Source organism: Saccostrea echinata, unplaced genomic scaffold, assembly GCF_033153115.1.
Source record: "Saccostrea echinata isolate AGI-Se365-2 ecotype Australia unplaced genomic scaffold, CSIRO_AGI_Sech_v1 ptg000033l, whole genome shotgun sequence".
NCBI lineage: Eukaryota > Metazoa > Mollusca > Bivalvia > Ostreida > Ostreidae > Saccostrea > Saccostrea echinata.
In genome coordinates, this window is record NW_026889782.1 from 15,026,829 (window position 1) to 15,098,917 (window position 72,089).

At 33.2% G+C, this 72,089-nt stretch overlaps 1 pseudogene; it reads right to left on the reverse strand.

Annotated features, from left to right (window-relative positions):
- Positions 1–4,481: 4,481 nt before the first annotated feature.
- LOC133198177 (neurogenic locus notch homolog protein 1-like) lies at positions 4,482–48,832 on the reverse strand (annotated as a pseudogene).
- Between the last annotated feature and the right edge of the window lie 23,257 nt (positions 48,833–72,089).

Sequence of the window (72,089 nt, forward strand, 5' to 3'; positions counted from 1 at the left end):
TTCAATAGTTAAAATCAAAGTTTGTTTTAGGTTATTAAACAAAAGTATGAAGCATTTCGCTCCCAAAATAATAAAACAATTTATACCTTTAATGCAAAAACCTTCCTGAATTACCGATACGGAAGTTAAATTTTTAAGAAAGACAACTGTTTTTGTCTAATTCATTTTGTTATGTCGAAAATGTAATCGTCTAGAATAGCTGACTCGCAACTAGAGAATAGCTGTCTCTCAACTAGAATCGATGATATAAGGTTCCGTGGTCACTTTCAGATAAGTTTCAGTTCTTTTTGAAATCTGCATTCTATGCGTGAAATTTAAAACAAAATCGTTACGGAAGTTAATCGATTTTAAGCGACATGCTTATGATTTCACATGAAAGGAGATCCATGCATTTCTTTGCAAGAAGTGGTTTGATTTCTTTTTATATAGTATAAAAGACATTTTTTTTACATTCATTGTAATCTATTCGGAACGATTTTACGGCTGAAAATTTCATCTTGAAATTTGTAAATAAATGAAGCTACATTAAGATTTGCAGTGGGATACGTTTTTCAACATTATATTATGTTCATATCAAAACTTTAACTGCATATATATCGGTGAATATTTACTAAACCATGTGTGTATGTTAAGTCTTAGAGTTGAAATCGACCTTTAAATTTATAGTAAAAATATTACAACGGAAAATTTGTAAGCGACATAAAAAATTCTTCATTGGTCATGCTTTTGTAGAATGACTGTCTAATGAGACTCTCTATAAACACAACTAAATTCGTAGAATAAACAGTTTTTTAAATCAATTTTGACAATTCACTTCCCAAAGTGCCGACAAAGCTATCAATGTCAATAATTCATGTAAGTTTGACTTCGATATCTCTTTCCATTCTCGAGATTATCCGCGGGCAAAATGACATTTTGATTTCAGAAAATGGTCATAACTTGGTTCTGGAAGTTAGTGTTTAAATTGTTTATATTAACACACATAATTCCTGAAAAATTCATGTTAATCCATTCATGCACAGAATTTCGATGTCAAAAAATAATAGGAAACAGCAGAAACACTAAATCACTAATATGTTGACAGTGCTATTGTTGGAACGAGTCCAGTTGTTCACTCTCAACTGAGTTCCGCCAATTCGAACTGCACGATACATTTGGAAAGTCTAGACTGTGATGACACATGACGTCGTATGTTAGCTGCATTTTCATATCGAAATCTGAAAAGTGAAAATCTTTAAGAATTTGAAATAACGTTGAATTTATTACTATATGAACAGTTTCCGTTAAATCAAAGTGAGTTTATTTTTTTGTGAAATTTTATAAATTGTTACCGCGAGAACGAAGTTAGCAGTGAGATGCATTCGTGTTGCATTGTGGGTCTCGGGGTAAGTAATGGATATATGCCGAATACTGTTCTATATGTAAAATTATCAGACTGTTTGAGGTTAGGGCCGAAAACAGTCTGATAATTTTACATATAGAATTGTATGAGGCATATATCTTACTTAAAACATTGCCATTTAAATGTCCAAAAGTTACCTGGAAGAGTCCGATAATTACACAATAGGAGTAAAGCCATCAATAGTTTTCTACCTGAAACCGTCTAATAAGTAGACAAAAGAAAAAGATATTTTTTCTGTAGAAAGTAAAAACAGCGAGTGAAATCTTTTGTTTCATTTCATTCCTTCAACGGCAGTCGTTTAGAATAGCAGGAAGTATGGACAGTGGTCAGATGGTGAAGGATTTTTTTTTTATTCAGAACATTAAAAAAATGTTTGCCTTTGCAGCTGTGTAATTAATTCATCATGTGCGTCTGACATTGATACAGACACAGTGTTGGATGATGTCATCACCATGGAAAGTAAAAATGTGGGGTTTTATCTAAAATTTTAGCTGGATGATATAATGAAAATCTCGGGTTTTAAAAGTGAGACTATGGGCGAAAAAACCTCGTTAAATGAAGAGATTCGCAGATTCTTTATCAGAAATGGATTTAAATTCGCTTATTTAAAGTGCTGCATCAAAAATACTTAGCAAAACCCAAATGGAAAGTGTAACTGTTGAGGCAGATTAAAACTCGATTTTCTTCTTCATGGATTTGCTATTTTGAATCAACTTAATTTTCTGATAATTGCTTTCCCTGAATTTGTTTTTTTTTTTTTTGTTTTTTTTTTTTTGTTTCTGGACCTATTAAAAATGCATAGATTTCACTAACCATTTTGTTTTTCAAATACTGTCCGATTTTGTTATCACTGTCGTCCCATAATATATTATTGGACTGGTAAATATTATTATCGGACAGCTACAGGTAAATTTTTAGACTGCAAGAACAAAGACATGACGTCACAGCAATGGAGACTGTGATGACACATGACGTCGTATGTTAGCTGCATTTTCATATCGAAATCTGAAAAGTGAAAATCTTTAAGAATTTGAAAGAACGTTGAATTTATTACTATATGAACAGTTTCTGTTAAATCAAAGTGAGTTTATTTTTTTGTGAAATTTTATAAATTGTTACCGCGAGAACGAAGTTAGCAGTGAGATGCATTCGTGTTGCATTGTGGGTCTCGGGGTAACTGCGGAAAAAATCATTTGGATCAATGTGTACAGTTCGAATATGTCTTCACCCAGGCATTGTCGTAAGAGCTCGCAGTGCAAACGGCTCTTCGCGCAAAATATTATAATGATTTTACTCCTGTGTATTGACTGACTCTATTTTTTCATACAATATTGAAATATATATTAGCAGGTAAATGTATTAACTTTATGCAACGCAATTTCGTTTGTTAAAATATAAATGGATGGTGTCTTATTCAAGAAGAGAGGATTTCAAATTATATATCATTAAACTTCATACATAATGAATCAAGTCAGATATACATAGAGGCATACCTGTTTGGTATTGACCTGAATTTAGTGATCTTCTAATATCCAAATGTGTTATCCAAGAGAAAGTATCACATATAAAACGAGGAACTTGTAGCTAGGTTCATGTGGTTATGATTCATGTCAGAATCTCTAAATATACTTGACACTCTTCCCTTTAGATAACAACAAAAATCTGCGGCACTTTGCTAAAATAATGCATGATTGTCTGCATGTTGAGTTTTTTTTTCACTAAACATGTTTGTAGTGTAGAAATATATAGCTTAAGGAATGTTTGAAACAGATGTTTTTTTATAAATGACAATGTTTACATTCCACAGGTATTTTGTTTAAAAGTGTATGGAAAGCTACATTCAAAACACTATAATACTTGGGTCTTCTACTGACTGCACTCTTTGCATTGGGAGAAGTATAAATTTTATGAAGCCAATGGAAGAGATAATATGCGGATGAGAAGAATTTTACATAGAGAGCTGCTTTCATTTAAAAACTTGATTCGAGGTCTCTGCACACTCTGATCCCATGGGCACTCTATGAGAGAAGTTTGAGCCAGATCTGGCCTGGAGAAAAAAAATGTGATCAAAACGATTATATCATTCTTTGTCCTATAATCGAGAATATTGTTTCAAAGTCACTGCACACCTTTAACTCATAAAAACTCTGCTAGAGAAGCGCATCCTGAGCCAAAGGGAGAGAACAAGTACTCCATACAGGTATTTTACACAGACATACATTTTGACATTGACCTTTGATCGAAAAACATGCTTCAAAATCACTTCACATCTTTTATCTATGCACACTATGGCACTATGGTTGAAGCCTGAGCAATACTGGGCAAGAGGCATTAGTTACCAGTAAATGCTCCAAAGATTGATTTTGTGTTTGCTCTGCTCCCAATTTGTATTGTTCATAAGGAACTTCTAGGCATATATAAGTATGTTATATTAATATTTTGCCTTTTACAGTTTGCCTGAAAGCTGTTTTACAAGGTAACTGCAGTCTTTACCCTTGAACCCGCCAAATTGCTCAACAACGGACAATGATTTTACAATCATATATTTTATGACCTTGTCCTTTGATTAAGAAAATTGGTTCAAGGTAACTACATTGTAAAATACCTTCGAAGAATGTACATTCTACAGTGAAGTATGCGTCACAATTTCTCCATAAGGCTTATTATGATCTTAATCTAATAACATATTCTAAAACTCTTCCATTTGTCCTAGGGAAAACAATGAAAGACTTGAAAAACTGCAGATAATTTTATTTATTTAAAAAATTGTAAAGATATTTTTTTTTTAATCTGAAGAAATCTATAGACATTTCTTTTAAATACGATATAAATAAATATGGTATAACAATTTAACTAGAGACTTATATATCTTCTATATATATATATATATATATATATATATATATATATATATATATATATATATATATATATATATATATATATATATATATATATATATATAATTGTTTTTTTTGTTCGAAACAATTTGGACCACTCTGTTTTAAAAAGTCCAGATTTCAGCAGGTCATCTTATCATAGGCGATCCGGATTCACTGTATACACGATCCAGTCATCATTAAACACAAGATCCAGATTCCAGTACAATGTTGTCTACGGCAATGTCCCCTTTGTTGCTGTTTTTCCGCTTTCCTCCTATCGTTGTCCTGATGATGATCTACAATGATTGTTATCACAATTTAATTACTGACAGCACCACATCTTACACAATATCACAAACATAAAACAATCGAAGTTTCTTTCATGTACATGTGATCATTATTCCTCGAGACCATCTAGAGTTAATTGAATTTCGATAGTGACTTATTAGGTGTTTCTAGGACAAGGACTACGGGAAATATAGTTTTTAGAATTTAAGTTTGCATAAGTCTTCAATCTGTTATCAGAATTTCAAACTATTAGTTACACATTTAGTTTATTTGATAACATACGGAGTTAACCAGAGTGTGAAATGGAAATCCGTACAGAAACGAAACATTAATTTCAACAAACAAACCGTTTCTGGGTTTTTTCTCCCGCCAATTGTTTACACTAAATCAGATAGAATCTCGCATCTGATGTTCAATACACCTCCTGTTCAGAGACATTGTATTAGTAAATTTCAGAGTGTCAGATAATCTGTTTTTAACCAATAAATATTCTACACATTTGTCTAAAGTAGGATAAAATATAATCCCTTTTGAGTGTTGAGATATCGCCTCCTGAAATAAGTTGCATAAGAAACCATGTTTTGATTCTCTTAATATTCAAATCAGCTTTCGAAGTTTTTACCGCTAATGGCTTACAGCCAGTGAAAATATGTGATCCTTTAGAACTTTGTTCAGGAATAGGATTCAGAAAGTTTTAACACTCGATATAAGAATGTTTTATACTTACGTTAAATACCACAAGAAAAATTATAAATTGTTCAAATCATTAAATATTGTTTTGCAATGCAGATAAAATGGCTAGATTTGTTTTCCATCGAATTCTTCTAAATGAACCAAACAGCCAATATGATTCGTACATAATTTTGCCGTAATTAATATCACCTGCTTAACATACATGTATCTAATAAAAATATACTATAACTAGAGCCGAGCTCGTTGCAATGCAACGAATAGGTCTTCCGTCGGAGCTCCGGACAGGACAGAGCGACCTTGAGTCAAGGTCATGCAACATTTTAAGGTTATAAACAATCCTGTAAGGGGCATCAACTTTCAATGTTTCAACAGTAGAAAGACAGTAAAGGAATGTAAAATTCCCCTGTCAGTGAACTTGAACTGTCCAAATAACTTTGCGTCAAGCCATGACACATTTTGCAGCTGGTTAAGAGCAAACACCATCTTTATGTCACCGACATAAAAAAAAAATCACAGTCACGTATTCTTTCAGACTATTCATCCAAAACATCATATTCTAAGTGACCTCGAATTTAAGTCAAGGCCATTACACACTCTGGATGATATATTTATCATCTTTTCAGTGAAATGCAAATGCATGCAATTTTTTCTATTACAAAAGTATAGACCTTTTTGTTTATTTGTTTGTATGTTGTTTAACAACCCTTTCGAGAATTTTTCAATCATATGGAGACGCCACCATTTGCCGATGGAGATCTGCAAATTTTGACCTATACTCGGCACACATGGCCATTTAGCAGTGAGGGATCTTTCTCGTGCCAGCACCTACTGCCAGACGGGACCTCAGTTTGTACGGTCTCATCCGAAGGATCAGTCTCTGCGTCCCACAGTGGGATTCGAACCTACGACGTAAGGATCAACTCCATAATCCACGACTCTAGAGCAGACACTCTTACCACTGCGCCACTTGGGCGACTAGACCTTTTTGAATTTTACACTTATTATATCAGTGACCTTGAACTTGCCTAAATGACCTATGTTAAGGTCAAAAACAACCTTTGAACAAATTATGAGCTTCCAGTGATACCCAATGACAAAGATATACCTGAAAAAGAATATTGCACTTTTCTGTCAGTGACCTTGAACTTGCCAGAAAGACCTTGGATCAAGGTCAAAACACATTCTTGGATCATAAGCAATCTCTGTATCAAGTAAAAGCTTCCAGTGATTTTATATAACAAAGTTATAGCATGTGGAAAAAAAATAATATTTATCTGCCAGTGACCTTGAACTTGCCGAAAAAACCTTTGTTCAAGGTCAGGAAAACCCATCTCAAGCAATCCGAGAAAAAGTTTCCTGTGTTCCTCCCACCCCTTATAAATTTATAATCAAGGCACGAATTTTGCCACTTCTTCTGCCAGTCTAGTACTATGTTATCTCAAACCGGTGGATCATAAGCAATCTTTGTTCCAAGTATGAGCTTCAAAAGTTATAACACATACAGTAATCTTACAGTTTTCTCTCAGTGACCTTGAACTTACAGGAATGACCTTGGATGAAAGTCGTGTCAAACCCTTTAATTTTGTCATAAGCAATTTCTGTATCAAGTATGATACTTGCTATTTTTTTCCAATGACCTTGAACTTGCTGGAATGATGTTGGATCAAAACCATGACACACCTTCGGATCATTAGTAATCTTTGTACCAAGTATGACCTTCCAGTTTCTTCATAACAAAGTTATAATATCCTTGGCGAACTATCACGTACAGACGGACTGCTAGGCAGACGGACATTGTGATTCCAAAAGACTCAAAACACCCCCACCCCAAACCCAAACACTTCGTTTGGGGGGATATATAAATTCCTTTGTTAAATTATGAACACTCTTTCCGGCCCAAACCTTCTCCCTGGAATCAATATTTGAAAAAAAAATGAATGTATGCTACATTGTATGTTGGAAATTTTCTCATTCTAGTCCAGGGATTCTTGAGAATACTATTTTCAAATGACCCCATGCGCGGATCTAGAGGGGGTTGGGGGCAGTTAAATGTATATACTAAACAAGAGGCCCATGGGCCACATCGCTCACCTGAGTAACTTTGGCCATGCTGTTCATTACCAGACTTCCCCCCTTGTAATACCTATTGTGGCCCCACCCTACCCCCAGGGGCAATGATTTTAACAATTTAGAATCTACACTACCCCAGGATGCTTCCACATAAGTTTCAGTTTTTCTGGTCCAGTGGTTTTTGAGAAGATTTTTAAAGATTTTTCCTATATATTTCAATGTTAAACTTGAGATTCCCCCTATTGTGGCCCCGCCCTATCCCCGAGGTCATGATTTGAACAATTTAGAGTCTACACTACCCCAGGATGCTTCCACATAAGTTTCAGTTTTTCTGGCTCAGTGGTTCTTGAGAAGAAGATTTTTAAAGATTTTTCCTATATATTTCTAAGTAAAACTTGGATTCCCTATTGTGGCCCAGCCCTGTCCCTGGGGGTCATGATTTGAACAATTTAGAATCTACACTACCCCAGGATGCTTCCACATAAGTTTCAGCTTTTCTGGCTCAGTGGTTCTTGAGAAGAAGATTTTTAAAGATTTTTCCTATATATTTCAATGTAAAACTTGGATTCCCTATTGTGGCCCCGCCCTACCCCCGGGGGTCATGACTTTAACAATTTAGAATTTTCACTATCCCAGGATGCTTCCACGTAAGTTTCAGCTTTTTTGGCCCAGTGGTTCTTGAGAAGAAGATTTTTTAATGACCCTACCCTATTTTTGTCTTTTCTTGATTATCTCCCCTTGTAAGGGGACTTGGTCCTTTAATTTAAAAATTTAAACTCCCCTTCCCCCAAGGATACTTTGTACCAAGTTTGGTTAAAATTGGCCCAGTGGTTCTTGAGAAGAAGTTGAAAATGTGAAAAGTTTACAGACGGACGGACGGACGGACGGACAGACAGACGGACGGACGACGGACAACGGGTGATCAGAAAAGCTCACTTGAGCTTTCAGCTCAGGTGAGCTAACAAGTAAAACTGACCATGCCCCCCCCCCCCCCTTAGAAAACACGGACCCTTCCTCGAAAACGCGGATCTGTGTTAAAATGGTATGAAAAGTCTTAGGTATGAAGCTTTAAAAGTCAACGACCCCCCCCCTCCCCCATACACACACACAAACACACACACGAAATAGGTTTTTCACGTTTGGGAAAAGAGTTTTTTTTTTTTTTTTTGGCTCGTCAAGAAATTTCTGGGTTGAAATATTTTTTTATTGGGATCCCCTCCCCCCCCCTCCGTGGAAAAAAATTCCTTGATCTGCGCCTGCACCCTATCTAATTTTTTCTACATGTATCCGTTAAAAGAGGATGCGACGCTTCATTTGAACAAAACTTTACCAAAAATATTCTGTGTTAATTTTCGTTGTTATGGTCCAGTGGTTCTTGATAAGATAAAAATGAGAAAAAGGATGTATTCACTATTACAAAAGAATTGACCTATAGGAGAGAACAATTTCCCGCAAAAAGTGACATTTAAAAATCAATCTTTATTTGTTGTTTTCTACCGTATATATGTCTAAATTTTTCAAATTTGAATTTTACAACTAAAATTTATTATTTACAACTTCAGAATAAACCTCCAAAGTTGGCCGAAACACCATTTTGTCCGTTAAAGCGTTGATTTTTGCATAAATTTTGGCCTAGAAGTCCTTCAGGGCAGGCCTGCCCCTAAATAAAATTGTGATATTTTGATAGGTTGGGATGTAAGGAATAATTTAAGATGGGATTTTTTTAGGGGCACCCCTGTCCTAGGGTCGAAATTCACAAAAAAACTACAAAAAATAAGTAAACTTGATTTTGACAATCTGCTTCAAATTTATACCGTTCAATCTTGTAGTCACAATAGCTCATTTGCTATATGCGCTGCGCTGACTTTTATATATTTATATATAAAGTGGGTACTTTATTTTTAAAGTCGGGGGTTCGAATCCACCTGTTGCCACACTTTTATAGTTTTAAATTTTTGCCTTTTCAAAGACTATTTTAATTTTTTTATAGGCTTGTGTATGTTTCTTCAATTATCTATCCTTTATGCATTCCCATTTTTTGATATAAGAAACACTAGAGAGAGATCAAATCGTAACAATCCAATGTACACTTGTCAGTCAGGCGGAACAAGTCTCAGTGTAGCACACTTTCTCCGAGGACAAGAATAACTCACTCTGTGTTACTCGATACAGGTATTCTCGGCAGCATTGAGCTGCGATGAATTTCATTTGTATCTATATTCCTTAGAATTTAATCACATTGCTTTTATTCTGTCTGTGCTACTAGTGCTTGTCTGGGTTACATGTAGTACAAGAATGTTACGTATTGCTTGAATTATTTGAGCTTAATATATTTAGAATAACATACATGTACTTTTGTTTTCAGTCAATGTTTTAAGATCTTAAGTTTTGAAACAGTAGGGCTACATATATCAGTAACTGTACTCCCTTGGATTTCATTTAGGCCCATATGATTTGCACACATTAATTGCATGTTTTTATTATATCCAACGGAAATGTGTTGTAAAATAAATAGCCTAGACATAAAAAACAGAGTTCCAGAGACAGTAGACATTACCATTATGTACAATGAGAAGTAAAGAAAAATATCATTCAATTGTTACATTTGGAGATAACAAACTCAGAATATCAATGCTCCTCCTACCTCTACTCACTAAAATAAAGATTTATGAAAAACAAATTGTTACATGTATTCAGCCTAATGTCATTAATCGGAACGGAAATCGACAAGCTTTTTGTTGAGAAAAAAACCAAGCCCGGCCCTATAGGTCAGATCCCTATTTATATAGAATTGATCCTTTACGAGTAGCTTTAGAACAACAACGACGATAATGCTTATATACACCAATATAGCAAAGAAAGATGAAGAATTATGAACAGCAAAAGCTTACTTGGGTCTTTGGCTTGGGAGATGAGATACTTATTAAAAATTGAAATTACAGGTATTTTGTTTTCTTTTTTTTTTACAATCGACGGGCCTGCATTTCAAAGAGAGAGAGAGAGAGAGAGAGAGAGAATTTCTAGCTAGGTCTTTGAATAACAGTGAGATGGGTTCAGAAAACCAGGTCCCTAAGAATGTACATGTATATAAAATAGGCAGTGCCTTTCTCTCGGAATTCATCAGCTGCTTCTATAAAGCTCCATCCTCACCTGTACTGACATGTACCTGGTAAAACCAACCGACTGCGAAGGAAAACATTCTATTTATTTCGAGGATGGGGGTTTACGTATAGTGATGAGAGGAAATTTATTCACCTATACGTTCATTAAATATGACAGATTGCTTCTGAGTATTTGTATACGATCGCACGACTTTCGTGTTAATTTATAGAAAGTTAGATTATGAAAGCAAAGAACTAAACTAACATTTGTTGTAGATGAATTAAATAATTATTTAGCCGTTTATAAGGTTTTTTATACATCTGTAAGAACCACTTTATTTTAAAAAACAAATAATCGTCCTATTATTGGCGCCCATGATATATTAGACTACATGTATGTGTTTAAATAAAACATAATTCAGATATCGACATCCAAGAGAACAACACATTCTTTTTCAGTGGCGGAAACAGGAATCTTGAAAAGGGGGCCCGACCTGTTTTGTGTCGGGGTAGGGGCCCAAAGCCACATTATAAATTGATTTATTAAATCTTGTGTATATTTTGGAAACAAAAGGGGGCCATGGGCGGATATAGGATTTGTGATGGGGGGGGGCGTGGATAACTTCGTTCAGGCAGGGGGTCTGGGGGCCGCGTTAAGGCCCCCAGTGGGTCCAGGGCGAAGCCCTGGTGGTGGCCCAGGGCGCGAAGCCCCCGGAAGCTCCTGGGTTTTCGTGAATTTTAAGAGTCAGTAAAACCAGACACAAAAATAGTTGTATTGATTACTTCCTTTACATAAAAGCCTATAAGATATGAATTAAGTTTGTAACTTACAATACTCTAAAGTCTTTGTAGGAATTTCACGTCTGCTTAAGAATAATGTACAAATTTATTAATCATTTGAGAATTTTTATTTCAAATTTACTCTTGAGAAAGCAGAAACTTAGTGTATCTCGGAACTTCGTGAATCTACGAACTTCTTGTATGTCACAAGTCGCTCTGAATCATTATTATTTCAGCAAGGATGCTAGTCAATCTGATATTTGTATGTAACTCTAATGTTATTCCAAAGAGTGTTGTTTTTTTTTTTTTCAAAATTCCATTCACTGACCTACACATGGATCTCCACCGCAGCCAACGAAACAATATAAACAAACACGCTGTAACGTGCAGTTCCCTTTATAGCAGTATGATATAAACGAAGCACAATGATACACAAAGAATATCTGAACATTGAAAAATTAAATATTGCAACGTTTGTTTTTATAAGTATTATACATATATGACAGATACACTGTAGGGTAGGGTGGTGTAATTTCGACCGATTATTTTTTTATATTTAGATTTGTTCAAGTATGTCACTGCCTATTACATGTATTACGCTCAACATTTACTGGATTATTTTTCCTTCGGAATACCTTTTATTGTTCAGATTACATTGTGTTATATGTATTATTCGTCATGATATAAAATAAATGTGTTCGATTTACAAGATATGTGTGTTGGGTAACTTCAACTGCACACGGGGTATTTTCGATCGATGTGCAAATATAAATGAAATTATTCGCGTCATCTCTAATTTAAAAAAAAAATACATATTCTGTTGTAAAACATAAAAGATTGTGAAAAAATGCTGACAAAAAGAAAAAAAAAAGCAATTTTCAAAATGTACCTAATTTGAAGACATTAAGTGCACCAGGTGCCTAGAGACAAATTTACCGATTTATCAAGGCATGCTACAAATATATATATGCGCAGGCATCTAAACCGCATGTAAACAAAACAGATGATTTTTTCACGGTTATAGAACTAGTTTCTACGGAGTATTCTTGTACATAATATTATCCTAATACTTTTTTTATACGGATGGTGGTCATGATTTTTTTCTGGTAACAAATAGCATTGCGTCATTTTCATTGGTCGAACTGAGTTACCTGTTGACGCCTTATTCATGCAAAGGGTAACTTCGGCCGATTTCTGTTCAGCTGATTTGCATTTTATTTGTAAAAACTAAATACTATAAATTTAAAAGGTATGAATTTAAGTTGCAAATTTAAACATAGTTGATAAAGTTCACGCCAGGAATATCCACTGTGTCTTTCTGTATATACAAGATATTTTTAGAGGTGATAAACTGATAATTCCCCGCAATGGTTTAAAAATACTCGTCCGTAATTTTTCGGGCGATAAAGTTTCTTCTTGGATGTAATTTTCCAGTAAAGAAATAAATTTCGCCTATTATTATCAACATTGATTTGTATATGAAAAATGCATTTTCTTTCTGCATAAAATAGATGTGTGTACACTATAATGGGTTATAAACAAATTATTTTAAGGTATTTATGAACAGTCGAAATTAACCAGGTGGTCGAAGTTACACTCGTCTGTGACCATCCTAACCTATATCCTGACGTTAAAAAAAAGTCTTGTATCTATGTAAGTTAATTACTGCATAGTTACACCATTTGATAAATAAATACATCAATCTGTGGATAGGTTTGTAACGTAGACCTTCTGATTTTAAATTCATTTATTTACTTCACTCGGCACACCTCGGCCGATTCGTACCTCATCTGGATGAAGGTGACGGAATCAGCCGAGGTTTCCCGAATGTTATTTACCTTCGACCAGCCTTTAAATATTGCAGTATTTTTCTTTGCATCATCATAGGAAATTGACAAGTGCTGTCTACCCTTCAAACGAAATCGGGAGACGTTTTCCGCTTTGAATAATTATGAGATAATATTCATAGCCTAGGGAATGCAAGGTTTTCAGACTTGATTTTTAAGAAAACTGATACTTGGTCATAAAATAAAATTACCATTTTTTAATTGACCATTAATTATAAAACCAAAGTATGGCATTATTAATTTTAGTCATGTCATATTTTGAAAATTTTAGGGTGGGGGGGGGGGGGGGGGCGTGCGCCCCCAAGCCCCACTTAAATCCGCCAGTGGGGGCAGGCCCCCTGAACTTCCTCTAAATCTGTCAGTGTTTTCTTTCATTATACGGACTTGCAGAATAAGCGAAATACTCCAGACATTTAATAAAAATCTCAAACCCGATCTAAAACGCGTTGACAAAGTCAAACCAGACGGTTTTAGTTTTTACGGCATTTTTACAGTGATATGAGAAAAGTCGGATAATTGCTTTTAATTTTAAGAAATAAAGTTCGGCATTTTTCAACCTCGTTCGGTATAATATAATTTACTGATAATTTTTTCCGTTAAGGAGGAACACATGGACGAAGGATAAAAAAAAAGAGGTATTCTGCATGTACATGTACACATCATTGCTATAATTGTGTACTCTGGATTAAACCCAAAATCCTTCGTTACATTGTATTTGGGTATAATTTTCACATGTTCTCAGGCGGATAATCATTGATTTTTATCTGTCTAAAGACAATAATTTCAGTTTATAGAGAAATGTTTTTATTTCGTCGTTTTTTTCCCATCCTTTTGGTTTACACGTTTGCTTGGTACACAAAAGCGTGTGTTCATATACCGCTGTTTCTACACGCTATCGATGTGATCAGGGAGAACATGATATCCTCCAGCAATTTACTTCTTATGAAAACACTCAACGAAAACATATTAGGTGAAAATATATACACCCATTAGTATCTTAGTACCTTAGTATCGACCTGTTTAATTGCAATGTCACCAACCGTAACGATCGCTGGCCAGGACTTGAATATAATTTATTACCGTTATTAAAACAACTCGTCAGCTGAGCGGACCTATGATTTAAACAGTAAAATAGGGAAATTCCAGAGTTCGAAGTGTATTTATTTTGGGCGCTCTTCCGCATAAACAAATTAAATCGCATTTACGCGTACTTACATGCACGTAACAATAATTTGTGTCATGGGTAAATTCAATTTATTAGATGAAATAAAACAAATGCATAAGATCAATCTTCCTAAACAACACGTTTTTAAAACAATCTATCTGATATAACTGACGGTATAAAATAACAAAGAAAATAAAGGGTTTGTGTTTGTATTTAATTTAAAATGAGAACAAATCTTAACCTGTCAAATAACTTATAAAACATACTTCGTTTTCCAGACACTAATTGCCATGCGTAATCTTCACATGCACTGACCAAGAGGTCACAAGTTTGAAATGTATGGCTTCTTATTGTGTGAGTTTTGTCAACACAGTTCGGAGTAGACTATCTAAGCCAATTGATTCCCAAAGAAAACTGCATAGGAAGGGTTCTTTTTTGGTACACTTTTTAACGGGTAAAATTCATTCGACGCTCGATAGAATTTTCAAATACAAGTGAAATATTGAGGCGGTTAAGTTACATGCATCCGACCTAGTATTTTGTATGCAATAATATTGTAAGTTAGGAAGAAAATAATACAAACTCAAAAGTACTTAATTTTATTTTCGATTTTCCTGACAATTAAAAATGTGACCTCTACATACACTTATCATTTTTAATTATATACATCCTGTTTAATGTTCATGAAAGAAATAGCAACTCGTTAAATAATAACATTAGAGAGATAAATAAACTGTTTCTTTAATACGCAAAGAAAGTGGTCTTTTCGGCATTCAAAATGCACTGAATTTGAAGTGAATAAGTGAAAGGCACTTAAGACTAGCTGATTAAAACGAGCGAGTGATAATTAAACAGTAAGACGGAATCATATGAAAGATTCGAAATGATTTTAAAGTAATTTTCCACAAAGCGCAATTATCTCAACAATGCAATGTTTATAAGAATAAATATGCAACTTTCTTGTAATTGAGCGAATAAAATATAAATCGAAATGTACTAGCGACTTAATCAAAGATATGAAATAATCTGAAAGATTCAACATATTTATCCACTCATCACTTAGTTAAAATGTATTTGGAATGGCCATTCTATGGTTTGTTTTGTGTATGACCTTAGGTCGCTGGTTCACACGCCGATTGATCCTCGGTGACCTCCTTTGCCACGCGCTATCGAGGGAGGGGTTACATAATTGTAAACACACGAGGTGAATGTAAAAGGCGTGTACTTAATGGCTGTGAATAGTCTATGTTTAAAGTTTTGTTTTATTTTCTGACTTAATTGTTTGTTTTTATATGATAAGAAGAAAAGGTTATCTTTTTTTCCCTGTTTAGTTGACTGGTTTATCCAAATTTGAAAACAAACGAAATAAAAGGGAAAGTTGTCAGTAAATAATTTGGAAATAAAGCACAAAATACTTCAAAAACCTGATTCTAAAGAATATTAGCATCTAATATAGCAAGGTTTATTATTTATAGTAAGTTTATTTTAATTACACGCATGAAGAGCTCTTGTTTACTTGCTGAATGAAAACACTTACCTGTATATGTGTTATGCTTCTAGCTCATTTAGAACACAAGACTCAAACAAAATAACATTTTCTTGAGATCAATAAGATGTTAAATAACAACTTTAATTACGGCAGCTATTTCGAAATATTTACCGTTTTTGAGTTATAAAGCAAAAACTTTAAAGGGCCCCAGATCCCTAATTTTAGGGGCCAGACCCTTTTTAGTGGTCTCAAATGAAAGGCCTTAAAATTGTGCACAACTTTTATTCTACATGTTTTATCAAAATATTTTTAGTTTAGAAGATAAAAAGGAAAATATGTGTAAATTTTCGGTCTTTTAGGCGTTCTAATTTTTGACCCCTCTCTAGCGCCATTTTGAATACAGAAATTGAAAAGCAAAAACCGATGTGCACAACTTCAGTGCTTCTATTATTTAAATTCGGTAGAATTTCTACTCCAGCTTCAGTAGTCTCTGAGCCTTTGTCTGGAAATGAAGCCCCCTAAATTTTCATTTAAAGGGAGATAACCCAAAAGCGGAAGTGGGTTTTTGAAATGTTTGACAGCATTCTGATAGAATTTTGTAACGTCTTTAAACCCTGCAAATTTGAGCAAAATCCGTTGAGAAATGAGCAAGATATGAGGTCTCAAAGTTGGCGTCTAGGAAAAAAAAAAGAATAATAAGAACTAGAGCGAGCTCGTTGCAAAGCAACGAATAGGTCTTCCGTTGGAGCTGCGGAAGGAAGAAGTGACCTTGAGTCAAGGTCATGCCACATTCTAAAGTTATACATGTAAGCAATATTGTAAGGGGAAGCAACTTACAATATTTCGCTAGGAAAAACTGTAAAGGAATGTACGTGACCTTGAACATTCCAAATGCCTTGCGTCAAACGATGACACACTCTCGTCATAAAACCCAATGTGTGTGTTACGACTTGAAAAGTTCACAGTGACATGTCATGTTCTTTTAGTCCATACATACAGTCAAAACATCTAATCCTTAGTGACCTTGAACTTGAGTCAAGGCCATGTCACACTCTGCATGATACCAGCAATGTTTCACTAGTACAAATACGGTAGCGAAATTACAGTTTCTCTGTCAGTGGCCTTGACTCGACCAAATGACCTTGCATCAAGGCCATAACACACACTGGTTAAAAGCAATCCCAGTCTGTGAGTTTCTGAATGGATAAGTTCAGCCATGTTTTTTTCAGATCATACAGCGAGTCGGAATAATTTGTTACGTTCAACATAATGATTAAAAAATTCAATGAGAATGTTTTATGTCCAGTTTGGATAAGTAGTAAAACGTGGAGATCGGTCCTTTGGATGAGACCGTATAAGGTCTCGTGTCGGGGTAAGTGCTAGCATGAAAAGGATCTCTCATGCTATAAATTTTGAATTTACCAGGCGGCAGTAAATACTGACAACCGGTAAGTTCAAAATTAACAACATGACAGATCCATGGCACTTGATTCTACCTCTGATTTCAAAAGATTTGCACTGTTCCTGATTTGTTATGTTTGAATGGTCTTTTAAGCTTGAATGCTGTACAGGTGCTTGTGGACAGGACCCCCCCCCCCCCCCCAATATACACCCCGGGGTCCAAGAATATTTTTATTCGTCTTTTTCCATAAATTAATCTTCTAGTACACATTTACAATGTATTCCATATGGAAAATCCATAAAAATAACGTGGAATTAACGTTTTATTAAAAAATCATACCCGCGGTATTATGAAATAGAGAAGGTAAGTCACTTCCATTTGTTAACACTGGACCCCTCTTGGATATCGGGCCTAAAATATCATATACATGTACCTACCACATGTCACCAAAATATGCTATTATATCTTGTTTCGGTAGATATTTTTGTCTTTAATCGTGCTATTTAAACGAAAGACCTTAAACAGTGTCTGTGGCTGTCACTATTTCGGTGTTTTTCAGAAACTTGATCGTAGAATTAGTCAAAGTCCACAACTGGACAATAAACTGATAAATCGGCTACAGTATATTATCTGTTCACAGAAACGACATATTGAAACTGGAAAAAAAAATAATCCAGAAGCAATTCATTTCATTGAAATTCTATCATGAATATTTTGTTTTAATCGATGGACTCGATAAATCAATAAACTGACCGAAGGAAAAACGTTGCACGTGCCGTAACATTCTGTACGTTTTTTTTTTTTTGTTTTTTTGTTTTGTTTTTTTTTCTTTTTTTTTACATTCTACTTATGTACATATATGTTAAACAGAAACATAAATACCAAGCCCGTCGGCATTTTAAAAAAAGTAATAAAACATAATTTAATTTGATCTTTTTTATTTCATTTAAACTCTATTAATTTGTTTTAAAAGTATGATTGATCTTTTTCCTTTTAATATACACTCAGGGTAAAAAAAAAGTATATATTGACTCGCGTATCTTTCATGGTTGTAGTTACATTTGAAAATGAAGAAATAATGAAACGTTGAAGGGACTGGTGTGTTGTATGGCTAGACAACGCCTTGCACATGCAGAGAAATTTACCACAGGTACTCTAGGACAGGTGTGAAACCCCTAGGGCATGCCGTTTCCTGCTCTTTCTCTGCTAATCCCTATACACAGAAAATGATCGCGACTAATACTTAATACACAAAGAAACAGAATATATTCAAGTAAGCTTGGCATTGATTTTTTTTTTTTTTTTTTTTTTTTTTTTTTTTTTTTTTTTTTTGGGTATTATTGAGAATAATAAGTTTTAGTGATATATCTCCCCCCCCCCCCCGTTTTAATTGTTTTATGAAGTTCATCACCATGCACATTCCATCTTCTGTAATTGGAGAAATGTTTAAATTAAAAACAAACCACTGTTTACAAAAGAAGTAAATATCGAGGGGAAAAAAATTGTTATATTTTATTGATATCTTTTATAACGTTCACGCGCCCACTCACTGCAAACGCTCACCATCGAATATTACAGCTTTCCGGTCATTCGACAATTTCAGGGAAATGCTTGCACATTAATCAGCTGTTAATACAGTAAAGTGAAATTATTTAAATGAATTATATTGTTCTAAATTTGGTTAAAAAAAAAAAAAAAAAAAAAAAAAAAAAAAAAAAAAAAAAAAAAAAAAAAAAACATGAACAGTATATAGATATATTTTTTTCCTCATAGGAATGCTGAAAACTGTTAATCGGAACTCGCACTGACTATTGTTTAGCACGTGTACATGTATGTAACATTGCAGATCGCATATAATTTGAAAAGAGAAGTTATTAGAACTTATATTTCCGATATTAAAATTTGTCACGTTAAACTCTCAAATGACTCAGCTTATAAATAGTTTTCTTGATACTATTTAAAAAAAGATGTCGCTTTAGTATTGATATATAACTTAACAAAATTAATAATAATAAATAAAATTAAAAAAAAAGATTAAATATATTCTGCTTTACAATTTTTTTTTTGTTCATTCATTATTTTCACCTTTTGCAAAATAAAAGAAAATACTTTCATAAATATACATACACTGCGGGATTTTAATTTGTTTTTTTAAGAGGGAATTTCGCAAAATTCCTGTTCGGGGAGATAACTCCCGTTTGTTTACGATACTAGTTGATCGATGATTTAACCGCGGCGGGGACAGGTAGGTGATGAATTTCTCGCGGAGGGAACGCGGTTTACCTGTCTCACCTGGCCAAATCCCGCGTTGTGTTTATACCGCGACGGGGCGCGGGAAATACGGGATCCGCGTTGCCTGTACTGTACATGTATAGTCAATCAGATTAGAAATACAGCGACTATCAGAATTTCGGGCCGTAAAAAAGATCTGATTTTGATTAGATTTCAGGTGTAGTCGAATGGGTGTGTACTGAGGGGTTAGTTAATTCATTCAAGATTTATTATATTGTTCGTTTGGACGAAGGCTTCATAAAAAATATACACACTGCTTGTACAGGTACACATCAATGGATGTTCAGATTAATTCAAAAATCGGCGGACATTGATTTATTTTAGTTATCTAAAGGCAATGTTATTTCCAGAGACATTTATATTTTCTGTTTTTTGTCTCGGATTTTTCTTTTTTGTGATTTTCCGGTTTACAAAGGTCTGTGTTTTAACAGCTGTTCATAAACGCTGTCAATTAATATATGATCAGAGAAAACGAGACATCTCCCGGTAATTCATTTCTTATGGAAAATATATGGATTGACATCTTAGTATTTACCTGTGTAATTACGATGTTACAAACCGTGACGATGACTGGCCAGGAGGACTACCCGTTATTAAAACAACTCATGATCAACTCAGCGGACCTATAATTGACTTTAATATATGTTGTAAATCAATAAAATCATTTCAGTTTAACCGATATTTTATTGCAAAGATAATGGGAAAAAAAGACTTGGGATTTAGAATTTTTCTGAATTTCAAACGCTCGATATGCATATATTTGGGGCGCTCTTGCATATGCACTTATAAATTAAACGTGCATGTTCTGTACTTGCATGCGTGTACATTGTATGTATCCGTAAAACCTTAAGAGAGCTGATAAATGTGTTCTGATTTTCAGAAAAAATAATGGGAATCTATAAATAATTACATGTTTATCATTTTGTTCGCATACAATAACAAGGTTAGTAGAAAAAAATAATTTGTTCAAGGTTAGGTGTCTAATTAATTTGTAATATTCAAATACAGTTACGCATGTACATGTATGTCTCATTCTACATATTTTGGAGGCGCGTGTGAATGTGGGATTTTGTATTTCCATACGCTCGATATGCATATATTTGGGGCGCTCTGTATATATACAGTTGTACATTTTAAGGGCGTCGACAAAAGAACGTATATTAGATTACATACATGTACATTTAAGTTTCAAAAGTTCCATTACTAGTAGGAATTTATTAAGGTAACATATTTTGAATTTTATTATGAATAAAACAGACAATTAACTCGATATCGAGAAATAAATTGTTTATAAAAATAACTATGCAACTTTCCTGTAATTCAGCGAATAAAATATTAAATAAAATGCACTTGCGATTTAATCAAAGATATTATGAAATAATCTGAAAGATTCAACATATTTATCCACTCATGACTTAGTTTACAAAATGAATTTGGAATGGCCATTCTCTGATTTGTTTTGTGTATGACTAGGTCGCTGGATCACACACGCCGATTGATCCCCGGTGACCTCCTTTGCCACGCGCTATCGAGGGAGGTGTTACATAATTGTAAACACACAAGGTGAATGTAAAAGGCGCACACTTAATGGCTGTAAATAGTCTATGCTTCAAAGTTATGTTTTATTTTCTCAGTATATTGTTTGTTTTTATATGATAAGAAGAAAAGGTTATCTTTTTTCCCCTTTTTTAGTAGACTGGTTTATTCGACTTTGAAAAAAATGAAATAAAACGAACAGTTGTCAAAAAATAACTTGGAAATAAAGCACAAAACACTTCAAGAACCTTATTCTAAAGAATATTAGCATCTAATGTAGCCAGATTTATTATTTATAGTAAGTTTATTTTAGTTACACGCATGAAAAGCTCTCGTTTACTTGCTGAATGAAAACAGTTACCTGTATATGGGTCAAGCTTCTGGCGCATTTAAAACACAAGACTCGAACAAAATAACATTTTCATGAAATCAATAAGATGTTAAAGAACAACTTTATTAACGACAGCCATTTCGAAATATTTACCGTTTTTGAGTTATAAAGCAAAAACTTTAAAGGGCTCCAGATCCCTAATTTGAGGGGCCAGCCCCTTTTTAGTGGTGTCAAATGAAAGGCCTTGAAATTGTGCACAACTTTTATTCTACATGTCTTATCAAAATATTTTTAGTTTTAAAGATACAAAGGAAAATATGTCTAAATTTTCGCTCTTTTAGGCGTTCTAAATTTTGACCCCTAATTAGCGCCATTTTTAATACAGAAATCGAAAAACAAAAACCGATGTGCACAACTTCAATCTTTCTATTATCTAAATTCGGTAGAATTTCTGCTCCAGCTTTTGTAGTCTCGGAGCCTTTGTCTGGAAATGAAGCTTAATAAATTTTCATTTAAAGGGCAATAACTCAAAAGCGGAAGTGACTTTTTGAACTGTTTGACAACATTCTGATAGAGTTTTGTAACGTCTATAAACTCTGCAAATTTGAGCAAAATCCGTTGAGAAATGAGCGAGATGTGAGGTCTCAAAGTTGGCGTCTAGGAAAAAGAAGAAAAAAAAAAAGAATAATAATCTTAACCATCAGAATCAGTAGAAGGTCTTCCGTTGGAACGGAAGACCTTAATAATCTTAACCATCAGAATCAGTAGAAGGTCTTCCGCCTGGAGCGGAAGACCTTAATTACCATAATACACAATACATATACTAAGCACACAAAAGGTAGGTTAGTATTCTTTATTTTTTGCACACTTTCCGAAGTAAATACTTGTTTTGATTATATATATATTCTAAACACACGTTACATTGTATATGTATAGATGTATTGTTTTAACATATGGTATACATACGTTGCTCTATTTATGGAAAACATTCGTACCAAACAAATTTTTATTATGATTTTCTTCCCTAAAATAAAGTGCAAGTATTCCTTACATTTTTCCATACAGCGTTTATGTGTATTTTACGAAAATTAGCTAAAACATCTCAAAAGAAGCCTACCTTTGATAATGAGGTAAGACTGAGCTCTTTTGAATAAGTAAACCATTTCCTCCCCTGATTTCCGCTGTATATTTGATGACTAACGTCAGCACTAGTGCCTTCTTTTGTCAGAATCTCCAAGGACCCGATGTGCGTCCCATACATGGATATTGAGAGACTAAGGCAATACGTTCCAGCTAGAAATAAAACAATACATGTAGTTCTAGAGAAAATATTATAATCATCATTATGAATTATGAAAAACACATTCCCCTGTATATTACGCCATAATAGTGCTGTATACAATACGCTGTATTGCAATTCTACGTGGCAAAAAGTAGCAAAGAATTGTGCACTTCAATATCACAAAATAAATATTAGAATTTAAGCACATTTTGATGGTGATTATAAATTTAATATGAAATATGAAGATAATGAACAGTAACCAAGCTCAAAAGTCCAATGAAAAAAATCATATTATAAGCAGAGCAAACACATGTGTTAACTATTAAGTCTAATAAATGAAAATTCCCTACATACTTTTTCTAATTTGAGAAATGAACTCCTTAAATGATGCTTTATAAATATAGCATAGTAAAGTAAGGTTTATTGACGCACACTTCTAAGTAAATATAATGATAAAATCATATCTTAGAATCTCATTATTTAATGGAAAATGAGTTATGAATATATTTTTTCTTTATCAGAAAAAGAAAACATTTCTTGATTGCCTACAGTCTGTCGAAACTCGGTAATTCATGTGTTCTTGACATCTTGTTTAGAAAAATATTAGGCTAAATTGAATACAAATTTCAGGATTACTGGCAAATTAAGCTCCATGAATATGCTTTATTTTCTACAAAATTTGATTGTAGCCGCAAAGTATGAGAAAACGCAAGTTTAAATTAATTATGAGTTTATGACGTCCTAAAAGACAAATAAGCTCATTTTGACTTTAAAGAACCACTCTGTGATGAGTACTAGGCTTGTAAAAGGAAAATAAAATATGCACATCATTGACTTTATATGTAAAAGAAAATTCACATTAATTTTAACCTCAAAGATTAAATAATTTACCCACCAAGATCGCAATACACAACACACAGAGATGGCGAAATACACCACTTTTGCAATATATATCAGACCAAGTTGAAAATGCACATCTCAGCAAGGTTGAAATACACCACACTAATAGGACGAAATACACCACACTAATATGACGAAATACACCAGACTAATATGACGAAATACACCAAGATGGTAATTAACATCAAATCAATGTGGCACTTCATTGCATCAAGATTGAGATACACACCCCACACCACCTAGGTGGGGATACACACTAACATGGCGATACATAACATTTAAAATTGGCGCCACATCACACACAGGAAAATGATGATACACACACGGACTGAAGAGACGCTATATATATGCACCATATTTCACAGTATTTGACAAATTGGTACTTATCCTGAAAATGATTTCCCTTACCTGGGAAACTCACATCACTCTCCAGGCTGGCCTCGTCGCCCCGGGATCTCGGGGAGGAAGCTTCTGTATACTTATAGTAGTTCCCTGAGGCTGCACCACTCGGTCCAGTTCTTCTTGAGTGTGTACCTCCCTACAATTAAAAAATAAATCATAAAAACTCGTAATGAACAAAAATATAAATGAATCTTTGTTCAAACGAAGTCTTTTCAGAATTACCTATGGATATTAAAATCACAGTTATAAAGGTACGAACATATCAAGTCCGAAGATTTTCCTTAAGAAAGTTTTCTTGTATGTTTTACTTTATCACAAGATAAATAGTTAATTAAATGAAGATGTTATATGCTGCAGTCAATTTTTTGTACGTCCATAAACATTTATTGTGTATAACTATTCATGAAAGGAACATGTAATCGACAGAACTTCTTTCCGGTCCTTTATGTGTCATATTGTAATAATAAAATAAAATATGTTCAAATTCTGAACAACAGACTTGAAAAGATAATAAAAAATATTTAACAATGAAAACGATGAAGTTTACGAATAGTGGTCGATCTCAAAATTCCACGTAACAATACAAATTGTGAGCAGGGCAAAAATACGGACCCCTGAAAACAAATCTATAAGGTGTGTTTTCCTGTAAATTTCAGTTATTGACTGTTACTTTAAAGAAAGATCAAATACTTCATTTGTAAATCCATCCCATTTAAGCAAAGGTCTTTCAAAAAACAAAGAAATAAAATTTAGAAATAATTATTTTAAAATCATTACATTGTATGTTATCTGTCAATGTAAAGATAAAATACAATGAACAATTTTACAACTAGGCTCCAACTCAAAGCAGCTTATGAGTGCTGACTTTTAAACTAGTGTTAAGGAAGGCAGTGTTGTAGGCTGGGAGAAGATATATAAAACAGAAGCATGACAAGGGATCGAGACCATGAGAAAAGGGAGAAGATATATAAAACAGAGACCGTGAGAAAAGCTAGTGATTGTTAAGGTTAAGAAATCTCACCCTTCTTCGTGTGAAATCAAAATCATCGTTGGCACTTTCTTTCAGGAAACAACTAGCTTCAGGATCCTCCTCGAAATCACAGGTGTAGCTTGTTAATTCTGCCAAAAAGAAACCCTATTTAAATGACAAGTATATACAGATAAGGTTATACTAAGAGATATTGAAATACAGGCTGTACCTGTTCCGTAAATAAAACGTTTGGAAGAACGATTTGATATCTGCATCATTCAACCAAGCAAACTCAAATAATATAGACCAAACCATCTTATTTTTGTATGGAGCAGGTGCCCGCAACAGAGCAAGATCCTGGACATAGCACTCAAAGACTTACGGATATCACAATTAGTTCCCGACCATCCAGTGTTACATTGACATTCGGTTTCTGTCTCAGACAAAGCAACGCACTCTCCATTTACACAGTCATTTGTCGAACAAGGATCTGAAACAATACAACTTGGTGAATGTATTCAAGGTGGTGGAAACTTTATAAATCCTTCAAGTTTTCATCATATTTTCCTGTAATAGCAGCACCTGATAAGGATTTTTTTTTTCTTATCCTGACAGGGAAACTATTATTTTACATTCTGAGGTTACCAGGTTATATTTATACAAGAAGCATGAACTTATCTGTAGTATCGCTAGAGTCCGTTTTTGCATTTTTGCTTTTCAAGACATGAAGTTAAAACAGAATCATTCATTGTCAAACTCAAAAAAAAAATGGTGAGAATGACATGGGAAGTCCCAATTAATTATTACAGTAAACAACGTACAGTTGAACTTTTGATATCTCAAACACGGATATCTCGAATACTATGGATACATCAAAGTGATTGGGAAGTCCTAACCACATTATTTCTTAAGTATTTTACCATCGATATCTCGAACCAACGGATATCTCAAAGTTTTTATCGGCCCCATCGTGTCCGAGATAATGAAGTTTTACTGTAATTGTTTCAGTTGAATTTGTAAATGGATAAATCTTATCTCTTTCTATTACCGAGACTCATTCTATACTAACCAATGTCACAGTTTTCTCCGTACCACCCCTCGTCACACTGGCAGGTATAGTCCGAGGCTGACACAGGATTACAAGCCCCATTCACACAGGTGTTACCGCTACATACATCTGCAAAGAAATCCTCTCATATGCATCAACTATTGGAACGAAAGACTTAAAAATGATTGTTGACATCTGCACTTCCAAGTTTCCTTGTACTTTTTAGTATTACGGTTTATTTTTTTTGGTCTACATTGTTTGAACGAGATTTTCATGTAATGTAAATCATATCTGGTACCAATTTTGATGCACCAGATGCGCGTTTCAACAAATTATGTCTCTTCAGTGATGCTCATGCCGAAACGTTGGAAATCCAAAATATTTAAATAAAAAAGACTTTAAACAACTGAAAAAGGTGCTAAAATAACTAATACAAAATAATGCTCAAAAAATATTTCATGTTAATATTAATAAGAGTAATGATCATATACGGAATTTAAAGTCAGTAGTACCTAAATGTCGCCATAGCTTATTTGAAATATAATTCGGTATTCATGTGTTATAAAAACTACCCATGTAAAGAGAAAATGGAAAGGTCATCGAGATATATACTTAAGTGACTAATAAGGCCGCCAAAAACTTTTACCTGTATGGAATTAAACAAGAGGCCCATGGGCCACATCGCTCACCTGAGCACATTGGCAAGGCAAAAGCACAAATCAGTTCAGTATTGAAAAGATTCCGGGGGGGGGGCTTGAATTTTAAACTACCTGATGATGCTTCCATATCAATATATAATTTGTTTTAACAAATGGCTTTGTTGTACTTGAGAAGATTTTAAAAAAAAATTCCCATATATTCCTCTGTAAAAATTTGATCCCCCATTGTGGCTCCTCCCTATCCCAGGGGTCATCATTTGAACAAACTTGAATCTACACTACCTGAGGATGCTTCCATATCAATATGACTAAACATAGCTTTTCTGTTCTTGAGAAGAAATTTTTTTCTATATGTTCCTATGTAAACCTTTCGATCCCCTTATTGGGCCCCTCCCTACCCTCGGGGGTCATCATTTGAACAAAATTGAATTTACACTACCTGACGCTGCTTCCATATCAAAATGACTAAACATGATTTTCAGTTCTTGAGAAGAAGATATTTTCCAATATGTTCCTATGTAAAATTTTCGATCCCCCATTATGGCCCATCCCTATCCCCTGGGGTCATCAATTTAACAAACTTGAATCTACACTACCTGAGGATGCTTCCATATCAAAATGACTAATCAGGCTTTGCAGTTCTTCATCAGAACATATCTTCCTATATATTTCTATTTCAGTCTTTTATCCTCCATTGTGGCCCCACCCTACCCCCGGGGGTCATGATTTGAACAAACTTGAATCTACACTACCTGAGGATACTTCCACATAAATATGATCAATCAGGTCTTTGCTGTTATTGAGAAGAAGATTTTTAAAGGTTTTTCCTATATATTTCTATGTAAAACTTTGATCCTCCATTGTGGCCCCACCCTACCCCCGGGGGTCATGATTTGAACAAACTTGAATATGCACTACCTGAGGATGCTTCCATATAAATATGACTCATCATGGCTTTGCTGTTATTGAGAAGAAGATTTTTAAAGATTTTTCCTAAATATTTCTATGTAAAACTTTGATCCTCCATTGTGGCCCCGCCCTACCCCCGGGGGTCATGACTTGAACAAACTTGAATCTACACTACCTGAGGATGCTTCCATATAAATATGACTCATCATGGCTTTGCTGTTCTTGAGAAGAAGATTTTTAAAGGTTTTTCCTATATATTTCTATGTAAAACTTTGATCCTCCACTGTGGCCCCGCCCTACCCCCGGGGGTCATGATTTGAACAAATTTGAATCTACACTACCTAAGGATGCTTCCACATGAGTTTCATCTTCCCTGGCTTTGTGGTTCTTGAGAAGAAGATTCTTAAAAGATGCTACTAATTTTTCACTAATTCTTCATTATCTCCCCTTGAAAGAGGGCGTGGCCCTTCATTTGAACAAACTTGAATCCCCTTCACCCAAGGATACTTTGTGGCAAGTTTGGTTGAAATTGGCCCAGTGGTTCTTGAGAAGAAGTCGAAAATGTGAAAAGTTTACAGACGGACGGACGGACAGACAGACAGACAGACGGACAGACGGACTACAGACAAAATGTGATCAGAAAAGCTCACTTGAGCCTTCGGCTCAGGTGAGCTAATAAAAGCGTAGTTTAATATAGCGAAAAGGTTGAGCAATATTTCCTATCGAAATGCTGTCTATATCCACAGCAGAGATGAGGAAAAAATTACTTTGTTGCACCAGATTGGACGACCTACCATTTTGACAGAACTGGCCAGAGAAACCCGTTTGACACTGACACTCAAACGTCGATGATGAAGTCACCTGACATGATCCGCCATTTTGGCAATCTACGCCGTCACATGGTCCAGGAGCATCTTTAAAAAAATCATTTTTCATTGCTTATTTTTTTTGGAAAAAAAAATTAAGAATTTTAGCAGTATGTTTATGTATATGTAAAACTGATTTCAATTTTATAGTTTATAAGCAATTTTATTAAATATTAATCCTAAAATTTATATCAAATTATATTTGATATAGCGCTCGCGCTATGATCGGGGGGTCGTGAGTTCGAATCTCGGTCGCGAATGACCTAAGTTGTTAAAAAATGGTTAGCAACTGTTCCTTCGCCATGCGCTCGACACTTTGAAGTGAAAGTTGCGGGTCCTTCGGATGAGACCTTAAAACCGAGGCCCCATGTCACGGAATGGCGTTGGCACGATAAAGATCCTTCACAGTTCAATGGCCCTGCCTGAGTGCCGAGTATAGGTCAAAATTTGAAGCCCTTCACCGGTATATGGTGATGTCTCTATATGAGTGAACAATTCTCGAATGGGACTTAAAAAACATACAATCAATCAATCAATATGAACCAGAAATCATAATCCTTCCCATGTTATTACGAGAAATTATGTCTGATGAGAGCATGAATCTAGAAAGACAGTATTTTACACAGAAAAGGCGGATTAAGGGCCGGCGCGCCGGGCACAACACCCCCCCCCCCCCCCCCCCCGGTTTGAAATTTTTGTATGTAGACCTTATAAGTCCATTATCCTATACTCAAGGAAAAAAACATCTCTTATTTGTAAGAATTCATCAGCCCCCGGACCCCACCAGGACTTTGCCCTTGACCCATTTAGCGCTTCAATGCAGCCCCCCCCCTCCCTCCACCGTTATGAAATTCCTGGATCCGCCACTGCACAGTACTTAGTTTTAATGGCGATAGTCTGGTTACTTACTACAGGATAGAGGAGATATTCGAATGTTATCAACAGCCATTTCCTGATCACCGAAGTAGCCTTCAAATTCAACCTAGTATGTAAAATATTATATTAAGATTCAAATCTTGACTGTTAAACATATATTCATGCCTCAAGAATTGTTGAAAAAATTGTTCATGAATTTTCAAAGAACACAATTTTAATATGAAGAGGATGCAATATAGTAAAACGATATTGCATTCAAGATTTCATTTGTTTTTTATTAAGATAACGCCAAAATTGTATACCTTTAAATTGGACACAGCTGGCAAGTCTATTTCAGCTGTTGTCCAGACGTTACCGGTGTTGGTATTGAACACGTGTGGCGTCGTCGTAGAATCGCTCATGATATTAACTGTGAGTCTTGTTTTCCACGTGCTGCCTAGATTTCTGTTAGATATGGAATAATCAAACCTCAAACAGCGGTCTGCACCTATAAGAAAATCACGATAGGACTAATTAAATCTCAAATAGTAACTTGGACCAAAACGAAGATAGGTAACTGGTCAATCAAATCCAAACAAGTAAACACAACCTAAAAGAAAACAAAGTAACAGGCCAATCAAATAACAAACAGTGATAAGCACCTATAAGAAGATCAAATAATGACCAATCAAATCTCAAGCAATGAGCTCAACCTAAATGGGGATTAAGTAGCTGGACAATCAAATCTCAGTCTGTGATTTCAACCTTTAAAAAGAAAATAACTGATCAATCAAACCGAAATTAAGGTCAGACAACACGTTCCTCAATGATATATAATTTTCCGAACAATTTGCATGAAGTATTGCTACTGTATCAAGTTTCCTCACAAAAATGGAGGTATCTTACTAGGCATTTGTGCAAAATACCAGATGACGGTGTTTTCTATATAATCCTATTTGAAATCACTTGAATTGATAATATCACAATTTTTGTTGTATTTATTTTCTAAAACAGTTTTGAAAAATTTTAGAAACCACATGATGATGTTAAATTTATGTATATTTATTTAATATATTACGAAGAGAAACAACAGATACTTGAGGAACGTGTGGTCAGATCTTAATGAAAGATTAAGTAGTTTGCCAATCAAATTTCACACTTGCTAAGGTAAATTATTCTTTAACTGGATTGTGTTTCTTTTCTAAAACTTTCTTTTTAAATAATGAACATTCCCTTTTCATTGTCTTAAATTTTCATTGTTTTTGATCAGATTGTCATTCTCAATTCGATACTGTCCGCGTTTAGAATGAAATATATGGAGATAAAGAACAGTATTCAAGCTCAAAAGTCCATTAAACGTTACAAAATAGGTGCAGAGAAAACACGGACCTCCAAAACATCAGAGGTGGGATCAGGTGCCATGGAGGAGTGAGCATCACTTGCCGACCGGTCACACTCACAGTGTGCTCCTTTTCATGATTGGCAAATAATAATAAGAAAAGAATTTCAATTTTATGCAAACTTACTTTCAAATATTACAGATGTTTCCATTTTGGCAATGCTGGCATAGTAGAAAGGCGTACTGAAAAAGTAGCTGATCATTTGAGCCATCAGATGTCCATTAGAAGCTTGTATTTGGTTTCCATTCATATCTAAATACTGATAAAATACAAAAGAAAAACGGTAATGAAACTTAAAAGTTAAGATAATAAACAGTGATCAATTTTCTAGATCCAGAATTTATTCAAAAACATCTATATGAAAAGAAAATGTCACTGCCGTGACCTTCAATTCAACATTTAAATATATCGACGATGTTTTATCACTTAAAAATATTCATTTCATTCCGACGTGGATTGGATATATTTCTCGAAATAAAATATATAAAAGAGTCTGACACATCTGTTTCATATTTGGATATTTTACTAAAAGAAAGACATTAATGGTAACCTAATAACAAATTTTTATGATAAACGTGATGACTTTAATTTTTCTATTGTCAACTTTCCCTTTTTATGTAGCAATACACACATGTACCCTTATCACTATCTACGTAAAGAGTTTATGTCTCCAAATTGATTCGTAACTCAAGAGCATGTTCTAAGTACGGACAATTTCTAAAGCGAAGCAAGCTATCGACAAACAATTTGACGAAACAAAGATATCAACAGTCTCAATTAAAATCAACATTTTGCAAATTCTATGGTAGATACAATAACCTTGTCAGCAAATACAATCCGTCATTAAGTCGAATCCAGAGTGACGTTTCCGTACAAATTGTTAGGTCATTATTTACACACTAAATTGCCTTAAGATTTTTTCCGTTTGCCAGATCCTGACAAAGAGCACACAGCTGGTGTGACCAGTCGACAGTGGATGCTTACTCCTACATGGCACCTGATCCCACTTCTGGTGTTTTTGGAGGTCCATGTTTCCTCTGCGCCAAATTTGTATTGTTTCAAGCTTGATTACTTTATTCCCACCATCCAGTAAACAAAACGAATCGTGAACAGGGCAAAATCAAAGACCCCTTAAAACACCAGAGGTGGGATCAGGTGCCTAGGAGTAGTAAGTATCCCCTGTCGACCGCTCACATCCGGCATGACCCGTTTGTATTTATCTTTACACGGATTTCCGGTATAGAAGTAATAACTTAACAAATATTATCAAACATGTCTTACATAATAGGACCCAACGATGTTGTATTTACAAACAAGATCATTGAAATGACCGTAAAATTTGTGAAAAGCTGACTTTAAACGGGGTTGTTAAAATCAGTGTAACATCAAATAATTTGTTAGTAGCTTGCCTTGGTTTGAAAATTGTTCTTACTCAGAGCATGCTCGATCTTGTGTATCGAATAAGTTGGGAGACATTAACACCATATGCAGGTGATGCTGGAATATTACTTCACAAAGAAGGGAAGTTGACGATTGAAAAGCTGAAATTATCTCAGTTAAGCTTCCAAATATGAAACACATGTGACAGAATTTGTAGTGTCTTTTATTCTAACTGGGATATATCGTATGGCATTTCTTCGGACTTAAGAAAATTACAATCATCAGAGAGATGTTAATGGACTTTAAAGTTATACTCAACATTCGTTATTAAGTGCACTCTTGTTATTTAACATAAGAAAACACTTTTTGTAAACTCTTATATCATTTTACTGCAAAATCTCAATTTTTATCTCATAATTAAATTGTTTTGAAATTATCGCAAAAGTTTAATTCTTCCATTGAAAAGCACTGTAAAATTTTTAGATAGAGGTACCTTAAAGGCTTTGATAACATATGAGATACCTATTCTCCTGCAACGTAACTATCACAATTAGGGGAGAGAATAAACACGTACCAGACCAGTTGACCACTGGAAATCTACACCAGTAGTCACGTGTCTCATCAATGTTGTAAAGTCATCCTCAAAACTATCAGTAACCTCAGCAGAAGCTGAAATGAAGAAACTCCAACATTAACAATGTAACAATGAACACACTCACTTCTTTTCATAACGCATTTTCTCGTGATTTGCATATTTTTGTTTTACACAACCATGATTACTCTAGTACCTAATTATAAAGATGAAATATGTGGAGATAACGATCAGTATTCGAGCTCAAAAGTCCATTAAAGGTTTCATACAGACCTGAGACTGTATCACAGTTCGTGCCTGAGTATCCTGTCGTACATTCACACGTATAGTCGTCGGCCGTAGCTCCGTCCACACATTTAGCCGGACATTTACAGGGGTTACTGCTACAGGCTTGAAGATCACAGAAAACTCATACTTAAATGACCTTAAAATGTAATATGACATGCTTAAATATTCAGAAAAGGTGACCTACCTGAAGGCACTGCTTCCACCGTTAAGGTGAATCCATTTCCGGGGGCAATGGTGTTGTATGTATCGCTATCAAATCGGACGACCATCATATTGGTAAGTCCAAGGCGTTTCTCAGTGAAAACACCACCGCCAGAGTTTCCACAAATTCTACAGAGGAGAGAAAGTGTATTCATTCCACTACTTTTGTTACAATTTTCTTTTTAGGAATTCTTAATTTTACAGGTGTCAAGACATTTTTATGAGGAATGTTTTCTGAAATCTATTGCATATTAATGAGAACAATAGCGTTATTAGTAGGTTTTCTTCTGGTAATCTCAGAGCAAACCCTTCATATCAAGCAATGATGCAAAACATGCTTAGAGTTAAAATTTATACAATATAAAATCATACTGAAACATTGTTTATATGCACTAAAAATTGATTTACATCAGTTGAAAACATTTCTTCGTGTCATTAAACAAAGTTAGTAATGTACATTATCAGGAAGTAAGAACATTTTTCAATTCAAATCAATTTCCAATTCAATTTAAATTCAGCTTCAATTTCGATAGTTTAATACACAGAGGAATGCAAAATATATGAAGAACTAAATAAGGTCTAAAACACAAATGTTGACAGTAACTTACGCATGTTAACTAAAAGTATAACTGAAACGTGTTAAAAATAAATAACACATGTTTACTGTAATTGACATCTGTTAACAGTAACTGACGCGTGTTAATTGAAGCTGATAAATACATACAGTTTTCCTGGAGCCCCAGAAAGATAGTCTCTGACTTCCAAGAAATGATAACAAGCGTCTTGTGGATTGGTTGGCAGGTCCATGGAATCAACACTTAGGCGGATATTAGTTTTTTCTGCACCCTGTTTTAGATTGCAGAAAGTATACTGTTTAAGAATTGCTTAAAGGTTTTTACGTCATTAATTTCATCCGGTAAATTTCTGCAAATTGAATTCAGTATGTATATATTTTACAAATCATGTTTCTCTTTTGATTAAACATCATCTTTTTATTTACAATTTGCCAGATGTTTTTATGCAAATTAATTGAACATTATAATGTTTGATATTGACCTATCATGATATTTTATTTAATCAAAATCCTGCAAATATAAAAGGCGTGTTAAAACCATTTGGAATCTTTAATATTGTGTTTGAATAGAAAATGTTGCAGGCATGTGTGCAAATAAAATGCCGATAAAAACTACTTGTATTTAGAAAGTTAAACATGTAATCATTATCCAGAATGCCGATAAAAACTACTTGTATTTAGAAAGTTAAACATGTAATCATTATCCAGAAATTTAATTTTTTTTCCTTTATTTTTGACATTCCAAAAAAAGAGAACAAATCATCACAAAATTTAAATTTTTACGAAATAAATATGTAGCATAACTAAATAAGATATATGTATGAAAGGCGGCAGGGAGATACATGTATACTCTACCTTGATCAGCCAGGTACATTTCTGTCCGGCTGTGTTAGGGGACATATCGATTTGTTGTGATCCTCCACTGGCCAGTGTTATGATGTCGCCACATCCTGAAATGTAAATTAACTCTTCATGCTTTATCAAGGCAAAGCTATGGCTGACGTGTTTCATACGAATTATTTGGCTTTTGTTTTTATACTAAATTTGACTTGTAATCAATTTCTTATTCATCATTCAGAAAAAAAGAAAGAATAAATTCAGAAAGATCTTTACTCGAGGAAATTGAAAATATAGAATCAATGACAGAAATTAATTTTGAACTTTTAGAGGAAAAAAAGTTGAGCCTTGAAAATTTTAGAAAAGAAAAATTGCAGGGGCATATTATAAGATCAAGAGTTCGATGGATGGAAGAAGGGGAGAAACCAACATTTGGAAGCCAGGAATTTTTTAAACAAAACTATCAAAAAGGTAGAACTAGATGGAGATGGTATAATATATAATCAGGCAGAGATCATGAATTATGTGAAATTATTTTATAAGCATTTATATACAAGTTAAGATTCTGAACTCTTGGATATTAATTTAGAAGAAATTATTCAAGGACAAGACATTCCAAGGTTAGATAAACATACGTCTGAGAAACTTGAGTATGATATAAGTGAAAAAGAAATAGCCGAGGTGCTTAAGAATATGAAAAATAACAAATCTCCAGGTAGTGATGGTTACACGGTTGAATTTTTTGAATTCTTTTGGAATGATTTAAAAATTTATTTATTAAAGGCAATTAAGTGTATTTTTATCAATAATGAGCTCCCAATATCACTGAGATTAGGTAAAATCTCTTGTATTCCAAAAGGCGATAAACCAAGACAGTTCCTAAGAAATTGGCGCCCAATAACACTTTTAAATGTTTTATATAAAATAATATCAGGATGTCTTGCGCAGAGAATTAAGACAACATTAGATTATTTAATTTCAGATACTCAAACAGGATTTATGAAAGGCAGATATATAGGTGAAAATACAAGATTCATGTATGATTTAATTCACTATACATCTTCTAAAAACATTCCAGGTTTATTAGTTTTGATTGATTTTGAAAAGGCCTTTGATTCAATCTCATGGGCATTTATATATAAAGTTTTGAAGTATTTTGGTTTTGGTACAATGATTATAAACTGGGTCAAGATTCTGAATTATAATTTTAAAGCTTCTGTTTTACAAAGTGGATTTTATCTGATCAGTTTGATATACAAAGAGGTTGCAGACAAGGCGATCCTGTTTCTCCATATTTATTTATATTATGTGCAGAAATTATGGCACTTTTAATTAAACAGAATAAAGATATAAAAGGTATTGTGGTAGATAATAAAGAACATAAGTTATCCCAGTATGCTAATGACATTTTTCTTGCTTTAGATGGTTCACAAAAATCTCTTTTCGCTGCTCTTGATACCATAGACTTCTATTCAAAATTTTCAGGATTGAAAATCAATATATCAAAAACTAAAATAGTATGGATTGGATCAAAAAAGTTTTCTAGGGAAGTTTTCCATCACACAAGGTGGAAATTAGAATGGGGAGCTACAACTTTCAACTTACTAGGAATTCAGTTCTCTGTGGATCTTAAAGACATTGTTGATATTAATTACAATTTACAACTACCTAAAATAAAAGCTTTGATTAAACAATGGAAGCGAAGAATCCTAACTCCAATTGGTCGCATAACTGTTGTTAAGACTCTTATTATGCCTAAGCTTAATCATTTATTTATTTCCTTGCCATCTCCTAGAAAAGAGCTTATAGTTGATTTGCAAAAAAATATTTTTGAATTTATCTGGAAGTCTAAATCAGATAAGATTAAGCGATCCCTTGTAACACAAGATTATCTTTCTGGGGGTCTAAAAATGGTCAATATAGATAATTTTATAATTGCTTTAAAATCTCCCTGGATGAAAAGGTTAACTCAAAAACAAAAGCCATGGATGGATATCTTTTTTGCAATGAATGGAAAAGATGTTATTAAGAAGCTATTTCATTTTGGGGATCTGTATATTTTAGAACATCTACTTCCTAAAAACAATGTTTTCTGGCAAGAGGTATTAAAATCATGGCTTGAAGTCATGAAATGTTTACATAATTGTAAAAATGTTAAAAATAATTTTCTAAATATCCCATTGTGGTACAATTCTAATATTTTGGTTGGAAATCAATATATTTTTATCAAAGTTTGGTATGAGAAAGGTATCAGAGTAATTGGAGATTTTTTAGACGACAATGGAAATTTTTTAAACTATGAGTCTTTACAACAAAGTTTTTGCCTTCCACAAACAGATATGCATGTACAGATTATGCAATATAATAGTGTTCTTACTGCAGTATCAAAATACCTGAAATATATGTCTATTGACAAATCTTTAGCCAAAAAATCTTTCAATACACCTATGCCCTTTTACTTTGAATTGTTGCTTCAGTCAGAAAAATGCACTAAGTCATTGTACTCCATTTTAAATACAAATAGTGTTAAACCTACATCTGCATCAAAATGGATTTCCATTTTGGGTATCTCTGGGCAGTGTAATTTTGAAATACATGATGCTTTCAAAGTTTGTTTTAAGGTAACAAATGATACAGCTGTTCAGTGGCTGCAGTTTAGAATATTGCATAGGATTCTTCCTGTAAGTTATTATCTTTAAAATGTTAATATTAAAACTACAGAATGCTGTGCCTTTTGTAAGAATGAAAGTGAAACAATACAACATGTATTTTTATTTTGTAATGATATTTTGCCATTGTGGAGTAGTCTTAGCCAACATATATACAGAACTACTTCAAAAAGGATTGGATTTAATATTAACAATGTCATATTAGGGGAGATTCCTTTGTCAAAAAATAACAGAATTGTAAACTGTATTATATTATACACAAAACAGTATATTTTTACTTGTTTGATGCAGAAGAAAATGCCAAATTTCAGTGCTCTCATGTGTCATCTAAGAGTCAAATATAATGTTGAAAAATTTGTATCAATCCAAAAAAATAAAATTTTTGATTTTAATTCCATATGGTATTCATGGAAACCAGTTTTTGATGAGTGACAGTTCAAATTATTTTATTTCTTATTTTTTCTCTCTTCTTCTTCTTTTTTTTTTTTTTTTTTTTGTTTTTTTGTTTTTTTGTTGTTTTTTTTTTTTTTGTTTTTTTTTTGTTTATCCTTAAATTGTCCTTTAAAAGAATATGTATATCTAATAATTTGGAAAATATATGTACAAGGTTAAAGAGGAAAAAGTGACAAACTGTATTTATTACATGTATTTTTGACTATATAAGAAGTGTGAATAATGGATGTGGATGGTGTGAGTGAGTGAGTGTACCGTGTGTGAGTATCTCATATGATTGCGCCCATGACAAAAGGGCCTTATGGCAATTTTGCTAAAACAGAGAAATAACGTCAAAAAGATATGACGTTGCAGACGGTGAGCGTCGACGCAGATTTTTTTTATCCACGTGTTTTACGTTATGACACGTTTAGCTCACTTTTGTCGTTGTTCTCAACATTGAAATAATTATTTATTTTCATTTATATCTTTAATTCACGTCTTGATCTTCTAGTCCACTGATATTAATTAAAATATTTAAAGAATTTTATTCGAGACCCGTTTCTTTACTACATGTAATTGTAGCTTTATCAAGTTTATACGTCTCTGATCTGGGCTATGCCTTTCCTATACATGTATAGAAGCTTTAGACAAGGTGATTTTCTGGATAAATGAATATGGATGAACGAATGCGATTTTGATATACAGACAAATTGAAGTTATTTGTTAGACACGGGTATATTATCAAAATATTGCAGAGGAAATCGTTTTCCTGTATAAGATCCGCCACCATTCTCAACACATCGATCAAGTAAACATTGCAGCAGTGGTACATCGTGCATAAATTTTTGTTGTAAAATGCTTTAATTGCCAAAAATTTGAAACTGATCACACTTCTTCCAACAGAAAAGAAAAGTATTCTTGTAAGTTTTCACAAATGTAGCAAAAGTACGAACGAATGACAGACGTGATATTAAATTTTAAAAGAACTATAAATAAAAACAAGAGAAGTAACTCTGACAAGCGAGATACTAGAGAGGTACCAGTGAGGGACTTTCTTTTTTCTTTTTTTTAACACCATTCAAAATCAACATAGTCATACAAATTTGCTCCTGTAGTATAAAAAATATTTTTAAAAATCTTACTTACCATCAGTTAAAAAACGTTTTAATTGTAAGTATTATATTTATATTTATATTTTGTTTAAAAGTATTTTTGAAAGCTCGTGGAACTAGCTGCTGTCAAAGTGAAAGAGAAAAAAAAATATAGAATAAGAAATAGATACTACATTGAACCAAACTTTCATTTATTTTTTAAATCTGTTACATGTGCATCTATTTATTTTAACATGAAATTATTCTTTAAAATAACTTGAATTTAAAATTTTTTTTTCAGTAATAATGATCATAAATTCAAATAAAATAAAATGAAATTAAACAAAAAATTGTTTTGTCTTATTTTTGTTGTTGCCACTTCCGATGTAAGTACAAACAAAAACTACCGAATGAAATAAAATTGTTCTAATTGTTCTAGCTTAAAAAAAAAGCTTACATGTATGTATACTTGATGTGTGTGCGAGAGAGAGAGAGAGAGAGAGAGAGAGAGAGAGAGAGAGAGCTGTTACATTAAATCCAGTTTCTGAACACAATGTGAAATGTGAAACTTTAATGAAGAGGTGAATTTTCAAAAACACAACAATATCGTATTATGAAAAGAAATCGCTATCTCTTTTTTTTCTCTTTTGCTGTCTATTTATTTTCAGTAACTCGAACATATATCATTTTGGTACTCGTGTTTTGCATAAAAAAGTTCAAGGGTTTTAGCTTTATCTGCAGTTTTTAGTCACTTAAAAGTCAAATATATGTAATCCTTGTCATTCATAGAATCTCAGCATTGTATGTCATTACAGTTCTATTATCAATCTAAAACTCGTTTTCTTATTGAAATAATAATCTCAGTTATCGGTTTAGTATGATATTGCTTAACTTGCCGTTGAATTATGTAAACGGGCTGATTTTGTTATTTGGATTAATTGAAATAAATCTTGTTAAGATCAAATTGTATTTAAACATACATTGTACAAATTAGATTAAATGCTAAAAATATACTGCACAAAAAGACTAAGAATATGATTGCAAGTTTTTATTTTTGTGGCAGTGCAGGAGACCGGGGAAGAGGTCCAGGGTTATTTTATATTACCGGGACCTAACTACTGTACAGTGTATCTGTAACGCTTTACAAGGATAAGCATATCCAAGTCTCTGGCATGGGGCCAGAATGGAATTTTTATATTGTAAAACTTCATATTCAATAACATTTGAAAACAATAACATTAGAATTTCATACGATAAAGAAGCCTCGAGAAATTGGGGGGGGGGGGGGGATTCTACACACACTATCACATAACAATATTTACATGTACCTAAATGTGTGCCACATCGTAAAAATTTGTCATTTGAAAACTCAGCCAGTCAAGGAATATTATGAACCAGTCGCATTTAACTGACTGGATATATAAAACTTTCAATTAATTTTACACCCCCCCACCCCCCAGCCGAAAAAATTCTATTAATTAATCTACATGTCATTGATTCATAACGACAACATATATATAATCATTTATTATTTATTTCTTAGAAAAATCTATTTGATATTAATTTTAAAAAAATGACATATTGATTTCATTCAAAGTTCGGATAAAATTTGTTGAAATGACAATAAAATACCCGATATCTATTAATACCCAGTGTATACATGTTCTTCTAAAACCATTTAATTTTACAAAATCAAACAAAATCGTTATTCTAGGACGCAATTTTTCTCATGATTAACTAGATTTGATAGCAGTTAAGTTTCCAGTTCCAGGCATGTGGAGCTCATGATCGCAGTTTGTTTTGAAAATGACCCTGCTCATATACATGTACGTAAGGAGAGAGTTCAAGGTGCAAAAATAAATTGAGGAATTATTTCAATATTATTTCAAACCTAACCAAATGACGTATTTGGAGGTTATGGGTTGGTGGTGGGAAGGCATCCCCCTGCACACCTAAAATGTAGGAAGATTTTAAAAATACGACAACCCTCGTATGCTATTAAACTCATATTAACTACAAGTATTGCATGTTTCTGTCATTTAACTTTTAACCCCCCCCCCCCCCCAACACACACACACACACACAATCCAACCACTGGTCATCCTGGATCTGTTCCTTTCATTTCAAATGCATGTGAATTATAATTCATCCATTATCCATTTGTTTATAATTTATCAACCTGCTTACTTAAAATTAATTATTCAAAAACTTTCCTTGCTGTGACTGAAAAAAATGTGTATCATTTCAATTTCAAAAAAGAAGTTTTGTTACCACATGCGGGCAGAAGTCCTTCTGATTTTTTGTTTGAAGATTTTTTTTTTATCGATCGAATACTGATTAACATGCAGTGTATCAACTTAATGTCCATAAATTGTTGTACAGCGTGTCCGGTAACTCACTACATTTTACAAATTTTCTGCTTAATTATATTTAGAAAACAAAAACCAAAGCAAAAAAAACAAAAAACAAACAAACAAACAAATTTTCACTACCCAGCAAAATCTATTTTATTGTTGTTCCCGATAATTTTTTTGAAATATTTTTTAACACATATTTTGAAAGAGATATCGTTTATACTGGATTCAACCCCCCCCCCCCCCCCAAAAAAAATGACATCTTGTCCTATCGAGAGTTATGCTTAAAATGAGATGATTTTCGAATGAATTCTACAGGTTTCTCAAACGATTATTACACGAGATAAATACTTTGGTTTTGAGGGAATAAATTGATATTGAACAAAGGCCACTTGCTTCTCGGGTTTTCAAGATATTCCAGCATAGTGAAATGTAAAACAAACAAACGAACAAACGTACACTCATAATTCTATACACCACTGCATGATGGATAATAGTTAATACAATTATTTATTATCATATTATACAATTATTAAAAGAGACAATGACTCAAACATGTTTCTGGAAATGCTCAATAACATACATTACCGTAGTAACATTACAATGCAAAGTGAAAGTCATGTTCACTCTGAAAACTTTTGACGTTGGTGCGAAAGTAACATGACGTCATTGTTTACCTGTAAAAGTATCATTGATATAAATGAAGAAAAAACCTACTTAGAGTTGACGTAGGGCCATAAAAATTCAGATTTGGCAACTTCTTAACTTGCTCTAGTAATATCCATGAAAAACTTAAAATGTGTAAAAATTGCCATAAGGGCCCTTTTCCCATGGGCGCAATCATATATGTAAAGATGCTTATTTACCATCACTTTGTTTCATATGAGAAAAATGTAAATAAAAAAAAAAAAAATTGACTTGTGAATAGTCCGTCTGTCTGCTCTAGACATAGGGCTCACGGCGGATGTGATCGTTTGACAGGGAATGCTTACTCGATCTAGGCACCTCATCTGACCTCGAAAATTTTCCGGGGGGTGGGGGGGATCCGTATTTTATGCCTTGTTCACAGAATTGTATTGTATGTAGATTTTTTTTTGATCGATCACCGTTTCATAATCTTCACCTTTTTCTTTTATAGATTGCTAAATAAAGTTGCTGTTGATGATGTTGTTGTTGTTGTTCCGCGTCCCATTCGAGAATTTCACTCATAAATAGACGTCACCATAGACGCGAAGAACTTCAAATTTAGACCCTTTAGTTACTTGGCACTCAGGCCCATTAAGTGAAGGATCTTTATCATGTCTACTCTTGCCTGAAACGGGGCCTCGGTTTTTTTAAGGTTTCATTCGAGAGACCCACAATTTTCACTTCAAAGTTCCCAGCCCTTGGCAAAAGAATTGCTATCTATTTTTATCGACTTAAGTTAGTCGCGGCCGGGATTTGAACCCAATACCTTCTCATTATGGAGCAAGCGCGCTTAATATAGATTTGATACTTTTAGACTTACCGGGAGAGGTGTCGAGTTGTGAGCAGTCATCCCCCGTCAGTCCCTCCACACAGACACAGCTACACACTCCTCCCGTCTGCTTCACAAAACCCTCGTTCTGACAGGTGGGGGGATTGACACAATCATCTGATTTTTTTTTTAAACAGACTTATAATTTGAATATTATATTACAATTCAAAGGTACATGTGTATGCCCACTGAGAACATTTAAATTGTATTAACTTTGATGCAAAAATGGCTCATTTAAAGTCATCATGCAAAAAATAACCTCCAATCATTTCTATCAAGAAAACCAAATTACATTCTTTCTGTTTTTATTTCTGTAAATTTCTATAATAGTAAAAAAAAGGCCAAAGTAGGCGTTACTAACCAGCGCACTGGTAGAAAGTATTCAGTTCGGCCTTGTCATAAAATGACAGGTCATTCTTCATTTGTCTGGGCAAGTAAGCTAGGTCAGGATCATTAGATATCATATAGGTTGTAGACCCGTACTGCAAAAAAGGTCTTTTCCATACAATTATGTCTATAAAAGATGTATCAAGGATTAATGTATCTAGATAAAGCAGAGTTTTTAGGTTTTTGGCGTTCTGTCAAACCTGATGAAAAGTTTATTTGGTACTTCATCCACCCTTTTATAAGTAATAGTTATTGTATATTTATTATGGTGTATCCTGATTTATTTAGACGATGGGCGGTGACGAGTGCGAAGCACGAGTCTCCGCCCCTTCGTCCAAATAAATCAGGATACACCATAATAAATATTCAATAACTTTCCTGTATCATGGCCAATCAAAACGTCAATTATTGTTATGTCCCAAATTTTCAAGCATGATTTTAATTACACCAATAAAAAATATAGTTTTTGTCAGGTGACCGCATGGATATTCTCTCCTTCTCTCCTTCCCGCCAGTTTTTTTTAATTCGCACATTTTATGTGTGTGTTCATGAGAAAGGACGTCGGATTGCAGCTCTCCAACTTAATATAAAAACGGATTGTTAATGAAATTCATAAGAAAATCTTTGCATGTCAAAGATTAAAAATTCGAAGTTGAAGGAAGGAAAATCAGGTGTTAATCGAAAAACAAGAACAAAAAAAATACCCGTTGATCATTTGACATATTCGAGAGCTGTGGCATGAGCAAACACGCTGTGTTAATAACTCTTCATCTATAGATGCAGTACAGCTGAACTCTATACTAGTTGAGCAAAAAATACAGCAATTGAGCAAAGATGGTATATCCTGCTAAAAGGCTCTATAACAGTAGGTGTGATATTTTAAGATATTTAATTGTGTAATTCATGTCAAGAACTTGATTTCTCGAATATTTGTAGAGTTCCGTAAAAACATTGCGTATTTTGGGATACATGTGCACTGTAATTTATGTGAAAGACCTTTATTTCATCGGTAGAAATTTTGTCTTTGTATATAACAAAGCTCATTTAATTCTGTAATTCTTCAATATGCATGTAATTTAAAATGTTGAAATCGCCTTGGTGTTCAATAATTTATTTACACGGCACAGTTTTTGCTGGCTCCGCCCATTGGTGTATCTCCAGTTATTGTACACTTTACTTCAAAGGAAAAACACCACATATGATACAACTGCTAGATATTGCATTGATTAGTATTGTTCGCGGTATTAAGTATATATGTCCTTTTCTTTTATTGTTTTTTTTTTCGCGGGGGGGGGGGGGGGGGATCCAAATCATTTTATATGTAACAATGAAGTTGTCTTTAAATCTATACTTACAAATTTTTAAAATTTGCAAATAAACTTCAGAACGCCTGCACCGGAGCTCATGTTTACTCCTCTGATATTACACAAGATAAGATGTGATGTCTGTAAACTATATTTATATTTCATCTGAATAATAATTTTCGTAATTTGATTTAATAGTCTACATTTGCTTTCGATAAACAGTCGTTAAAATAGCCAAAAAGAGAGTAGACAAGTTGTTACATTAGAAAAACATTTCGATAACTGATTAAATAACAAAATGTGCAAAAAGTTTTCGTCAGTCCCGGATCTTTAGGACATGGAATGATTTACTGTCAACAATTTAAGTGTTGACAGCAATCATTCCTAAAGAGCTCTATGGATCAACCATTTATTGAACTGTTCAAACAATTGTTAATCCATAGAGCTCTTTTTCGGTTTCATTGAACAGCACAGTTTACCGTTGAATTTTTAGTACTATTTGCTAATCCATACAATGCCTATAAGATTCTCAATAAACATGAAAACATTTAATATATTTCTTACCGTCAATTCATACTGGAGAACCGACCCCAGATCATATTGGCGAGCATTGGTGAGTTTGAAACCCCTGTAGTTAAACTCTGCATCGCTGGAGATGGCGTCCCAGTTATAGGTGATGATGGGATCACGATCCGCCTCTCTTGATTGTTCGTGCATCGCTCCCACAGCGTGTAACATCTCATGTACATGTATTGCTATGTCAACCTTAAAGAAAAGAGGGTACTATTTCAAGCAAACATTTGAAGAATTTTTTAAATGGTACTTCTAACTTTAACATACTTCAGGGGCCCGTTTCTCAAAAAGGCCTACGACCGGGCTTAAGCTTAGTCCGGACTAAATCAGTGACTAAACTCGGAAATCGGACCAAGCTGCGTTTCACAAAAAGGCGGAGACTTAGTCGAGACTAAACTTTAGCTTAAATCTACGCCTGCTCATGAGTAGGCGTAAGTTCTTAGTCTGTACACAACTTAAAAAAAAGTGGCAAGTGTTTTGATCATAAAGAGTTGAAAGAATAATTATTTTTTACGCGTACGATATAAACACCTATTCATATATGATATGTAAAAAAAATCGTGAAATATACAGTTATTATGTAGGTAAATAGAAAGGTAGTAAAAACCAGCGATGATGTAGACTTTTTTCCGTAAAAGGTGGGATGAACTAGAGATTTGTAACAATGAATTTTTCGTGAAACTAGGTAAGAAATTAAGAACTGCCAGAGTTTAAAAAAAAACAGGCACGCCTAGTATGGGGGAGGGACTGCAACCCTACCGCTTTTTGCAGTCATATTGTTTTCTGTTTAAAATTAAGTTATAATTTAGGTTATCCTGCACTTTCAGTATTTCTTTCTTGTACTGTCAAAGTTTGCTAAAAATTTGGTTACTCAATTACCTACCCTCCCCCCTTTTCCTCTCCCCCGCACACTTTTTAAAAACGCTGCTGGGTCCTTGATATTTTTTTGTTTTGAAACCGATAATGTTTTAATAAAACTTCTCAAACAATATACATTTAATATATTTTCGATAATGAAAAATATTCGATAATCATGCCATCAACTAATTAAGACAATGCACCTTTTACCTTAATTTCCCCTTTAATTAAATATAAATATCATAAAAAGAAAAAAAGTGAAATGATCCAGTAATTAAAATATCGTTTGTATAATACTGTTTTTTTCCTATTTCAAAGGAGTAATTGTCATGGCGTAAGATGTGTCTATCATTTTCTTAAATAGGTAATTGTTTTTAATTCATTTACAATCTATCGTACTTTTCTCAGTCGAATTTTGTTGAATGTGCTTTTTTGATCCATTTGTGAACAGATAAACACTTTATATTACATCTGAAAAGAAAGTGGTCAATAAAGTGTTAAAAATGTTTTGTTGTAAATGAGAAGCAGATTTTCGAATTTGCTGTCATTTAATGCATTATATTCATAAAACATATCAAGGAGAAGAAATTTTGCTTATTTAAAAATATTTATGAATATGAAAATCATGACTTGTTAACATCTTTAAACCTAGATAAAATCTTCAAGAAACATTCTGCATCCATAAAAGAAATTAATATTACATGATCATATTCTTACTTAAGGAATGAATGTAATAGCTACCCATTTTATACGGTATAAACTGGGTTGGGGCAGTTTACGCTTTATAAAAAAAAGATGATTGTCTTTAAAAATGACTTCAATATGTATAAATTTCGAATGTAACGTCGGCGGATCGATACGTTTTTAATGAAAGTCGTTGTGACGTAGGCAACCCATTTTATACGATATAAAGTAAATTTTTATTCAATCAAATATAGCGTTACAACCACAATTAAATTATCAAAAATTAAACGGAATTGCAAGATTTAAGGAAAAGATGGTGATGTTGAAAGTTGTAATTTGTCCGATCTAAATAAATCTGATCGAGACTGGAATATATCAAATGGAAATATTTTAGAATTTCATAAAAATACTAGATTGCTTGCCTGTCATATGGTTTACAAGAAATTGTTTCAAAACTAATTAAGCTTTTGCAAACCTTTACAAACCCCGCCCTCCACTTTTTCTGCTATAGTAAATTTTCCTTCAGATGTCCCCCTCACATACTTTTTGTCGCTGTAAGGTCGAGCACTGTCCAATTCCATGACTTCAGTCTTGGGCAGTTATAATAATTAGGTTTTTGACAATTAACGAAGTTTTTTTTTTAAAGGTTACATTAATTTGGTAAGTTGCCCCTTACTGTTTGGTAGTTTAGGTTTTTTTTTTTTGTTTTTTTTTTTTTTTACTTGTCAGATTTTTTTTTTCTTGGGGGGGGGGGGGTTGCCCCCCTCCACCTTTTAAACTGTTGCTACGAGCCTGTTCCAGCCCTTTGCTACTACCTTATGTGTATTTGTTTTAATGTATTTAACATAAGTGAAAAACAATATGACTTATATTCAAAGGAAAATTACTTAAACTACCGCATGCTTAATCTATTCGAATTGTTCGCAAGTACTTATCATGCTTACACTATGTACATCGTTTGGGTTTTAATGTACGATTGTATATCAAAATAACACAATCGTGTATACGTTAATGTTTTTCTAATGTAATTTGCACCTATATAGTTTTTTTTTTGAGCATACAAAAATAGTTATTTAATTTTAATGCTTTGACCTTGAAAATACAGGTGGGTTTGCTCATGCTTTCAGTGCTTTACTTCCGTATTTAGGTTTAAGTTTGATATTAATTTGACCCGCCACATGTAATTGTAGTCTCTAAACCAAATAAAATACGATCTGCGCATGCTTCGTACTTGGTGGAAAGCTCTAAGTCTTAGGCCCAGTATTACGCCGCTTTCTGAAACGCGATTTAGGCCCGTCTAAATTTTGGCTTAACTTACTTAGTCGGACGAACTTAGCCCAAATCTATGACTTTTTGAGAAACGAGCCCCAGGTGTCAACTTTTCTCTTATCTCAAATTTGTATAGATCTATGCATTTTTAAGAAATTAATAAAGAGAACAAAGTTCACCCATATACCCTCTTCCCCTCATAGAATAACATGTAATGGTAACCTATTTCATAAGGTTATTTTTAATGCGCCAGAAGAAAACAGCTAACGACTCTAAGACGGAAAGAGGTATATACTCACATATACACAACCGTTTTCGTAAAGCCAAAGGTCTTGTACATTAGACGGCCCTGAACCGTAACCAACATAAGAGGCACATCTATTATTAAAATTATAAATTAATATACATAATAAATTTTGCAAACAATCTATACAAACGTTTTTAACTTTCAAAAGGACGTTATAGTTTTTAGGGAATTGTAAATAATATTTCTGCTCTCGAGAGAGCAATAGTACTTTTAATAAATAATGGAAAGTACAATTCTGATGATTTTAATTTAATAGAATAGTATGTATTTGAAAATAAAAATCCAGAGAAACGCCAAACAATTTTCTCTTTTTTTTTTATCAAGAAGTCAAGAAATTAAATACAATGGCTGGTTTCCCACGATGTTGATGTATGTAGATTCCGTTGTTCTTGGTATCCATGTGACACAGGCCGCATCGTTAAACTTTTCAACTGCTTCATTAAATATCGCCTCTATGTTACCAACTGCAATCAAATACTGTATGTTTTAATTGAAAAAAAAATGTATAATACATTATAAAATTCAATTGAAATGAAGGCTTTCAGTTCTGTAAAAAACTAAAATGTTCGTTCAAAAAAATTTTTTTCTATAAGTAAAGTAGTCTTAAGGAATATGAAATACCCAAACTGTGATATAATAATGTACATAATATAAATATGACAAATGGAAAATTTGAAGACGACTCAAAGTTAACAATTGACTCGACTTTTATTGAAATGCTTTATCTACCTGTCAATATGTTCCTTACTAAGAAAAATGCAATGTTTACAAAATCATCCAATCAAATTATTTATAACATTACGGCTTCGGTATGTGTTCCTTTGTATACTGTATGGTATTTCTCTGTTAGGTCATTTAAGGTTGTTTTCCGGAACAAAAAGTCTCTTCTGCCTCCTTGCTGGTGGTTGCTGTCGGAAAATAAGGGAGAGAACTTGTCTATACATATTAATAAGCATTGTGGCAACGCACTTTGAAAAAATTACGCACTTTGAAAAATTTTTTCAAAGTGCGTTAAAATTTGGACAAAATCAACGCACTTTGAAAAAATTTTTCAAAATGCGTTAAATTTTGGACACAATCAACACACTTTGATTTTTTTTTTTAAAGTGCGTTAAGAGTGTACATCAACATTTTTTATCCTGGAGACACTTAACGCACTTTGAAAAAAATACGTATAAAACAAAAATTCTGGATTTATATTTTAATAATAGACAGCATTAATTTGTTATATTTCTTCCGAAAAACTGATGAATTGATCTACCCTCATCGAGACCGCGAAGAAATCAGGTAGAAAGTCCCTCAGCCCAACTCTCTATCTTTCTTACACAAATATGTATTTACATAACTGGCATGACATTGATATTATTTCTCTCATTAAATTTGAGTTAACGTAAAATAGATGAAAAAATTGAGATAAGCTTTCCTGGAAAAAAAATATGCACTGTATTATATTAAAGAAGAGAGACGCATAACCTTTATTCAAAATGTATCCACAATGATTCCTCAGAAAAAATGCATTTACATGGTAATTAAAACATGATATTTGACAAGTCTAGCGTTTTTATGATATCAAATACAGATTTAGAAGTAATCTGAGTGCATAACTTTTTTGAGAAACGAGGTAAAAATTTCAGTCGAGTGAGTAATGTGGCTAAGGTTTATTTACTTAATATCAAATAAATGAGTCAACCATTGTTTCATATATGTTCACAATAGATAGACAGATGAATATGGTAAAAAAAAAGATGAGAGAGAGAGAATTCTCATGTTTTGAAAAAATCATAATTGCTCCCTTTTCCCTAAGAAAAATGCGATGCTTTAAGTCAATAATCGACACCTACATCTACCGAACTAATTAGGAATTGGATAAAATTTTAAAAAGAAAAGAAAAAAAAAAGAAACGAAACTGTGCTATTAAACAATCATTCCTACATTATTTCTAAGACTCGTTTCCCTTTTATAACAGTTACGAGAACCTTTGAAAACAAGAAAACTCCTAAAAATCTTTAAAACGTCTATATTTCAAATCTTGACGTCATCACCGAAAAGTTATCCAGGTTCAAATAATTATTTATCATACCTAAAATTTGCAAGAATATTGACCAAGCCGTGCACATGTTTTTTTTCAAAGTGCTATAATATGGTCGATATTAACGCACTTTGAAAAGAATTTTTTTTTTTCAAAGTGCGTTAACGTGGTCCCAAAATTAACACACTTTGAAATTTTTTTCAAAGTGCGTAATTTTTCAAAGTGCGTTGTAACAAAGCATTATGAGAGTTATGTGTTCTGTTTCTGTTTCTTTTCCAAATTTTATCAACTTTCGTGACTTGAATTTTTATTTCGTATTTAGTATTTTTCTTCCAGTCAAGTTTAACAGGAATCTAATTTTAATTCATCGTTAGGTTAAAACCAATTTTTAAACTGTAAACAAATCCGTAAGAAGTATACTCGAAATATGATACCCCGATATTTTTTAATCTGTCAGTCCTATATGATGTGCATATTCCTATACATTATTCATCAAAAACTAGTATAGTAAGCCATGCATCCATGATTGAATAGGTATTTACACCCTCCTTCCATTACTATATCACTCTTCCCTCACAAAGCAATTTAAATCTCTCCAATCTTTCTTACTGGCTTTCTTTTGTGCATAGGATGCGAGTCCATTCTCTGGGCTATTTCAAATTTCTTTGGGCTTTTGTTGAGGTTCAGTGGCTATACATAAAAAAAAAAACAAGAGAATTACACTTGTCAATGTTAATTACAGATGTTACGATTTATATATTTCCAATGTGGTTACTTTTTGTATAAAGTAATTTATTCAGTGGATTACTTTAAGCCGATTCCTTCCATGAAATTTATGCAGATAAGCATGGAAGATGCATAATTCTTAAACCAAATATATAATACAAGAAATATATGATCAACAATACTTGGCAAAGTCATTCTGCATGCTATGTGTATGCAAAGACGTCTTAACTAAGTTTAAGATTGGCTAAACAGCATGAAATGAACCAAATCTAATGTCTCTGCCTTGTGTCATAAAAAAAAAATGCTTAACTACATTTGTAGTTAAATAATTTTTCTACATTTTTTATTTAGGAGGATCTTTTACTTCTGAAATTTCAAAGACTAATTACTTATTTTTATTTCCTCTTTCTGTCAAGCAAGCATTAAAATATTAAATTTCTGTGCACAGATGAGGTGAAGACTTTAACTTGAAATATGGTAGGATGCAAGACTGAACTTTTTTATGAATAAGAATATTATAATGTTCATAGAATCTTCTGTATTGTTGGCTTTAAGCTTAAGGGACAGGCGGGATGAAACGGAATTATTGTCTTCCGACACACGTGGTAGCGTAAAAAGCCCGTGCTGCGCAACATCCATAATCACAAACAAGGTTTTATTCTTCAGTTGAAAAAATCAAGGTGAGGACTTAAACTTCTTCAAATAGTCAATTCAAAACCTTTATGAGAACCAAAGTTTAGTTTAAACGTGATAAGTCCTTATTGGTTAATGACGTAAGTTAAAAGTGAATCGAAATATACATAATGTATATTTAGTCTACTATATGATCGATGTCCATGACTATGCCTAAGTGTAGGTGTATTATTGGAAAGTTACATCACATTCACGTTGGCACGTTTTGGGCTCGAATATCCCCTATCTTATTTATGTGCTCGTTGCAACTATACGGAAATACTTGTCCAACCTATATTTAGCTACATACCTGTAGCTTGCCTACGTACAGTAAAGTCGCCAATTACCAGATTAAGGGTTGTCTCACAGAAGATCGCTATGTAAATATTCTGATTCATTTATATGTATTTTATGTCGAATTGTTTAAATTGAAGCACAAAAAAATTAATAAACAAACTGGTCAATAATTGATTTTTCTGTCTGCAATCTGTAAAAGAATTTCAAAATCAACATTAACGTTTTTGTTTACTGCAGCAAGCCAAAAGTTGTATGTAAACAATAATAGCTCGGCAGTATTAAGGCTGCCACGATTAACCGAAATATCGGTTATCCGCGAATCAAAATTTTTCGGTTCGATTCGATACGTTTTTCCCGGATTTCGATTCGATTCAGGTTTGATTTTTTCAGACTAACATCCGCTGTTGTTAGGTACATTCTGATTGGTTAATCGGCAGAAATGATTGCAAATCATGTTAATGTAAACCAAAAAAACCCCAACAAAACACGAAAATGGCCGCGAAGAAGTCGGCGGCGGACTACTAGATAGAATGTTCTATCGATAAAATGATAGATGTCATACGGACCCGGTTTTCCGGAGACATAGTTACACATGTAGATTATTCTAACTAGGGAACTACTTCCATTTTCTACAGAAAGATGGCAAAGAAGATTAGTGCATTTAGGCCACACTTATCAGCCACGGACTTCTGAATTGAAAGGACCTGGCACAGTGCTGCGAAAATTCGTATTTTTTTTTTAATATTGACATCGTTTTGAATGTTGAAATTAATTATTGACTGTATTGTTACGATAGCAATGTGTTTCGGCGGTTTGATAACGTATTGGTGAATTAAAAATTTGAAATAACATCAGTTCCAACCGTAACTTCTATTGTGGCAAAATAGCTTTTGTAAGCAAATCACCAATACTTTTAGGTTTAGCATATGAAATCATGGAAGTTTTGTTTGAAAGATTTGTATGCATGTTTTCTCTTTTAAAACTAATGACCAGTATTTGAATAATTTGATTTCAGACATTTGATTCTTGGTTCATACTTTGTAATTAGAACATTAGGTATTTCCTTTGTTTTCTTGGTTTTACATTCCATATTATCTTAATAAATCTAATAAAATTGTGTTTCATTATTTATTTTGAATGATCAAACATTACAAATTTTATACAAAAATAAAAATGGTTCCAGTTCTTATAATCGAATCGAAATTATTCGAAAATCGAGATTTTCGTTTGAACTGAATCGATTCGAAAATTTTCTGATTCGTGGCAGCCCTTCACAATGATCACTGCTAAAAAAAACTTACACATTGATAGATTAAACTGTAGCAGCGAAAATATCAAAAATCAACATGCACAATATTCACGTGTCAATTTTTTATCTACTTAGAATTATAAAAATATTCTCGGAGGAAAATATAAAAAGTGAAATCGTGTTTCCCTTACAAAAAAAGTATCCCGTCGCAATGAAATTGGAGAGGATATAGTAACGCTCGTGTGTGTGTGTGTGTGTGTGGGGGGGGGGGGGGTAGTGGGTGCGTCTCGAAAGTTAAGCAATTAATAATTCATATCAGGATTGATATCCTCATTTTCGAGGGGATTCACCGATCTGCGGTGCCCTTGTTCATTTTAAAAATCTTATAATTCTGAAACATTGCTTTAGAGCTTAATGGACCCGATTGACATTTAAATTTTTCTACTGACTATATACGGAGAAAAGGTTTAATGAATAATAAGTCGAAAGAAAGTGTAAAAGGAAACATTATAAGAGTGATTAAAATTACTGCACTAAAATTTTGGTCTTATTAGAGTAATCAACGCGGGTTTCATTTCTAAGCCAAATTCAAACATCAAAGAATAAGGGGCTAGAGGCAGAAAGAACAAAGTTCATAAAAAAATTGGGACAAAAACTTTCTGAGGGTCATAAAAACAATGCTATTTTTATGTTTTATTATATTTTATGTATATTTTTGCATTTTTTATGTTGCCATTTTACTCTTTGTCGATTTAAACATTTTCCATAGACAGAATATTCCTTTTTATTTCATAAAGAAAAGAGTGCAACATTCATCTATATAACATTGGTAAATATTTTAAAGTTAATATTAAACTTTAAAAAAAACATGGATAAACTCGGAGCAACAGAAGATATATATATGCTAAAAATAAAAGAATTATAAAAAATATTCTCGAAGGAAAATATAAAAAATGAAATCGTGTTTCCCTTACGAAAAAATTATCCCGTCGCATTTTCTGAAACATTGCTTTAGAGCTTAATGGACCCGATTGACATTTAAATTTTTCTACTGACTATATACGGAGAAAAGGTTTAATGAATAATAAGTCGAAAGAAAGTGTAAAAGGAAACATTATCAGCGTGATAAAATTTACTGCACTCATAAAATTTTGGTCTTTTTTAGAGCAACCAACGCGGGCGTCATTTCACTGCCAAATTTAAACAATAAAGAATAAGGGGCTAGAGGTAGAAAGAGGTAGAAAATTTGATCCTCCATTGTGGCTCCTCCCTATCCCAGGGGTCATCATTTGAACTTGAATCTACACTACCTGAGGATGCTTCCATATCAATATGACTAAACATAGCTTTCCTGTTCTTGAGAAGAAATATTTTTTCTATATGTTCTTATGTAAAACTTTCGATCCCCCAATGGGCCCCATCCAACCCCTGGGGGTCATCATTTGAACAAAATTGAATCTACACTACCTGAGGATGCTTCCATATCAAAATGACTAATCATGGTTTGCAGTTCTTCAGAAGATATTTTCCTATATATTTCTATTTAAGACTTTGATCCTCCATTGTGGCCCCATCCTACTTACGGGGGTCATGATTTGAACAAAATAGAATCTACAATACCTGAGGATGCTTCCATATAAATATGATCAATCAGGGCTTTGCTGTTCCTGAGAAGAAGATTTTTAAAATTTTTCCTATACATTTCTATGTAAAACTTTGATCCTCCATTGTGGCCCCGCCCTACCCCCGGGGGTCATGATTTGAATAAATTTGAATCTACACTACCTATGGATGTTTCCATATAAATATGAACAATCTGGGCTTTGCTGTTCCTGAGAAGAAGATTTTTCCTACATGTGTATATATTTCTATGTACAACTTTGATAGTCCATTGTGGCCCTGTCCTACCCCCGGTGGTCATGATTTGAACAAACTTGAATCTACACTACCTGAGGATGCTTCCATATAAATATGACTCATCATAGCTTTGCTGTTCTTGAGAAGAAAATTTTTAAAGATTTTTCCTATATATTTCTATGTAAAACTTTGATCCTCCATTGTGGCCCCGCCCTACCCCCTAGGGTCATGATTTTAACAAACCTGAATCTACACTACCCGAAGATGCTTCCATATAAATATGACTCATCATGACTTTGCTGTTCCTGAGAAGATTTTTAAAGATTTTTCCAATATATTTCTATGTAAAACTTTGACCCTCCATTGTGGCCACGCCCTACCCCGGGGGTCATGGTTTGAAGAAACTTGAATCTACACTACCTGAGGATACTTCCATATAAATATGACTCATCATGACTCTGCTGTTCTTGAGAAGAAGATTTTTAAAGATTTTTCCCATATATTTCTATGTAAAACTTTGATCCTCCATTGTGGCCCCGCCCTACCCCCGGGGGTCATGGTTTGAACAAATTTAAATCTACACTACCTGAGGATGCTTCCACATGAGTTTCATCTTTCCTGGCTCTATGGTTCTTGAGAAGAAGATTTTTAAATGTTGCCATTATTTTTTCACTAATTCCTAATTATCTCCCCTTGAAAGAGGGCGTGGCCCTTCATTTGAACAAACTTGAATCCCCTTTACCCAAGGATACTTTGTGGCAATTTTGGTTGAAATTGGCCCAGTGGTTCTTGAGAAGAAGTCGAAAACGTGAAAAGTTTACAGACAGACAGACAGACGGACAGACAGACAGACGGACGCCGGACAAAATGTGATCAGAAAAGCTCACTTGAGCTTTCAGCTCAGATGAGCTAAAAACAGAAAAAGAACTGAACAAAAAATATTTATAACGTCAGCCTTTTTATTTATTTACACTAGGATGAACCAATCTTGTGTTTATTCTCCGCAGATACACACAGAAGTTTGGATTATATAGAATTTCCGTATTTACTTTTTATCCTTTAACACAGTCTTTCTAAGGTAAGATGACGTAAACTTACCTTTCTTTTCTTTCCATCTTTATACACAATCATCCTCTCGGCTAAATCCTCTTCTACTGAGTTAACGTCAAGAATTTTCTACAAAGTTACAGAAAAAAGCGGTAAGATGAAAGATTTCTTCGTTTTCTTAACAATTTTTAAACAGCTACAGAGAATAACAAAGAACTGTTGATTCACTTTGCATGTTTTGACATAGTTTGTCATCATTCAAGAAGTGTCTGAAAAAACTCAAAACTTCCTTACAACAACTAACCATGATCTCTTGTTAATAATTGTAATCTACAAATAGAGGATTTTTTTTAATTGTACTTTTCTCTTTAGTTCAGAAATAAGGACAATTATTTTGCTAATTGTAGAGTGCCTATAAACCGGTATTTTACTTCTGAGAGAGAATGTTAAATTTCATCGAGGTTCGTTCTATAAAACAGTCGGTAACATTCGAGTTATCGGCAATAAACAAACACCAATTTAAAATTGAATGTTATTTTTAATTTATATCTTAAAGCTTGTTTTCAAGATTCATCATTAGTATAATTTTTATCTGCAGGAAAAAAAAACAATACACTCATATACATCAAGGAACAAAGAGCATTTATTTTTTATCAATATATATACTGTAATTGTCCAAAATTTCAAAGCATGTTGCCGGTATTAACTATTTCTTATAAAGTCAACGAATGTTGACATATGTACTTATGCATTACAATAAAAATATAATTTTACTTAAATATGCTTATATATAATTATGCCTGTTATTGAACATTTTTGACGAATAATACTAAAATAACCCTTCACCAACACGTTTGATTTTCAGACGAAAGATTTCTGAACAGCTCCATGTAGTACATGAAAAATAATAATTTGCACAAATTGACAAATATAAAATTTTGCCACAAAACTGTTAAAGAGACATGAAACAAATTTTCTTATCTCCAGTGCAGAAGAGTTACATTGCTTTTTTTGATATTTCTTTCAATGGAAATTAAATTAGGAAATGATAATTTTTTAAAATGTTAAAAAGACTCTAAAATGTTCCCAGAATAACCTTTTCAGTAGCAAAATATTTCTTTTTTTTTTTAAATTATATTAAATTGTATCGTTGCATTTTTCCACTTTACACAAGTTTGAGGCTTAGGCAAACATAAAAATGTTCAACCAAACAAATGTTACTTCTTAAGTGAGAGAGACATATATTTAAGGAAAGATATATCATATTCTAAATTTTGAATTTACCGGGTGGGAGTAAATGCAAAATTTAGAACATGACATTTTTCTAAATTTTATATTTACTCGGTAAATTCAAAATTTAGAACATGACAGATAGTTGAATTTTGGAGGAAAAGATTGTTTATGTAATTTATCCTCAAGTAAGTTCTTCCAAAAAAAATCCTATATTTTTTTTTCTCTGCCATGATAAATTATTTTATTTAAAAAAATACAACTGAGAAAAGTACATTTCGTATTGCTCTAAACAGACAGAAACATGTGAAAGCATCTGTGTGACAAATCTTGTAAAATGACGAACCTTGTTCAGATCCGACGGGTCGAGGTGTTTCGTTTTCGATCCCGTTCCACCAAGAGAAGTTTTCTTGGAATCCCCAGATGATCCTAGAGAACGAAGAATCAAATACGAACTCAAATAATGGCTATTAAATAGGATAAATAGCACAACCTTTTAATCAGAAATCATCAATATATAATTAAAAATTTAGTGGGATTAATATTTATATAGGTAATTTTAATAACATTTGCCAAAGTAGATATAGAAATTTTGTAAGATTTTGCAATAATGTCATAAACTGTGTACAACAATTTTTATAGCCTTAAGTAGATAACGACACAATGTGACATATCATATTTTTAACAATAAAGAAAATCTTTAATTTCTTTTTATTTTATTTCTATTTAAAATCGGCTGAAAATATTTTTCAATTAATGCATAATGTTGTGTGTGTATGTGTGTGTGAGCAATTTATCTAAGAACAAAGGGTTTTTCAGTCCAAATATATGATTTTCTTATTAATCACTCCTTAATAATATATCCTATCAAGTAACAAAAGAACTTACCACCAGGTTTACCTGCCGAGCTTTCATTAACCTTAAGTAAAAGAACAAGAAGAACAAGAAATGCGGACGTATTCTGCATGGTTGTATCTTCTAAAATTCATCTGTGGGTTAGTTCGATCCTTCAACCAAATTTATATTCTTAAGGCATCAGTCATTATCCACGTGATTCATCTACAGGTCAAGAATGTATGCCACTAAAATCAATTTTCAAAAACATTTTTATTTCAATTATTGATTTTTTTACTTTGATTTAAATCGCTCATTAAAATTTTCCTTTGAAGTGTTGATCATTGTCGCAGAATTTTAAATAAGTACATTTAAGATCTGTGTCATTGTCTTAATGGGAAGGAATACCAGGAAAGGCAAAAAGGGGGGCTAAATGAAAGAATGAGATAGAAATGGGGGAGGAAATTGGCTGCTGCAAACAGACATGTGATAAACTGGCATTATATAAAGATATTAGTGTCTTCTCAGCTATTGAAAACAGTCACGTGATACTCTGACATTACAATAAAAAGATAAGTGTCTACTGGGCTGCTGAAAACAGTCATGTGATACTCTTACATTATAATAAAATGCTGATTTTATCTACGAGGATGTTGCAAATAGTCACATAAGACATGGCTAATAGTAAGCGCCATTTTGATTGATCAGTTGACAGGGAACAATGCCTGTTTAAATTCCGTTAAACAGTGATGGACCAGAAAACCAATATTATTGTTGATAATATTTTAATACATATTTAAATACCCTGCATGATGTTTATTACATACGCAAGTTGTCAATTTCTTATATTATGTTGTGTGCGTCTTTAGTTACACTTCTTGAGTATAAACAGAGTTCGTCTTTCGGCGTAAATATTGTTGTGCAGAAATCAATCGTCTACGTATTAAGGCTATTATTCTGAACTCCATCTAGACATCTTTGGCAGCTCGATTAAAAATGCCAATAGTCTGATTTCTCCTGAAAAACAATATGTTAACATGTGAATTTTATAAGCTTCCTTTTTCATCAGGTTTGTAGCAAAGGTTACATTGGTTTGAAAGATTAACTTTCCATAAAGTTTCTAGAATTTGCTGTGGTTTTTTTTAAACAATTTTTTGTAAGGTTTTATATTTCCTTTTTTTATTTTTCGGAGAAATAAAATTTAAAAACCTCTTTTTAAATGTTATTTTTTAGTCAGGTATTTCAAATCTAATTAAAACTATTTTTTAACATATGTCTAGTTTATCTAATTATCTAAATTGCCTAAATGTATACATAGTGCATTTGCGGAACTGAAATTTATCTAAATAAAGAACCATATGCACATTCTCGCCTTGGTCCTGCTGTTCTTTAAATGAAGGTTTTCGAAAATTTAATCTATTTATCCTCATGGAAAATTAGAAATAAAGTAGACACAACTACGTCCCATAGCAACGGTTATACCAAATTTGAGTCTTCATTATCTGGGAATTATTTCTTATCAATACTTCGTATTGTTTCCATAAGGTTTTTTTATTTCCCTATACTGTAAAATAACGTTTGTGGAGTCAAATTCTTCTGGTTTGTGGGAGAAAGTGTGGTTCGTGGGAATTTGATTTCCTGGTTATAAAAGTCTTGAGTTTTCATCTATGTGAAAATTTAGATTTCGTGGAGGACATGAATTCGTGAGTCCTCTTATACATATACGACGGACCCTACGAAAATCAAAATCCCTCGAAAATAAGTGATTTCACAATCGTTAAAAAACTTCAATGATGTCACCCATTTTTATAAGTCTGCGTATATTTTACCGTTTCAACCATCACTAGTTGGATATTCAAATATCCAACTGGCCATCAGTTGGATATTCAAATATCCAACTGCCTATCGGTTGGATATTTAAAGATCCAGCTGTGTATACAAACATAATTAAGTAATGAACAAAATAGATAAAGGAGTTTAAAATGTATTTCCAATGCACATAAAAAATAATTACTCCGAATTTGTCACACTATTAGAATTTATGTCAAATGCACACGGAATTAATCACTTCGCATTTATCACACCATTTGAATCGTGTTAAAAATGTACTTTCAATGCTCAAAAAATTTACAATTCCTCCGAATTTTGTACACTATTAGACTCTTGTCGTCAATAAAATATCCAATACTTATCCTAGGGTGTTTTATTAATTGAATGTTTCCGGTCTAAAATTTTGAAAGCATCACTTTTTGACACGCTTTAAGCCTTACAAATACATATTCACCTTGAACACTAAACCACCCCACTTCCTGTTGCTAAATATTATTTCAGGGATCCGTTATCAGCAAATCCTCTCAGATTTTTCGAGGTTCATCTCTGTTCTCATACTTTTCCAGCATTCTTCCCAAACAATTAAATGAATTGACAGCCAATCTATTTTATTGCAGATCTTGATATGGAATATTTTTAAAGCAGGTTCCGCATAACACCGACAATCTTTTCATCTGTTTGGAAGTCCATAAGTTTCCAAAACCTTCCTCAACAATCGTCATCTTATATGTAATGATAGATTTCCAACTTGTTACCACAATTCTGAAGTTTTCTTCTTCTTTCATGTCAGAAGTATTCATAACATTATCTGAACGTCTCTAAATTTACTTTGGAATTAAAACTATTCTTCGTCTGATTTCACGACTGTTCAGAACAATGGAAAGGTTTGAAATGACATTAGCACCATGCAGTTTCATGCTCACTAGTCCATGAATAAAAGGAGTTTTCGATTAGACAAAACCCATTTGTGAGATCTGTCGCAGACATGGAGTGTCCTTTCATAGCTACGCTGATGATACCCAGGTATACATGATTATCAAACTAGCAGCGACCTGGGATACCGTAGCGGTAAGGCTAGAGAAATGTTTGTCTGATATCAGCACATGGATGAAAACCAACTTGCTTAAATTAAATCAAGATAAAACGGGAACTTATGTCTCTACGCCGAAAAACACATCCCGTGAATTCGCAAATTACAGTTTGAATTTTTATGGTCAAATCGTCTTGTGTTAGAAACCTAGGCGTATATTTTGATTGGTCACTAAGTATGGACGACCAGATAAGCTCAATTTCAAAACAGTGCTTCTACCAACTACGTAACATCGGTCGCATACGTAAACTTATTACAGAAATTGCCTGCAAGACCTTAGTGTGCTCACTCATCACCTCGCGATTGGATTACGGAAACGCATTGTTATATGGGTTGAGTTCGAGCTCCCTATCAAGACTACAAAGAATTCAGAATACCGCAGCCAGAATAGTAACTAGGACTAAGAAGCAAGATCATATCCCCCCAGTCCTTATTTCTTAGCATTGGTTGCCAGTGGAATTTCGGATCCAGTACAAAATATTAATAACTGTATTTAAGGCACTGCATGGGATGTCAAAGTTATATATTCAAGACCTTGTAAATTTGTATTTCCCAGCGAGATCTTTGCGTTCTGACAATTCCAGGTGTTTAGTTCAACCTCGTGCTCGAACCAAGTCATATGGAAATCGACGTTTCGATGTAAGCGCAGTTGCACTCTGGAACAGTCTCTCGGCAGATTTGAGACATGAACAAAATTTACATAGTTTTAAAAAGTGTCCTAAAACTCACCTGTTTAAAATGGCTTTTTATAATTAATATAGTAATTATTTAAAATTTTATGTTCTTGTTTATACACACACTTTATGGACTCTCTTTGTTTTGTAATTCTATTTTATGTTTGAGGTTATTTTTTCCCAATTCAATAATGTATATAGTTATAGCTACTTTAGGTTCTAATTTTTAAATAATTTTTATCAGTATTATTGTTATTTTTAAATATTTATATATGTCTATTTCAGATTCTTAATTTGTGTTAATTATTGTATATTTTTATATTTATGTTCAAGCGCTTTAGAGAAATTTTAATTATATTTAGCGCTATACAAATTTTATAATTATAATAATAATAATATTGTATTGTGTCACTGTTGGATATCTAAATGGGCTAGATCCCATTGCAGCAAAGTTCGATATATGAATGGGTAAATATTTCTTAGGGATCCAAAGTGGTGAAGTTTTTTTAAGTAAGATAAATAACTCGATAGTGTTGAATAGTTTAGAGAAAACATCCCCTCCTCGGGCATTTGGCCCTCGGACGGAATGTTTTCTCTAAATTATTCAAAACCATCTCGTTATTTATCCATTACATATCTCGATTGAATCTTTAGTTCTCTCTTCTTCCTTTTTTTTTCAATTGTCAATAGACAATTAGTAAAGCTCGTGTATTTTGACAAAAAGATAGGATTTTCAGTTAAAGAGACACGTCTACAACTAGACCGCACACGTAATGGATCTAGAAATTAGTTTTAAAAGTATCTGACCTAGTTTGGCCCTAGCTTGAGATTATGAATAAAACAAATTTGATTTTACTCTACATGGGGATGTTGACATATAAGTATAACTGCGACTCTGCTGACTCTTGGAAGATTTGTATCCGATTAAAGCAAATGTGACCCTTCTAATGGCCCCATTCTAGACCCAGAGGAAAGATTTCATTTAATACAGATCTTCAATACATATGATTCTCACAAATAATTTAACTAATTATACCTATTTTCTTCTTGAGAAAGTTTATTTGTTTGTTGTTTAACGTCCCTCTCGAGAATTTTTCACTCATATGGATTCTTGAGAAAGATATTCTCCTTAAGTGTTAACATGCATTCTCTGTAAGTACCAAAAAATCTTTGGAAACGACATTTCTCGGATTTTGATGAAATTTGCACCACAGGTGTGTCTTGGTACAAAACTAGCAAATATGGAGTCGGAAGTTCCACACGTGCACTCGGTTGCCATGGAGATGGATCCATTGAATTTGGCCATTTTTTGGCCCTTTTTGACCAAATGAAAACATAAATTGAGGAAATGTAAACAAATATTTATCGGTATCTAATACACTCCAACAAAAATCATTGGATCATATGATAACATGAACTTTTAAGGTACACAGGGCATATAATCATTTATTCTAGAAATATTCCTACTCTAAGAAAAAGGTCATGCAAACTGACATGGTTTCTGAAAATTGGAAAAATGGGGAATTTAGTATTTTTTGAGATCTTTAAGGCTAAATAACAAAAATTGTCCGTGGAAAATTTCCAAATCTTATGTGTGTTTTTATACTGGAGAATAAGTAGTGTCATCTCATGAAAAAATATCGGTGGGCTTTTTATCCTATTTTTAGTAACATGTATCTATAAATAGATTTATTTTAGAAAAATGTAAAAAATCAAATTTTGGCAAAGTTTTAGATGTCATTGCTGGATAATTAGAAAGTATATTGCAAAATTTAAGATGTTAATGACAGTAGCTGGAAACCACTAGCTGGAGTGGACAATGAATGAGGGGGATTCCCATTTCTATTTATAGTATCAATCACCTAAATATAGATATGTCTCTGAATATTAGGAAAAAAGAGAGTTTTATGCTAATTGGAAGCTTCATAGAAAAAGTCTTAAGAAATATTAAGCTTTCTACAATATGCCTTCAAAAAGAACATGTGTTTGTACAATAATTGATACAATACTGAGGATCGACTCTTGTTTCTTTTTATAGCAACAATGGTCTAAAAATAGATTCCTCGAACTATCGAGAAAATGTAGATTCTTACACTTTTTCAGGCAATGTTGGATGGAAAAAATGCAGACTAACTGTTATAAACATAGTGCGACTGAGAAGTACTAGAAACCATTTACTGAAATACACACTATTTGAAGGAGGTTCCCTTTTCTATTTTTAGCACAAATACCCATAAATAGAAACATCTCAGCATATGAGGAAAAATAACAATTTTCCACCAGTTGTAAGCGTCATTGAAAAAGCATTCATAAAATATACTGCTGTCTACAATATGTCATAAACAAGAACATTTGGGTAATTAATATTAAACACAATATCGAAGATGGACTCTCTTTTCTTTTTATAGCAACAGTTGTCTAAAAATAGATGCAGTGAGTTATTTAGAAAATATAGATTCTTGCACTATTTCAGACATTATGGATTAAAAATTTGAATACTCTCTATTATAAACATTATGTGACTGACAAGTATTAGAAACCAATGACTGAAATGCAAAATGTTTCAAGGGGATTCCCATTTCTATTTTTAGCACAAAAAATAAAAACTTAAATACGTCTTAGTATATGAGGTAAAATAAAAATTTCCACATACTGGAAGCTTCATAAAGAATATTTACAAACAATTTGCTATCTACAATATTTTAACAGCAGGAACTGACAAGTACTAGTGACCATTTACTGTCATGCCCTGTATTTGAAGGAGGTTCCCATTTCTATTTATAGAATCAAACACCTTAAAATTTACGTCTCAATATATGAGAATAAATAACAATTCTTCAGTAAATAAGCTTCACAGAAAAAACAAATTACAAAATAAACTGCTCTCTACAATATATCATTATCAATTAAGAACAGTTAGTCAGTTAATATTTGACACTATTTTAGGGGTGAACTTTCATTTTTTATAATAGCAAAATTGTCAAAAAATATCAAAATGCTGTGAGTTATCCAAAATATGTAAATTCTTGCATTATTTCACACATAATGGATGAAAACTTTGCATCCTAACAGTTACTGTTATAACCATTATGTAAAAGAAAAGCACTAGTGACCATTTACTATGTAGATTCGTGCACTATTTCAGACGGTAAAGATAATTTTCCACCAATCAGAAACTCATAGAAAACGTATTTACAAATAAACTACCCTCTACAATCTGTGAACATCAAGAACATGTGGTTAGACAACACTTTGTATATTATTGAAGGTAGATACTCAATTCTTTTTATAACTATAATTGTCTGAAAAGAGGTGCTGTGAATTATAGAGAAAATGTAGATTCTTAATTATTGCAGTATTTCAGATATTGTAAAGGGCAAAGAAGAAGGTACAGTTTAAATACAATTTTAGCCCTGTATTTTTTTTAATATGAAATTATGGTCAGAAACTAAATAAATGCTTTCTCAACCGTTTAAATTCACATGCAGAAAGATCATACAGTTTTTAGCTCAACTGGTCAGAGACCAGAAGAGCTTATGTGATAGTAAGGTGTCCGTCGTCTGTCTAGCTGTCTGTCCGTATATCTGTGAACAATGTTTCTAAATGCTATCCACTTACAGTTTTGGGCTGATTTCAATATAACTTGGCACACAAGTAGACTACTTTAAGATACATAATTCTATTTATCAGTTTTGGATTTCGATGAACGGTGTTGCCATGGTTACTAAAAATAGAAATTTCTTTAAAACACTTTCAAAACGCTACTCCTCCTACTGTTTTTTTTATTTCAATATAACCTGGCACACAAATAGATTACACTAAGATATATAATTCTATAAATTGGTTTTGGATTTCAATGAACAGTGCTGCCATGTTTAGTAAAAATAAAAATTTCTGTGAAATACTTTCAAAATGCTACCCTCCTACAGTTTTGGTCTGATTTTCATATATCATGCAAGTAGACTAAACATAAATACAAATTGTCTATCCTTTTCTTTTTTTGATTTTGATGAATGATGTTGCTATGCTTAATAAAAATAAAACTTTTTGTAATTTTTTTTCTAAAGGCTACTTCTCTTGCAGATTTAGTCTGATTGCAATAAATCTTGCCACAAAAAGAGATTAAACCAAGGATCATTATTCTACCTAATGCTGTTCCAATGTTTCAAGTCAAGATACTTCTTTCCTTTTCCTTTTTTATAAGTACAAACCGATAGAGCTACAGTCTCATCAGATACTTCTAGTTTATATATGATCTCCTAATTACCAATTGTGATGTCATGAACCTGTGCATTTTCCTGTATTTTAATTAAAACTTGCAGAAGACATCAATTATCATTGGAATTTTCTTTTAAACAATATGGACCATAGCATCTACTTTCAGTGTTCTTGCTGATTACTGATTACTAAACTAATTATTTTTCCGATTCCTGATTGTCCTAATTCTTGTCTTTGAGCAATGTATTTTCATCTACAAGTTTATTTTGTCTCTTTAATTCTTTTTAGCCAAAGACTCAAAGAGCTTATTCTGTGGCCGTTTCTGTTGTCTGCGTCAACTTTTTAGAATGTGGACCATATCTATAGAACCTTTTGGCCAATTTTTGTCAAATTTGTCACAGAGCGTCCTTGGCTTAAACCAAACATAGGGATGTGCCCCTTAAACAAGGAGAGATAATTAGGGAAACAAGAGGCCCATGGACCACAAGGCTCAGCTGAGTAACTTTGTCCCTCCTGTTACTCACCAGAGCCCCCTCCCCTTGTCATACTTATTGTGGCCCACCCTATCCCTGGGGGTCATGAAATGATTTGAACAATTTAGAATCTACACTACATCTGGAAGCTTCCACATAAGTTTCAGCTTTTCTGGCTCAGTGGTTCTTAAGAAGATTTTTAAAAATTTTCATATATATTTCAATTTAAAACTTTGCTTCCCTATTGTGGGCCCATCCTAGCCCCGGGGGCCATGATTTGAATAATTTAGAATTTACACTACCTCGATCCAGAAGCTTCCACATAAGTTTCAGCTTTTCTGTTCCACTGGTTCTTGAGAATATGTTTAATGACCCCATATTGTTTTTGTTCCTTATTGATTTTCTCCCCTTGTAATGGGGCTTGGCCTTTAATTTTAACAATTTAAACTCCCCTTCACTCAAGAATGCTTTGTAATAAGGTTGTTTAAAATTCACCTAGTGGTTCTTGAGAAGAAGTTGAAAATTTGAAAAGTTTACAGACGGACGGACAAACGGACGGATGACGGACAACAGGTTATCAGCTTAGGTAAAAGTAGTGGTTGCTAAAAAAAAATCCTCTTCTTTAGAACCACTGGGCGGATTATCACCAAACTTAATTATATGCTAACATGGATGAAAATATGATGTAGATTAAAAATTGGTCAAGGCATCACCCTGGGGTATTATTATATTGCCCAATATAATGACTGGAATTAAGATTTTTTTCAAATGATGCAACTTAGGACCTCATGTCAAGTTGACTCTAAAGTAAGTCACGATGACCTTTTTTGAATTTTGCATGCATTCAACTTTCATTTTATTTTGATGCATATCTCGGACACTTTGAAGTCTCTAATCATCAAAACTTATCAGTCGATGCATCATGGGGCCTTAAAATGTGTCAATGAAAAAGTAGAAAAGTAAGTCACCGTGACCTGCTTTCTGAATTTTATGGCTAATCATTTTCAAATAAATTACTGTCATTATTTTAGATACTGAGAGGTTTAGACTGATTAAACCTTGTAAGTTGCATTTGAATTTTGTCAGTATTTATTTTCAAATCATTTTAGAGGCATATTTTGGACACTATGAAACCTAGAATCATCAAACATTGTCAGTTGATGCACCTTGAGTCCTCGGAATGTACCTACTAAAAGGTAGATCACCACGATCTACTTTTAGAATTTCATGACGATATTTAAATATTTCAGATGGTAATTGGCATAGATTCATCAAACTTTGTCACGTGATGCATCTTGGGTCCTCAGGATGTGTCAAACAAAAGTAGGTCACTTGGATTTTTAAGGGAATATCTAAATATTTGAAAGAGTAAGAGGCTGATAATTTCTCATTTGATGCATCTCGGGATCCCGGACTATGTTAACCTAAAGGTAGATCACAGTGACTTAATTTTGGAATTTCACAGCTATATCTAAATATTTCTGATACTAAGAGGCTTAGAGTCATCAAACTGTCAGTTAAAGCATCTTGGGTCCTCGAAATGTGTAAACAAAAATAGGTCACGATGACCCAGCTTTGGATTTTAAAGACAATATCTAAATATTCCAAATTATAAGAGGTTTACAATCATTAAATTCACAGAGTTTATCCAAAAGGTTGGTCACAGAGCTACTTTTGGGATTTCAAGGCTTTATCTAAATATATAACATACATGTACTAAAAAGCTTAGAATAGAAGTGATACGGTTGTAAAATTTATCAGAAGAGCGATCCTAGGCCCTTCGGTCTCTTGTTAAATTGCCATTTCATTGTTACAGGGTTATTTTCAGACGACTGTTAAAACCCTCTGGCCTCTTGTATAATTTTGTTGCTATAAATAGAAATGGAAATCCTCATTGATTTTGTGTATTTCAGTTATAAATAGAACTGGAAGTCCTCATTGTTTTTTGCGCTTGTCAGTTAATGGTAACTAGTACATGTACTTGTCAGTCTTATTATGGATATTTTACTAGAAAAAGACTTTAATGGTAACCTAACAACAAAGCTTTATGATAAACGTGATGACTTCAATTTTTTCAATCGTCAACTTCCCTTGTTTATGTAGCAATATACCCTTATCACCTGCATATGGGGTTTTTGTCTCCCAGTTGATTCGATACGCAAGACCATGCTCTACGTATGAACAATTTCTAAAACGAGACAAGCTATTGACAAACAAATTGATTAAACAAGGATATCAACAGTCTCGTTTAAAGTCATCATTTGGCAAGTTTTATGGTTGGTACAATGACCTTGTCAGCAAATACAACCTATCAATAAGTCAAATGCTGACTGACGTTTTTCATACTAATTGTTAGGCCATTATTTACACACTGAATTGTCTACGGATTTTTCCGGGTTTTTTTGTTTTTGTTTTTTGATAATGACAAGGAGCACTTGGCGGGTGTGACCGGTCGGCAGGGGATGCTCTCTCCTCCATGGCACCTGATTCCACCTCTGATGTTTTTGGAGGTCCGTGTTTGCTCTGCTTCCGATTTGTATTGTCTAAATGGACTTCGAGCTTGAATACTGTTCGTTATCTCCATATTTCATTTCGTTTTCACCATTCAGTTAGTCTGCAAATTTTCCATCCATGATATCTCAAATAGTGCGAATTTACATAATACAGCATCTATTTTCAGACAACTGTTGCTAAAAAAAGAATTGTGAGCTACCTTCAATAATATGTAAAGTGTTGTATAAACAACTGTTCCTGTTATTATTGAAGTATTGTAGATAGCAATATGTTTGTAAAAAATTTTAATTACGCTTCCAGTATGTGGAAAATTTTTATTTTACCTCATATACTTAGACGTATTTAAGTTTTTATTTTTTGTGCTAAAAATAGAAATGGGAATCCCCTTGAAACATTTTGCATTTCAGTCATTGGTTTCTAGTACTTGTAAGTCACATAATGTTTATAAAAGAGGGTATTTAAGTTTTCAATCCATAATGTCTGAAATAGTGCAAAGATCTATATTTTCTAAATAACTTACTGCATCTATTTTTAGACAACTGTTGCTATAAAAAGAAAAGAGAGTCCATCTTCAATATTGTGTCAATCATTATTTGCCCAAATGTTCTTGTTCATGACATATTGTAGACAGCAGTATATTTTGTGAATGCTTTTTCAATGACGCTTACAACTGGTGGAAAATTGTAATTTTTCCTCATATGCTGAGATGCTTCTATTTATGGGTGTTTGTGCTAAAAATAGAAAAGGGAACCCCCTTCAAATAGTGTGTATTTCAGTAAATGGTTTCTAGTACTTCTCAGTCGCACTAGGTTTATAACAGTTAGTCTGCATTTTTTTCCATCCAACATTGCCTGAAAAAGTGCAAGAATCTACATTTTCTCGATAATTCGAGGAATCTATTTTTAGATCATTGTTGCTATAAAAAGAAACAAGAGTCGATCCTCAATATTGTATCAATTATTGTACAAACACATGTTCTTTTTGAAGGCATATTGCAGAAAGCTTAATATTTGTTAAGACTTTTTCTATGAAGCTTCCAATTAGCATAAAACTGTCATTTTTCCTAATATTCAGAGACATATCTATATTTAGGTGATTGATACTATAAATAGAAATCCCCCTCAACCATTGTCCACTCAAGCTAGTGGTGTCCAGCTACTGTCATTAACATCTTAAATTTTACAATATACTTTCTAATTATCCAGCAATGACATCTAAAACTTTGCCAAAATTTGATTTTTTTTACATTTTTCTAAAATAAATCTATTTATAGATACATGTTACTAAAAATAGGATAAAAAGCCCACCGATATTTTTTCATGAGATTACACTACTAATTCTCCAGTATAAAAACACACATAAGATTTGGAAATTTTCCACGGACAATTTTTGTTATTTAGCCTTAAAGATCTCAAAAAATACTAAATTCCCCATTTTTCCAATTTTCAGAAACCATGTCAGTTTGCATGACCTTTTTCTTAGAGTAGGAATATTTCTAGAATAAATGATTATATGCCCTGTGTACCTTAAAAGTTCATGTTATCATATGATCCAATGATTTTTGTTGGAGTGTATTAGATACCGATAAATATTTGTTTACATTTCCTCAATTTTCATGTTTTCATTTGGTCAAAAAGGGCCAAAAATGGCCCTATTCAATGGATCCGTCTCCATGGCAACCGAGTGCACGTGTGGAACTTCCGACTCCATATTTGCTAGTTTTGTACCAAGACACACCTGTGGTGCAAATTTCATCAAAATCCGAGAAATGTCGTTTCCAAGCCCTATAGTAAATTTGTTGGTGCTTACAGAGAATGCATGTTAAAAATTAGTTCCTTATTGTGGCTAAATCCCTACCTCCAGTGACTTTGGTATGAAAAAGTTGAAATATACGACCTTGAATTTCAATGACCAAAAAAGTAGTAAAGTTGCAAGTTTCATGTAAATAGAATCATAGATATGTAACATGATTATTTATGTATTAGTATTAACCCCCCCCCCCCCCAAATAAATCATTAAATGTGCCTCATTACTTGAAACGCCAATTCTGCGCAGTTAGAATGACACAGTAGTAACGAATATAAAATTAATGTTCAACGCTAGTCCTTTGAAATTGATCTAGGTTAAGATCAGCTTTTACTGGTGTGTTCCAAAAATAAGTTTTAGGTAAAGTTCATCGCAAATGCATTTTTATTATTACAAAGAACATTTTAAAATCGTCGTAATTAATTTTAAATCAATTTTGTATTCAGGGGTTAAAAATATAGGATTCAACTGACAGATTGGGTTACCAATAAATAAGTCATATTACCTGTTACAGGCTTACAATGACAAGGAACAAACAAAATACCAGGACCTAAGTAATTCAGCTATGGCTATCAAATTTTTAATTACACAAATTCCTGAACAAATTTGTAAATACTTAAACCTCATTTTTTTTTAACCTTTGCCTAAAAGTTCCATAAAGATATAAACATACTTTATATAAATGAAATCAATTTCGTCTTGGCCACATCTACCGACGTCTGTTTGACGTAACGTTTCCTAACTCATTTTCAGATATCAAGCTTTTCGGTAATTCAAATATATAAACCACAAACAAATTTCTTAATTCACAACCAGAAAAATTACTTTGCTACTTTTCCAATATTTCTGTCAATAAAAATCTAATAGGAAAATTTCAATTCTGTGAAAATGTAACATAAGGCTCTTGAAAATGTTCCCAGAAACTTTGTTGTAACAAAACATCATATATTTCTAGATTAACTTTTCACAAATTATAATAGACTGTAAAGTTACATTTTCTCATTTTTTACCAAAGTGTGTGGCTAAGCCATAAATATAGATACTTTAGTAAACACATATCATTTCTTTAGTGAGAGAGGCACCTATTGAAGCAAATATGTTTGAATTTGGTAAGAAAAAAATATTGTTATTTATCCTTCACATAGGGAGAAGTGAACGGTCAGTCAACCAAATGTAGAAATTCCCGGACCTTGATGCGCATAGATCGAGAAAAAATATTATTGTGCCTCATGTGCAGGTATCAAAAAACTGCAGACATACCCATTTGGGGTACATTAGGTTCCATACTAACTTTCAAATAAAGGTTAAATAGGGAGTGATTGGAAAGACTGCTCTGAGACAAAATGCCTGGAAGCCTTGGAAGCTCTTATTAACTGGTATCAAACCTTGAGAAGCTAACGCATTGGTTAGCTTAGGAACACTGATTGATGAATCATCTGAGAATCATTGGTTTGAACATATTAAGTGATTTAATTCTACAATTCCTGTTTAGTTTGTTTTGACCAATCAATTATAAGCGTAGGTGACGTTAGGAAAATTATATACCTCTTTCTCCATGGCTGAGAACCCACATTACATATTACATTACCTTCTTTTGTTTCATCTCATGTCCGATGATACTCGAGACGAAATCAGCACAGCGTAGTGAATGTGGA